Below are 71,286 nucleotides of genomic sequence, written 5' to 3'. Positions count from 1 at the left end.
TCCTACGTTGGGCTCCCTGCTCGGTGGGGAGTCTGCTTCCCCCTCTCCCGCTCGTGCTTTCTCTCTCTCGCTCTCTCAAATAAATAAATAGAATCTTTAAAAAAAAAAAGAAAGAAAGAAAAGAAAGAAAGAAGAAAGAAAGAAAGAAAGAAAGAAAGAAAGAAAGAAAGAAAGAAAGAAAGAAAGAAAGGAAGGAAGGAAAGAAATGTCCTTTGGGGCATTAAAAAAAAAAGAGTTCTTAATATCTTGACCGTGGTAGTAATTACATGGGTACGTACATTTGGCAGAACGCATCCATCTGTACACTTAAAAGCTATGAATTCTGTTGTATGTACACTATACCTCAATAGAGATTTTTTAAAAGAACACGCCTCCTGACTCAGAGAGTAAAGCCAAAATACAACAGACTCTTGACGAAGTACTCACTGTGTGGCGTTTCACGAAGCCCAGGGGACGCGCACACTTACCCGCCGCAGAAAGTGGTGTATGACAACGTGCCAACCTCTGCTTTTGGCTTATCTGATGACGCTTCTTTGTAGGTAACGTTCATTCCCAACCAGTGGCTCCTGTGGGGAGACGTGGAAGGTGCCCTTGGTTTGAGGTGGGGAAGATGGAGGCAGGAGGTGGGCAGAGAGGCGAGGCCCCTTGGTCAGATTATGGCTGTTGACAATCTGGAAGAAGACAGGGGCCATTGAGGCAGGGGCACAGAGAGCATGTCCATTAGGCTGCAGCCAAAGAAAAGACTGGAAGGAATCAAAGAATCTTCTAGAGCGCAGTCAGGAGGGGTAGCGGAGGTCCGGTGAGGGGAGCTGTGGCTGGGCCTGGGCGGAGGCGGGGGGCAGTGCAGAAGCTGTGGGAGGAGAGCGTGGAGAGTCGGGAATGAAAACAGAGGGCAAAATCGATGTTTCTCACATAGGCTCCGAGTATTGACCCCTCAGAGACCCTTGCCGAAAGAATTTTCAGAAGATGGGCCTTCCGAGGAAGGGCCTTGAGCCCAGAAGGAAGCAACGGGAGTCACGAAAGCCCCGGTGAGCAGAGAAACGGAGCAGAGTGGGCCCAGCAGAAAGGACAATGGTGAGCACGCATGTGGGACGTGGGAAAACATGGTGGCACGGTGCCCTCAGCAGTAGCCGGCAGGGGTGGGCTGAGGTTCTTGGACTGGGGCCGAGGCTACAGAGCCCGCAGGGAGCTGTGTTTTTCAGTGCCCTGCTTCCAAATGCAAAGGGATATCACAGGATTAGAAACAGGGCGAGCGTTTCAAAGCAGTAGAAAGAGAGACAAAGGAATCAAGAGAAGGTGAAGGGAGGGGAGGCTGGGGAAAGGAGGCAGGGTGGGGGGCTGGAGGGATCTACTGCTCAGTGGGGGCCTGGAGCAGCTCGGGACAGAGGCCCATCTGGAGTTGAGGGTGTGACCCCACAGGCGGATAGCCTCCCGGGCTCATGCTGTGGCCCTTCCTTGGGGTGATCTGTCCCCACATGCGTAAGCCCCAACATTTCACTAAGGCCTAACTCAGATGCTTTCTCCTTCAGGAAGCCTACCCTCCTTCCAGCCCACGAGGCCCTTGGCCTGACTCCTGGGCACCCAGCATTCCTAAGAGCAAGTCAGGGCCGATGGCATGGGCCTTGTCAGCTCTGGCCCCAGGCCTGGGCCCCAGCTGGCTGGCGGATGTGTGCAGAGGGAGCGTACGGGTGTGTGCGGGGGGCCTGGCTCTGGGTCTCAGCTACTGACTACGGGTAATCCGCGTGTTACTATGATGAGGGAAGGAGCAGGCTAGTGCAGGATGTGACCATCTGGTGGGGCGACCCAGTGCTACGGCAGGGCTTGGATGGGAAACCAGAACACAGGCCTCTGGGAGGCTCGGGGAACACGCAGGAGGACGGGAGAGACGAGGGCAGCTTTAGCGAGGGCAGAGGGCAGTCAGGGAAGGCTTCATCACTGAGGGACCCTCTGAGCTGGACCTGGAAGGAGGAGTGGGATTTACACGCGGAGATGAGCAGGGCAGAGAATATTCCAGAAACAGGGAAAGGCATGAGGGAAGGCCAGAGATGGGAGAGTGAGGGGCTGCGTGTGGGGAGAAGGTGGATCTTTTAGGGGGAAGGCAGGGGCTGCGGGTCAAGCGGGGATGTGGGTGTCAGGTTGGGAGGAGGCAGGTGACGAGGGCACAGAGGGAATCTGGATGGGAGCCCTATCAGTGTCCGCGACAGTGGTCGAGCAGGGAGCCGAGGAGGGTCTCGGTAGGCCGGGCGTCTGGAAGACACCCTAGCAGCCAGAGCCTAGGGAAGATGACAGGGAGGGCAGCCTGGTGCCCGCGCCCACAGTGAGCGGGGCAAGAGACCTACGGGGGAAGCGAGGGGGAGGGAGGAGGCGGGAGGGGCCTGTGATGAGATGCCAAGGGGAGAAATGCAGCAGGCAGGAAGCACCCACGTGGAGACGTCCAGCCCGGAGCTGACATGCGGGTTTGAGACTCTCCCAGGGGGGCACATCACATGTCAAAGCTTCCGGCGGAGGGAGAGAAGGTGGGGTCCTGCCTCTGCCCACCTCCCAGGGCTCCACCCCGAGCCCTGCTTCCTTTCCTTCTGGGGCCCGTGACCATGGAACGGTCTGTCATCTGGTTGTCCCTCAGGGTGCTGGCTCCACGAGGGCTGGTCCATCTCAGTATCTCCTGTGACAGCGCCTCGCTCGCACTCAGGCAGCATTGGCTGAAGGAGGGAATGAATCAATAAATGCACGAAACTGCATTCGAGAGGCAGGAGGAAGAGGACGCAGACCCCGAAGCTACTGAACCGCACAGAGAAGCCAAAAGGTCTGCCTGGGCCTCCGGGACGTGGTCCTCAAGTGTCCAACCCACTCTGATGTCACCGTCGGGGCGGCCCCTGGTAGCTGGCCCATCCCGCCGAGGCCTGTTCTGAGCTCCAGAACGTCCACTCGGACCACCCGGACGTCCCCTGGTTCCCTCAGATGAAACCGTCCAGCAACACTCGCCTCGTTGTCTTCACCTGCCCCGGAACCCCCCCACTGCTCCTTCCTGCCCCTCTGTCCCCCACACCCCTGAAGCCAGAAACCAGGAGCCTTCTTCAAAGCCACTGTCTCCCTCAGTCTCAGGCTCAGTGTCTCACTCTCTCAACGCGCTGGTCCCCAGACGTCCAGTCTTCCCTCACCGACATCGGGGCCAGATCATTCTCCATCACCTGCTCCCCAGGGCAAAGCCCTAACTTCTCTGGGGTACCAGGGCCTTAACCACCAGCTTTCCACCAGCCACTCCAGCTGCTCCCTCTCCCCACTTCCAGCCTCCCCCCGAGCCACGCTGGGGTGCCAGGGCCCTGCATGTTCCTACCTTCGAGCTGCCCACGCTCTTCTCTCCAGATGAAGGTCACTCTTCTCTTGTCCATCCGACAAAGTCCTGTTCATTCTCTGAGGCTCCGCCCACAAGCCCCTTACTCTCTCTGGCCCTCCCTGAATTCTTCGGGACGAGAGCACCGCCTCCGGCGGGCCATATACCTAGCCCGGTCTCGGGACAGCATCCCGCGTGAGATATTATTACGGCCATTTGACAGGAGAATGAAACAAGGCATAAAGCGGGTGAGTAACTCCCCCCGTGCACATGGCCAACGGGTGCAGGAATCAGGACGAGCTGGACTTTCACATTCCCGTCTGGAGGCGCCCGCTCATCGTGTCTCTAAATCGCTCCGCTTCGAGACTGGGAGCTGCCGAAGAGAGTCCGTTATTTTCCCATGTGTCCTCAGCATCTTGTCAGGGTTTGGCACACTGCAAAATGATCAAAAGTTGCTTTTCCTTGTATGTGCACATCCTTTCTCTTCCAGCTTTACTGGTGTGCGACAGTCTCCAAAGCATATAATTCGATGAGTTTTGACATCAGGGCACATCGATGAAACCAACACCACAATCCAGGCAACGAACTCGTTCATCACCCACAAGCCGTCCTTGCGCCCCTCGGCGATGGTAACCTGCTGTTCTTTCAGGTTAGTTTTCATTTTCTGAGAATTTTAAATAAATGGAGCTAGACTCCATGTACTTTCTACTGTTTTTTAAGATTGTATTTATTTATTTATTTATTTATTTATTTATTTGGAAAGCACAAGTGGGGGCGCCTGGGTGGCTCAGTCATTAAGTGTCTGCTTTCGACTCAGGGCGTGATCCTGGATTGCTGGGATCGAGCCCCGCATCAGGCTTCTCCGCTGGGAGCCTGCTTCTTCCTCTCCCACTCCCCCTGCTTGTGTTCCCTCTCTCACTGGCTGTCTCTCTCTCTCTGTCAAATAAATAAAATCTTTAAAAAAGAAAGAAAGAAAGCACAAGTGTGGGGAGGAGCAGAGAGAGAGAGGGAGAGAATCCCTAGCCGACCCCAACCTGAGTGGGCAGACCCCGACGCAGGGCTCGACCCCACGACCTCAAGACCCGAGCCAAGATCAAGAGTCGGACACCCAACCAACGGAGCCACCCAGGCGTCCCCAGACTGTATGTACTTTTTTAAAACTGGCTTTTCTCTCTCAACAGAGTTATTTTGAAATTCCTGCATGGTATTGTGTGTATAAATGGTTTACGTAAAATTTAAGACTTCTCCTCTTTGAAGACAGAAAAAATGAAAAGGCCAACCACGTAGTGGGAGAAATATATTCAAAACATACATGGACAAAGGACTCATATCTAGTATATGTAAAAGCTCTTACAACTCAACAATAAAAAGATAAACATCCCAATAACTACATGGGAAAAAAAACTGAATAAACATTTAATCAAAAAAGATGTATAAATGGCAAGTAAGCACATAAAAAGATGCTCAACATCATTAGTCATTAGAAAAGTGCAATTTAGGGGGCGCCTGGGTAGCTCAGTGATTGAGCGTCTGCCTTCAGCTTATGTCACGATCCCAGGGTCCTGGGACTGAGCCCGCGTCAGGCTCCTTACTCATCGGGGAGCCTGCTTTTCCCCCTGGCTGCTGCCCCCTGCTCTGCCTGCTCTGCCTGCTGTTCCCCCTGCTTGTGCTCTCGCTCTCTCTGACAAATAAATAAATAAAATATTTTTTAATGCAATTTAGACACAGAGAGAGCTAGTGCACGTGAGCACAAGGCAGGGGGACGGGCAGACGGAGAGGGAGAGAGAGAATCTTAAGCAGGCTCCACACCCAGTGCAGAGCCCAACCTGGGGCTCCATCGCACAACCCTGAGATCATGAGATGAGCTGAAAGCAAGTCGGTCACCTAACCGACTGCACCACCCAGGCACCGCATAGAAAAATGCAATTTAAAAGTACAATTGAGGGGTGCCTGGGTGGCTCAGTTGGTTAAGCGTCTGCCTTCGGCTCGGGTCATGATCTCAGAATTCTGGGATTGAGCCCGTGCTGGGCTCCCTGCTGAGCAGGGAGTCTGCTTCTTCCTCTCCCTCTGTCCCTCCCCCCACTCCTAAGCCTTCTCTCTCTCTCTCAAATGAATGAATAAAATCTTAAAAAAAAAAAAACTGTGCATACACCTATCATACAACATACCAAGAAAAAAAAAGCATATGTCCACACAGACTTGTACACAAATGTTTATAGAAGCTTTATTCCTAGTTTCACAAATGTGGTAATAACTCAAATATCCATACGATGGAATACTACTCAGCAATAAAAATGTTCCTTGAACAAGTGTGTTCATTCAAGTGTGTTTACGAAATAGTCCAAGGACAGTGCCTGCAATGCTGCATTCGTTCACTAGATGGCAGCAAAAGCCCACTCATTTCCAGCTCCACTGCTGTGTCTGCCTTACCACAGCAAGCAGGCAGATGGCATTAACCCCATTTAACTGGTGGGAAAACAAAGGTCTGGGGAGGACAGGTGACACCCCAATTTACCAACCTGCCAGAGCTAGGAGCCAGGATTTGACCCACACCTTCTGGACTTTCTGGGCTTCTGACTCGACAACGAGAGAGACACTCCTACACCTTGGTCAGCACACCCTGCCCCCTCCCCCAGCCTACCTCCCCCCAAGTGCTCTCACTCTCCTGTCATCCCTATGCTGAAGTCAGAAATCTGCTGCCTGGGTCCTACCAACTAGTGCTGGGCCTGGGAGGCCTGAGGGGAAGCTTGTGATGCTGAGAAATGTGGAGCTACCACTTGAATTCAGGTGTGTTTTAGCCCCTACTAGGATTATCAGTGTGACGAAATTCAAAACCACCAGAATGAGAGCCTTTCGTACAGCTGGTGGTTTATATATATGCCTGTGGTTTGTCTGTTATCATGACCCAGCCCTGTCACTTGGACATAATCTTTGGGGGAACTTCACGTTGGCCTCCTCTGCTTTCCCTTTTCATGCTCAGAGGGTTAGAAGTGGCTTCCGGTCTGCTTTTCTTTCTGCCTACCTGTCGCTAACTCTCTGGTCTTCATTTCCCACCCTGGCCAGTTTAAACCCTGATCAGCCCCAGGAACCATGCAGCCCCTGGCAAATACATGCAAGGTCTTCCTTTACTACTTTGCTCTCCAGTGAAGCCTTGGGCTTCCAGAGAGCCTTTCAGCTCTGGAGAAAACATTGAAGACCTTTCTCCAAAAGGCATTAAGACAGCAATTCAGAATAGGCATTTAGTCAGGCTCAGGGGACCATGATTCAGCTTCTCCCTATCCCCTGCCTCTATTAGTCACTTCATGGGAAGAAAAAGTCCCTCTGCCCGCACAGGCTGGGTAGGTTGGAGGCTGGCTGCTGCTGACCTATCTGGACTGCAGTTTCATGTCAGGTGTTCATGCGCAGAAGACACAGCAACAGAGCTGAAGTGTTGGGAGACTGACCAGGGATCAAATCCCAGGCCACTGCCTTGGCAAACTGACCCAAAGCCTGCTTCTCCATTAACACCGGCCTGAGTTGGGAGTGCAGTCGTGTAGGAGAGAGTTCTTTCACTGAGGCCCCTCCCCTGGGCTGTGTGGCCATCAGGTGACCCAGGATGGGAGGCCTCTGCTGGGAATAGATCTTTAGACCTTGGGTCCCCCACTCTCCTAGGGCTGGCTGGGTGGAACAAGAGACTCTCCCACCCCCTGGAGCAATAGGGTCAGTTGGGAGTAGAAGCGGGGACACCCCAGGGACTTAGCAGCCAGGTAAGGCCAGGGGAGTGTGTGTGCCGCACGCATGCAAATGCGGATTTCAACATTTTAGTTGCAACTGAGGGAAGATCACATGGTATCCAGGCCATTCCCCAGAACGGGGACGACAGGACCAGCTTGCTTTGGGAACTGCGAACGGACTAAGGATGTGATCAGGAGTAACCCAAGACTTCAGCAAGAAGCCACATACAGCTTGTTTTTACCAGCACGGAAGTGCCCCTAGGCCTGCAAGGGCTTCTTCATAGAAGCAATGGGAACCTCTTCCTGTCCCCCAGCTGCTCATACCCCGGGCAGCTCAGCCACTGCTCAGCAGTACAGAGCGAGCTGCTTTTTCTGCGGGGCAAGTTACTGGGGCCTTTAGGTTGCTGACCCCATAGCACTTCCCGAGTGCGTCCCCCTGAGATCTTGCTGTTACGGTAACCAGCAACAAGGTAGAGAACCCCCCACAAAAAAACACCCCATCTTCCCTCAGCTACTCATGGACCGAAGTTCGGTTTATACACAAAAGAATCATGAATTCACACCAATGAAGAGCTTTTCAATTTTATTTTTATTAATATGAAATTTTAAGTTTTTAATAGTAAGCCTTCGCCAAACACTAGATGTATTGGGGACTACCTGAAAATCAGAGACACGGCAGTTATCATTAGGTTCCCACATAAACACAAACGGATTTAGATTTCCAACAGATTTCCAACAAATTCAACGAAGTTCTTTTCCACCTCCCCCAAAGCCTAGCACCCGAAGAGGAAAATGGAAAGAGGCCTGAAGACAGGTCAGTCAAGCAAAGACGCCGCAGGGATTTGAACCCTGTCCTGGAATCAGGAGTGCCAACCACCAGCATCTTTTGCTTTTTTTTTTTAAGCTAGGAAAAGGCCAAAAAGCAAAACCTGAGAAAACAAAACTTTTGTTTTCTCAGGAAAAGAAAAACCTTTAACGACCCTACTGAAGAACACTGACGGGTCTGCTTCAGCTAAGAGGCTAGCTTGGCCAAGTCTGCTATGTTCACCTGAAAAAGTCTTAGCAGAGAATTTTTGCAATCCCACCCCAACAGTCCTCAAAACTAAAATGCCATCTTCTTCAGTTTATGATGTATTTCCCCACCCAACATTACAGTCTCAAACGTTATTTCTCCATTCACTGGCTGAAGTGTTTTAATCACGGGCTAATGGTATTACGAACATCGTAGAGCTTTTTAGTTGTGGTTTTAATAATATCAACCATATGCAGGCAAATTAATGGCCTTTTCTAGTAGTGCAACCCACCAGAAGACCTCAGCACCACTGTTACCTTGAAACCGATTACGGATCATGCCCTCAAGGATCCAAGCTACTGGCAGCATCGAGGTGAGGGGTGAAGGGTCTGCGCTAGGCCAAAGGCAGGGAGTGGCGATGTGGCAGAGAAGTCACTTGGGGGGAGACCTTGCTTTTTAACAGGCTTCTGGAAAAGCTAGGGAAAAGTGGTTGCCCGCTTTCCCCGTTTCCCTCCCCTTCGACCATCACTTGAGGTGTGCGCTTTTTCAAGAGCTGCTGTGAAAGCAGCATTATTAAATGTCAGGGCAGGACGAGCCCAGGGTTAAGTAAAGTACTCAAAACATTCCTTCAGATGCTCCATTTCCCGAAGAGAGCCTCAGTGCGCGTCTGCCAAGGGTGTTGGTGTTGAGGCAAGTCCTCATGTCTAACAGAAGATGGGGTTATGAGGCCGACACCATTCGTATTGACCTTAGTATAATTGCGCTTTGTTGTCTCTCTTGCCACAGGAAGGCTCCATGGTTGTCCTACTTTAAGCCTTCGGTGCCTTTAGGGAAGGGTACCTGAAAAATCTTAAAAAAAGGCTTAGCGCCCACCTCACCCCTCCACCCCCAGGCCAACGAACAGCTTGCTCACATGCTATTTATTCCAGCATAAAGCTGAAAGTCTATTTTACACTAATTTATTCATTCATAATGGATCTGACTTGGTATGTAAATATAGAAAAAAGCTTGTTCACCTGTTGTCCTCATTTTGTCCACTGGTGAATTCAACTGGAAGCTCCTTCTATAGTCTGAAGAATACCATCTGAAAGAACTAGTGGTTCCCAATCCCCACATTTAAAATGGAATGTTTATTTAAAGTAAATAAGCTATTTTTTTCCTTACTGGTCTGGCTTCTCTGGCCCTTCGCATACGTCTGCTGTTTTGAGAATGTTCCTGCGTATAAGAATTAAGACCAAGGGAGGGGAGAGAGAAACCCACACAAAGACAATGCACTAAGACCACTGAACTGATAAACATTTCCACTTGCCAGGTACATTTCTTGAAGACTGTTGCTTGTTTGGAATTTATTTCTTGTCACTGATTTTAAGGTTGCATCTGGAAAAGACTAAAGGCTTCAGTGCCCTCCCCACCCCCCCTACCAGAAGTGAACAAAAAGCATTTTACCTAAAGAAGCACAGCAAAAGGTACTTGGCTTCAATCACAAACACGAATGCTTAAAGCTGCAGAAATTTCCTCAACACTCAGCCTTTATCACTCAGCTGGATTTTCCTCCAACAATCACTACTCCAAGCATTGGGGGAACACAACTTTTAATCAAACTCCAGTCGTTTCACAACGCATTCTAATAGCAGCAGATCAGAACAGTACTGCATTACTTGCCAACAGAACAGACAGACCTGAGGTCAAGACAACTGCATTCTCTGTGTGGTCTGTAAAAAAAAAGCTAAAACAAGTAAGCCCCACCCCCTCCTCCCTTCCCTCCAAAATCAGGGGAAAAAGTTTACTTGAGTATTCTGCTGATATACTGCAAGGTCTCATACACTCACTAGAACAGAAGGCAGAGCCAAGCGCTTATATGCAAGTCAAAATCCTGAACAGCTTCACGAAGGATGAAATGAAGCCTCTGCAAAGGAAAAGTCTTTGAAAACCCACATGCCCCCCCCACCAAGTACCTATATGAAAGGCCAGTTGTGTAAACATTGGCTAACACCAGATGAGATGATTATTAGCATTTAAAGTTAACATGCAACTCTGGAAATGTGAACAGTATTTTATTACTCTACCACTGTCAATTTATAGACCCCTAACTTTCTGGAAAGAGTGTAGTAGTGTAGTTACCTGTTATTCTGATCATAATCTCCCACCTGTCTAAGAGGTATTTATTCCTTATTTAGAGGGCCTCTATTGCCATGGGCCTGGGTTATTAAATGCTCATCACTTTACGAAGGATAAAATGATTTTTTCCTGCCTTAAAGTTAAGGTTCTTCCGCTCAATTCCTGATCTTGTCCATTAAAGAGTGTTCGCAGACAAAGTTTCTGAAAGATTAGAGAAGAATCCCCCCAAGATTGCCCAACACTAACTACAAACAAACAATACTTTATTTAAATGAGGAGACCGCTTTCTAAAAGCTTACATTCTCTATATTAAAATGTTTTATTTTGCATGATTTAATGTTTTCTGCACAATGTACATCACAACACAACATTTAAATTTTAGCAAGCTTAACATCGGATTCTTGTTACCAGCACAATATGCTATCCTTTTGTAGGATTTAAGAGATTCAATGCTCAACAAATTCTTAGTTTAATAAACATCATCTTATGATTATTAAGGCACTACTTTTCAAGGCTTTTAAGGATTACTTGCCTGAGTGAGGTCTGCTATCCCATCCTGGAAACCACAGGTACAAGTCCTGTGTGATATTTACGAAGGCTAGATGGGAAAATCCCTCACAATCCTGGAATCCCTTAGGAAAGGGATCAGGAAAAACAGCCATGTTCAATACTTAAGACCTCCACAGCTCTTATTAAAAATAAGCACTTATCCCTAACATGCAATACTGCATATTCAAGTTAAACTTATCTGTTAACAGCTGCCTGCTGTTTTCTGCTCCCAGATGAAATGAAGCAACTCTTCTGATAATGAAGAGAAACCTGTCTGAGGCAAACGAAAGATTGGCAAACAGCACAGCCTCCTCTCAATCCACTTGATCCCACTCTGAATTATTTCAGCTTCTTTTATTCCAGGATTAATGTTGGTATTATCATTTTCATTTCATTTCATTTTATTCTGCTTTTGTAAAAGCAGTATTTTGAGGTGGACATTTGATCTTCGTTGTATCTCTCATCAATTCATTGTATTATTTCTCATCAATTCTTTTTTTGTGGGTATAGCTTGATAGGCCATAACTTTTAAAATGGTAGATTCCATTAACTTTATTTTTTTCTTTTTTTTCCATTAACTTTAAATTGGTAGTTTCATTTGCTTAATTTTTTTTGCATATGCAGACAATGCGTTCATCAGTAGTAAGGATCTCAGGGTTATGCTTTTTCCCCCATGGAGGTTATGAAATATAATCTTTTCTGTCTTTACTTATCATTCACCAAGGAGCTGTTCCCTCTCCATCTAGGCCATCATATTGCCAGGCTGCTTATGACTCAGAAGAAGTTATCTGAAAAAAGTCTACAGAAAAAAAAAAGGTTTCCCCTCCCTCATCCACAAAACCCCACCCTCTTTATCAGAAATGATTAAAATACACAATTTACAGTAATACTGAAGCATACCTTAACATCTTGTTTGCAGTCATACAAAGGAAAAGTACTTTTCCTACACTAAAAAAACACTTGCTTATACACAACTGAAAATAGAATCTTACTTGATAATATAAAAGCTACCATCAGAAGAAATCCCTTCAGGATCACTTAAGCCACTTCCTTTGCTCTGAAGCTCCTACAGTAGTATTAAGTTACATTAAATCACCTGAAAAAAATTCCAAAAGAGAACCACACACTACCATATCCAAACAACTTTAGCCATTTTTTTTAAATTCCCAAGATATCATCATCTAAGTCAGCCAGTGGGCTAAGACCAACCCCCCAGTCCTGTACTTTCCTTCCCCAGGCCCTACACTCTGAATCCAGTGGACCTTCATGAATTTCCCCAGCTGCCCAATTCAAAAACTGGGGGAAAACAAAAACTAGAGGATTGGGAGTTACTTGCCAACTTGGAAGGTGAGATTTCTTTAGTTTTTCCATCCTAAGTATTTAAGTTCTCTGGCATGAGTTATCTGAAATCATAAACTAAACAATTACCTAACCCCAACCCTCCCAAATCCCAACCATTAACAGGCCACTGCCAACTGCCAAAATTTGCCCCTCCCCTTTAATAAAGGTTAGTTTAAAGGTCACATTACTTGAAAACTTAACTTCAACATTTGGCCTAGTCAAGCTCTTCTGAAGTGCTCCTGAGAGGACTGAATATGAACCAAAGCTGCACTGTGCTGTACCATTTCAGCTTCAACTGGGAATACTCTTCCAAGGAAAAAAGCAGCTCCAATCCCTGAAGGTGTTCGTGCCAACAGCATAGCAGTACAATCCTTCTCTAACCCAGTTTGTCAATAGTACTATAGCATCTGTGGAGAATCTTAGAAAGAAAATTTTCTCCCCCACCCTCTTCCCTGGTAAGGCCACCCCAAAATAAGTAAATACAACGAATTTAAAGGGTTATGTATTAAAAATCTGATGAAAGGGTGGGGAAAAAAAAGAGTAACTACCAGCCATTTCTCCAATGGACAGCTCCGCCACAGAACTCAAAATTGAGAGCTGCTCGTGCTCTAGTTTCTAGAAACTGTAAACCTGTGGTGTTCTGATTATCCTGATACTGGATTTTCTTTTTTTCTGTTACCTTGATTCATTTGCCTTTGGGACTCTAGACAGACCTAAGGGGAAAAGAACTCAAAACACATTTTGCCCCCCCCCCCACAAAAAACTTTCCCCCCATCGTTACACACCCAAACTCCACATTTAGTAAACTCTAATACAGGGTAAGGGAAGAAAAAACAGGTCATCTATTCATAAAACTGAAAGGCTTCATTACCCCAAGCTAAACATAAAAACTTATAAAACTTGTCTCAAGGTTGTTCTATCAAATTCATTTGGTTTCCCTCAAATCGGTTAAAAACAAAAAAAAAACTTGCCATCTACCATTCCTCCGGGCCTTGGAAGTCTGCCCTCAAAAGCTTCAGACAAGATGAGAAAACAAGCCTGAAAAAGAGAAACCTGCAACACCCGGAATCGGCCTACACCCCATGAATCCCTTAGCGCTTAGGCACGCAACTCCCCCGTTACCATTGGGAAAACAGAGAAAAGGTTACCATACTCGTTACAAAAAGCCCGGCCGCCGACCTCTCGGACTTTCCCACACCACTGGCTCCCCCTGCGGCCTCGCACACTGGCTGCTGCTCTAGGAGCCTCCACCTAGCCTCCACACCGCCTGCTCGCCGCCTCCGCGTGGTCGCCCGGCCAGGCCGCTCGCTAGCTTCATCGCCACAGCGCACTGGCTGCTCCTGCCCGGGGTCCTCTCCTAGCTTCACCTCCACATCGGTGGGGCTCCTTCTTTCTTCCTAGCTTCCTTCCTTCACCAAACCGCACTGGCTCCCGGACTGCGCTTCCCTTCCTAGCTTCACCGCCAACTGCAGCTCGCTCCTCAGGCCTAGCTTCACCGCCACTGGCTCCTGCGGTCCTGTCTTCCTAGGTTCACTGAATCCACGTCTGCGTAGTACCTGCGTCAGCTGCCAACCAGCGCTAGTCCTCAGGGGTCAGAAAATCTTAGCTCCAAGTCCAACGCCAAAGTGTTAAGTTGGTAGTTATTCTTGATCTTGAATTACTTCGGGTAGGGAAGTTCTTTAAATTCTCCAAGACACTAAAAGCTACTGTGTTTAAACTCATTTTTAGCTCTCCAAAGATATTCTACCTGAGTTCTTAAGTACCTTCGGTCCTTTTAGTAGCAAAAGCTGTTAAAACTGCGGTTTTTAACTTTCCCTTCTAGCTTCGGGATAATGCTTCTAAGTTGCTCCCGGGCTACAGTAGTTTTAACGCCCTCATCTTCTCAAATCTAGCTTCTGCACCACCAGCAATTAAATTTACGGGCTTTTAGGAGAAATTCCATTAAGAATTTTAACAATTCACTTCCTTAGTTTTCCTGTTCTTGAATTTAATCCGATTTTTTGGCCTAACCTCCTCTACCTTGTCTATCTTGCGCGCTTGTATTCAATACCTGTCCTAGCTGGTCTTCCATTTTCTGCCTCAAGTACCTTCCCTGACCGTGTTTTCCACCTCATTTCCAACTTCTGGCTTTCTCCTCAATTTGCATCTGAGACCTTAGTTGCCTCGTTTTTCTAGTTTCTCTAAATACTTTTTCTTCTGCTTCCTGCCTTCAGGCTTTCGTTTCTGTCTTCTAAGGCGTGTCATCTTTCTTCCAATTTTCCTATCTTCTCTAAATCTTGTCTTCACCTCTCTGTACTTGTCTTTAAGTCTTCACCTTCCTGTACTTCTGTCTTCTGAGTTCTCCAGTTTTCTAACCTCTCCAAACGTTTATCCTACCCCTCCCTAATTAGTGCTGGTTTTCAGCAAGTCATCCCTTAAGACCTAGGTTTCAAATGCCGCAACCCTCACTGCGCCACGAATTTGCAGGGCTCTTAATCACCTTCAGGTTCATCTTTTTAAAAGACGAACCTTAATTTTAAGCATCTACAACTTGTCTTTTTAAAACATTTAGGCTCTATTTAGGTCATTTACGTTTTAATGGCAACCTAAAAGGCTGCCCTTCGATTTAAGGATTTTTTGAATCCCGGACTTTGCCGTCCTTTTCGCAATTTTTTTTTAAGAATTAGGTATTCTCCACTCCACTAAGAAGCTTCACCTCCTAACCTCCGTCTGGTTCTAGAAACAGCTTTTTCTTTCTTAAGCTACTCTTTAAGGTCTTCATATTTTCCCTTTAAGCCCTTTTTAAGAATTTAATGCTAAGCAACAGCTCAGTTAATATTATCGCTATTTACACTTCCTGAAGAACTATATTCGTTCCTAGCTCTCAAGCGAGAAACTTATCTGCAGTCTCCTCAAGCAGCGCCTCCTGCCTCCCCAGCTGTCTCTGCGCTCGCTGCCTGAAAGCCTGCCGCACAGCCCCGGAGAGGCGTATTTATAGCCCAAAGCCACCTCACACCGCGATCTGAATAACCCTCCGCCGCCTTTGTGAGGGAAGCAAAAATAGTTCCTCGGACGGGTTAAAAATAGACCCTAGCTTTACAAGACTTTCTAGATTTTTCGTGACAGTTCAGGCAACTTGATTATCGACTGTGTCCCCAGAAATATTCAAAACTTACTAGCAAGTAGATTTGAGAACATTTAGGCAAAAACAAAATCACATTGAAGTAGACCAGCGCCCCTGAACTCAGAGCCATTACTTTGGAATTTTTTTGTAACTTTTTAAATACCTTTCATGATTTGGGGGGATACAGTAGGTACTCCTTAGTGCTTTTCGAAGGAAGTTAAAATGGGTTTGCTCACGGCCTTCATTTCCATTATATAACTGAGCATCAGCCTGGTAAATAGACCGCAGCCATCTTAGCAGCGACAAAGTGTCCGTTTGTCCCCCAAAACCCCCTCAGGTCCTGCGCTGGCTATACTGGACACGTTCTGGTTGTCGTGTTATTGGAGAAGCCCGAACGCTCCGGGTTATCTGCTTAACAATTCTACTAAATGTGGAAATCCACTTCTAGAAACTGTCTCAAGTTAGCCACCATGTACGGCTGTCTCTTGAATCAGAGCTGGCGAGCCAACTCGGGGGCTTGCGAAGATCCGAGGACGCGGGGGGGGGGGGGGGGGACTTGTGTTATTTACATGCTTCACGTTCCCGTCTTTGCGTTAAATAAATACTAGCTAGAACCCCACATATTTGGTTGCCTTTTTATATGTCTTATTCTGCCCAAACGTGAACCGTTTCTAAGCTTCCAGGTTTCTCATTAAACTTCTCAAAATCCTAACCTGTCAAAACCAAGTTTAAAGTGTCCTCTTTGCTTCCCAAACGCCAAAGGTTTTGCCTCCGAAGACACAACGACCTTGGACAGCCAGTCTGAGAACGTTTTCGCAAATACCCATGAAACTCTGCTTATGAGTTTGGTTTTCTAAGTTTGTGTTTTTAGAGTTTGTATGATCTCTGGCTTGGCTCCACTCCCAAGGTTTTTTAAACCGGAGTTGCAAGGGAAACAAAACTCTTCTCCCAACCGAAGATTTTCCTGTAGTTTGATTAGTTTTGCTTCCAAAGCACCCTCTGGAGTTTCCCAACTAAAGGGAAAACTGACTAAGCACTGCGTGACAAGGATTCTGAGAAAAATCTCGTTTCCCGGGGTGGCAAAGGAGAACTCTGACTCCCGGGCGGGCGAAGCGAGAGAAGACCGAAACAATGGCGCCGGGGGCTTCCCGAACACGGGTTTCCACGCGGCTCAAACGGCTGCACGGAGAACCGGGCGAGGTGGGATGCGGAGGGGAGGGAGGCGAGTCCACTCCGGTTCCACCCGGTCAAGCTCCGCTCCGCATCCAGAACCCTCGGGCTGCCAGGGCCGCGGGAAGGACTGCGGGGAGCGGCTTGCCTGGAGGCCCCAACGGCCCGCAGAGGCAGGACGGGGACAAAAGCTGGGGGAAGGGCGCGGCTGCAGCGCAAGCACGGACCCCGCACCCGCCCGGCGTAGGGATACGCGGGCCGTGAGCCGCCGCCTCCCTTTGTGAGGCGCCGGCTCGCGGGCGGGCACGGCTGGCTCTAACCGGATCCGGCCGGTCCTGGCCGCCTCCAGGAGCGCTGGCGGTTGGCGCAGCGCGCTAGTGCGCACGCGCGCCCCGCCGCCAGACCCTGTGCCTGTGCCAGAGAATGTTGCGGGGGCAGGGGACGGCTGGGGTTGGGGGGGAGAGGCTTCGCGGCCCCCCCTCCTCCCTTTCACCACCCTCGGACTGTTCTTCCCTTCCTGGGGCTGCTGCCCTCACTCCCTCCTTCCTTCCCTCCATCCCGTTTGCAGCCCAGGTCTGCTTTTCTTTCCCCTTTTCTGTGCTTTGTCATTGCCCCATATTCTATCAAAGTCATCCATTAATTGAAAATTCGCACTGGATCCCCTTGTAGTTCTCAAATGCTATTTTTTTACTGTAACACACTTGGGGTGTTTGCATGCCACCAGGGCTTATTAGTCCAGAATACGCGAGGTGGAAGAGGGTCTCCGGGACGGACCTAGCAGCTGCCTCACTTTTTGGAAAAGAAACAAGCAGAGACAGTGAGGAGCTGCGGGACACCATGGTTTAAAGCCTGGAACCTACGACCGGGTGATGACAGCCGTCCTCTCTCACCTTCTGGGGCTTTATTATGGAACCTACAAAATGGCAGGTCGCTAGGCAGTGAATTCGAAGAAGGTAGGATGAAGTTTAATGACAAGATAGGGTGGCATCTAAATAGTGACTTGGGAATTGTAGAGACTTGATAACTCTGTTTTCAAAACCCCGTTGTCTCCTGTAAATGACCGTGGTTGTGAAGGCATCGGGGAGCTGGTACTGACCGCCCCCCCCAACCAACTTCGCCCGCCCCCATGACCCTGGCAAAGCTGTTCGAGTTTAATCCTTCTTCCCCGCTTTCCCTTTAAGGGCGGAATATTCCTGAGATGCAGATTGACTCCCTTCAGACACAGGCTTCATGTTTGCTCTGGATTGGAAAATTTTAGTGGGATTTTAGCGCTGGAAGGAGAACAACTGGGTTGGGTCACCTCATTTTACAAACGGGGAGCTGGGAGCCTGGGGAGTTTGTGATCTGCCTAAAATCAAACACAGCTAATTAGTAGCAGAATCTATTCTTGAATGCCAGAAGTTGACCTCGAGCTCCTTCCCTTCCCCCTCCCCACCTCCTCCCCTCCGCCCCTCCCTGCTATGCCCTCTCCCGGGTGTCTTTGAGCCTCTGCTGCAGTTTTCTGCGGGGGGGGGGGGGGGTACCCAGGACCTCCTCTGCGGCCCATGCTCTCTCTCCCACTCTAGATCTCTGGAGAGGCAGGGCTTGAAAGTGCTTTAAATAACTGTCAGTGTTGCAAACCTAGTCATTTCCATTCTCTTTACACATTCTAGCCTTTTCCTTATACTGTTAAAATGGCTGTGTGTTATTTGGTTAGTTCTCCCTGGTTTTGGGGAAAACACAGAGATTTGAATGAAGGTCAGGACTCAGGAATCTGTTGTGCGGAAAGAGAGGACTTGCCAAGCAAGGCCAGAGAGAAATTTTCTTTTACCAGTTAGTAAGCAAATGATATTTCGGAGGAGATTATGGATGCTAACCCCTGTTTTTACTGTGTAGGCCCAAATATTTACTGACTTCATCTCCTAGCTTTTGTTTGACAAAGAGAGCTTTGCTGTCTCCAAAAATATTCTCATTCCTTTCTCCTCTTTATATAGTGAGTCCCTTCTTTTCTGGAACGTTTACTTAAACAAGTTGGCCCCAAATCACCATGTTCCTTGGTGAGGATGTTAATAATACATTTGATTATGTGCCCTTTTCTCAACTCTTTGAGGATCGCTTTAAACATAAAATTGCATTTTTTCAAGGCACCTCTTCTCTGGCCTGTATTCCTGTTCCTTTTAACCAGAATGTCTGACGGCAGCTGCCCTCTCCACTGATGCTTCCATATCCTGCATCACCTCCATCTGAAACCTAGCCTTCATCTGCGCCTAAAAACTCAAATATAAGGAGTTTTAGCCATTTTAGCCAGTGGTTTCATTCCCCCCCCCCATCAAAAAAGCCTTGGCTAAAAATAGGTGGCCCTTGGTCTGTTTGTGGCAGTCACTCCACTGACAAACACCCATGTGACCTTGGGCACTAACCCAAATAACTTCTCATTGGCAGTTTCCTTCTGTGTAAAATGAGGAGATTAGATGAAAGGATTGACTACAGTAGTTCTGTTAAACGCAGTAAACAAAGATGGGAAGGGTGCAGGAAAGATTTGAGGCCTCCTGGCTGTGGCTTCAAGGAGGTGGGGCAATGAAAAGGACGAAAGGAGCAAAAATTTAAGGTTATGCCTCCAGGCCTTTTGTCAGCAAGGCCCGACCTATATTGCTCAAGACTCACGTCAGGCCAGAAACCTCCAGAGAATGCCAGAATGCACTCCATCTCACCCCCTTTTAAGCAAGGCCAGTCAGGCTTACTCAAGAGAGAAGCTATGGATGGCCTTCATTTCTGGGTCTGGGTCTGAGTTCAGTCTGGATGGGTCTCCGGCTACACCTCTTTCGTTTGATTTTGTCTAATCCTATGATTTTTATCTAATACTGGATTACCCAAGACTGTTCTGGAAAGGCAGATCAAAAAGAAAAGGCAAGGGGAGTCCCCAAAAAACAACTTTTTTGTTTTCTAAAGACTCTAGGAATTTGCAGTTCCCAGCCCCCTCCTGCTGCCCCCTCACCCCCGACCTTCCCAGAGCTGATCTCTGGAACAATAATGGTGCAAACACTGGGCTCCCTGTCTTTGCACAGTGGCCAGCTGCAGCAGCAGGAAAATCCCACAAAGGTGACGCAGCAGCTCAGGGTTCCATCATAGGGAAGAGAGATCATTCTTTTCTAGGGGATTTTGAACAGCTAAAAACATATGGTGGAGGTCTGAAAACAACCCCTGACACCCACCAGAGCTGAGGGCAATTCCAGCAAAAACAAATTAGCAAGACTACAGGCCGCCGTGTCATTGGCCTTCCCCAGAATGCTGTCAGAAGAGGCAGCCCGGGGCTTCTCCCTCTCAGGCACTGAACTTCACTAGGCAGAAGAGTAAGAGAAACATTCTCCTGTTGTCTTCCTGAGAGAAGCATCCATTTTCTCACTGTACGTTCCTCTAAGATGTAGAGGCTTCCCTTCCGTGTGAGACAGAATCCTCTTTCTGGGGGTAACAAAGGAGAAGGTATCTTGGAAGAACGGTTCCCCCACCCCCAGCCCATGAGCTCCCTGCTGCTAGTTCCTTCTTTAGTCTATTCACCACATAATGTCCTTGGCGCTGGGCCCTGCTGCCTGTTTGCGGATCTTTCTGGAAGGGTGGCAATGGCAGCCCAGCTGTAGCACCACGGGCTGTTAGAGGACAGAGTGACAACAAAGGACAGAACATGGCTCTCTAGGGGAGCCGCTTCTGCTTCATCTCCCCAACTTCAGAGCTCTGCGAGGCCCCTCACAGGCTTCACCCCAGCCTTTCTAGACCTTCTTTCCCCATGCTGTCCTCCTCCCTCTGGCCACTCCTCTTGTCCCAATTAGTCTTCAGTGGAGACTTTCTACAGGCCTCCTCTCCCCAGCAGAGAACAGTCTGCTGCGCTTCCCTTGGCCCCTCCGTGGTGCCCGATGTGTCCGCAGGACAGTAACTACAGCACACGGCTTTGGCTCCTGTGACTTTTCTTGAGATGGACTTTCCGTGCATAATCTCCTTTCAGTCCTCAGCCCCGTTCCCTGTGAGGCAGGTGCAGCTGCTCTCCCTGAGACCGATGAGCAAACTGAGGCCGAGGATGTCTCTCTTGCCAGCGCTAGTGCCTGGCGCACGACAGAAGATCTGCGTGTGTCTATCGAGTAACAACTAAGTGATTACGTTGGAAAAGCATCTCTTCCGGAGTTAAGACCCCACGCAGAATAGGCAAGGGGCGTGTGTGGCCCAGGCTCAGCAAGGGCAGTGTGACTGACTGACTGACCACTGAGCACTGGAGGGGCTTGAAGGACAAAGGGGTCCCCGACCTGGAATGTCCTCCTGGCCAGAGTCACTTGTGAAAAAGCAGCTCAGGCATCCTGTGAGGTTTTCAGTCGTTGGCTGTGCTGCTTGAGTCCTGAAGGGAAGGGTGCTAGGGAGGAAGCAGGCGGTGATTAGACACAACGTGACGTGCTGGGAGAGGGACAGAAGGCGTCTGGAGTTGACAGAGACAAGACTGCCCATCGGGGTGCAGGGCAACTGTGGGCAGCAGTAAGACACCGGGACCCACTTGCCTCTCCGGAGAACTTCCAGACAGACTGACCCATGGAGAACTTCGAAGGCCGCCTACCGTCTCTCCAGCTGAACACTCAGCCCCCAGGGCGAGGGGAGCAGCGGCTGAAGGCTCGGGCCTCATCGTCAGTCAGGCCTCCCCTGTGCGGGGGGGCCCCTGCTTACTCAGCCTCCAGGGACCTTCAGAAACAGCCTGAAGGAACCATGAGTCTGTCCACGCTCTTGGATCCCTGATCTGTTCAGTCACCCGCTCGAGGACCCTGGCGGATGCTTGCGTTAGCACCGCATACCCAGCGTGATGCTTATTAAACATTTCATACCTTCTGCCCACACCCACGCACGCTGGGTGCGCCAGCCACCCTCCACACAGCTGTGGCCCACCCCCCATGCAGACAAGTTTTGTGGAACCAGGAGACAGAGGTCACCCAGGTCACCCAGTTCCAGAAACTTCTCCCAAGGTGTATATTTCAACACAGGCCAAGTGACACAGAAGCCTGTGGCATTACGGGTCCTTCTCCAGGGCTAATGTGGCAGGAGAGCCATCCCGTGATCGAGGTGGAATAGACCTTAAAGCTCATTAGGTGATGGGAACTCACTAGAAAGCAGGAGAGGCATGAAGGGGAGACTGGAGTAAGGGCTGGCATGGCTTCAATTACCTGGAGGAGAGGTTCGGACTCTGCTCTTTGGGCCTCTCTGAACTGGGAGAGGCCCTGGCGTGGCAAGTAGTGTGGGGCTGCTGTTTACAAGGTGGCTGAGCTGGGAGAGATGGCAGATGGGAGGGCCGTGGAGTCCATTGTCAGAGCCCAAGTCAGAGGTCATGGAGGCCTGGATGGGGGTGGGGACAAGACAAAGAAGACAGAGGAGTCGGCCTCAGGCTCTCTGGGCTCCCCACTCTGGTATCCTCCTCTCTGTCTCCTCAGCTCCTCTGGCCCTTTCCAGACTCATGTTCCTTCCTGTTGATGATACATCTGTTTGGAAGGTACCTCCCCAACTTCAGAGGACACTCATTCTCATCACCCTGCCTAGACGTCACTCCTCAGGAAGGGCCTCTCTGACCAGCATACCCCGGTCATCTCATGTCGCCACCCCATAGTGACTCTGCCACAACACAGCCTATATTTTCCTGGATACTGATGGGTGTTATGTTCCCCTTGCTCCTCTGAAGGTCAGGGTACTCCGGGGTTGACAGCCGGGCTGCCAGGGAGGGTGAGGTGCCACTTCTAGAGCCTGAAAGTGGGGCCGGAGAAGCCTCAGGCTCCCTCACGTACAGACAGGGGAGAGACAGGTCTGCGCCAGCCTCCTTGAGGGAGAGTCCCTCCCCAGCTGCAGACGAAGGTGGCTCCATTCTGTCTGGTCCCTGCATTCCCCGCTGGGGTGGAGCTGGGAGCCCAGTGTGGGGAAGCTGGGGGGAGGGAAGAATGAACTTCCAGTGTCTTCCCAGCCCCACCCTCTCCACAGAAGTCACTCTTCCACTTCGGAGCTTCTAGAAATATGCAAAATGCGACCCCCCCCAAAGAAAATAGAGCATCCAGATAATTCCTTGGGAGCAGAAGTGGGGTACCCCCAATACTCAGGGCCTGTTTCAGCCCTGCTACCCTATACTGTGGGGGCAGACACCCACGTGGAGCTGCCCCGGCTCAAGAACACTCCAGGCCCATCAGTGTGGGGACAGCCTGGTGTTCCGTAGCAGCGTGATGCCCTGTGCCTGGCGTTCGGACAAGTTCACGCCACATGAATCTTCTTTGGCTGTCACCAAATCTCTCGGGCTGCCCCAGGCCCCTCAGCCACAGCCTACAGGAGCAAGAGAACTGTGGACACAGCAGGGCCTGGGGAGAAGGTGGAGCTGAGAACAGCTTTGAGAAAAGGACCTAGGTGGAAATTTCCATGACTGTTCCGCTTAGGCAAAGACCAGCTGAGGTCCAAGGGGTAGACAGAGGCTGTAGAGAGGTTACAAAGGGTCACCCTTCCTCATTCTCCCAGATTTTTATCACCTACTGCCCCACCCTGAACCTGGGCCATAACGCTCAATCAGTCGTGTCCTTTCTGTGTCCCCACTTCCAGCCCTATTTACTGCCATCTCCCCTAGTTCATGGACATCTGCCACCTCTCCCCCAAGGACATGCCCGTTCTCCCTGCCAGTCAGAGCCCCTCCGCCCCCAACTTCAGGAGCTAGGCAGGCCCCTTTCCTCCTGCAGGAGGCCTTCCCTGCTGAATGGTCAGTCTGTCCTGTCGCCCTTGTGGTCCAGTGACCTCAGCAGCACTCCTGCGATCACACCCTTCCCCCAGTGACGCATCTGTTGTTCCCTTAAGCTATGGCGTGTTTATTGTTTATCATCGCAGAGTCCCAGTCTGCCTAGAGCCATGTCTCAGCCAAGAGCAGCTCTGTGCGCGGCTTATGCGCCATCCACGCAGCCGGTCCTGTGTGGCCTCTGGCTTGGGTTGGTCCAGGCGACTCCACTTTCCGGCCGCTGGTTCCCCAGATCCCCCCCCCCCCCCAGCAGCACTGCCCCAGCAGGAGTCAGGCAGGAATGTGTGTAGGCTGGACTCCTTCCCTGCCCCCAGCCAGGATGCCAGCATGACCCCGTTCTAGAGGCCGAGAGGCCTGGGCCTTGAGCCCTGGCCAAAGCCTTCCCTGGGGCCTGTCTGGTCTCACCCACCAGTCCCTCAACTCCAACCTGGCAACTGGAGTGTCCTAGAACCAGCAGGTATTCCTCCCTGTTCTTCCACGCAACCTAAATGTCGCCCTCCTTGGGCAGCTCCCCTGAAGACCATGGCTATCTCCCTCCCGTCCTCCACCCCGTCGGGTCCTGCCTGCCCCGCCGCAAGCATTATACAGAGGAGTCATGAAGAGAGTGGCCCTAAGAGTCCCACACACTTGGTCGGAGCCTTGTTCCTCCACGCGCTGCCTGCGCTCTGTGACACTGCCAAGTTACTTAACCTCTCTGAATCATGTTTTTTCCTCAGTGAACTAGGAACCGTCTGTGTAGCTCCCCGTTGTCACGGTTGTGAGGTTGTCAGCAGCTTAGTACAGTGCCTGGCCCAAATGATGCGCCCTATAACTGGTGGCTGTCACTGCTGACCAGCAACTTCCCTCCCCTGCAGCACTAAGCACAGTGCCTGGCACGCCGTCCCCCTCCCAGGCCCTCAGGTCGGACTGGCACCAGGCTCATCTCGGGAAAGGGTTAAACATCCGCAGTGACTTCATTCCTGCCTTGGAACAGGAAGGAGGCAGAGAAGGTAACAAAATCAGGCCTCAGCCCGATGGAATTTTCCAGTGCTCATAAATAGGCCCAGTCAGGTTGCTAAGGGAGGTCACCATGGAAACGGTCCAGTGCTCCCGCTTCTGGTTATTCCAACCTGGCTCCAGGACGATGACGCAAGCTCCAGGCCTCTTCATTGGCTGCCACCTTCCTCTTGCCACCGAATCTGGCAGGAGATTGGCCAAGTGCAGTTGCTGGGCTGGAGTTAGATTCCCTCCGCCCCCGACCCGGAACCTGCTGGAAGCTGTTATTTTGAACCTGAGAAAGAGGAAAATAGGCCGCCAACGATGTTGCCATAGCAACCATTTCCTTTCTGGCCTCCTTGGAGTTAGTTGACTTTGTAGCTGAAGTACTTTTCGAAAGGCGGAGGGGCTGTCAGCCATTTTATACTGACTTAACCTTCTTTTGAACGGGAACTCCCCCATCTTCCAGAGTAGTCAGGGAATTTTTGAACCTCTACCTGTGGCCTTGCTTACTAATCCACCCCTGGGGGCCTTGGTTTCTTTTCCTGAAATGGGGTATTCGTTCCAGGACTCACTACTTCTAGAGCTGGAGTGAGGCTCCCACTGGACCAAGTTTGCAAACGCTCATTGTAAACTAAAGCTCGGGACCTTCACCTTGTGTCTTTTTTTCCCCTTGTGTCTTTAATTGACCAGCATTGACATCAGCTTAGTGTGGAATGACCCTCTGAGGTAGAGCTGGGGGCCCCACAGTCTTGTTTAGCAGAGCCCAGAACCTCAGGACCCAGGGGCTGCTCAGGAACCTATTTCTTCTGTCACCAAGCGCCTTCTGGAACCATCAGCAGTTTGCACAGACCCCAGGGACTCATTTTCTCTTTCTGTAAAAGGTTTCTGCTGTAGAGGATCTCGAGAGGCCCTTTCTAGCTCTGACATTCCATGATCCTAAGTGAAAGGCCTGCCCGCTTTCCACATAAAATCTGTGGAACTCATGATCCTTGTAGGAGGTAAAAACACAGGCAACTGCCCCACACCCAGCACTTTCTATGTGGCAGGGACCGCACATGCATTAGCTCAATCTTCACAACGACCTTAGAAGGTGAATATCATTATTATAGCACCCACCCATTTTACAGATAAGGAAACTGAGGCCCCCAAGTTCACACAGCCAGCAAGTGGCGAGGTCGAGATTTAAAGCCTGGTAGTCTGGCAGCAAGTCCGGGCAGCTATCTTTCCAGGTACCAATTGAAACAAAGATAAAACACAGGCCGATTCAGAGTAGGTAGAATATTGGGTGGAGTGAGCAAACCCTGGACTAGGAGTCACAAGCCTGGGTTCTACTCTAGGTCCTGCCATTGAGTGTTTCTGTGTTATCTCCAGAAAGTCACTTTTCCTCTCTTGGCCTTAGTTTTCTCATCTATAAAATAAGAGGTTACACCAGATCTTTGAGGGCCTTTCTAGGTTAAACACTGAATCTTTGAGAGAAAAATTGGCCTAGAAGAGACAAGTGACAGCCTTCCTGAGTCACAGTGCAAGTAGCTACAGCCTCAAATGGCCTGTCCACTAGCTTTGATCCCAACCTTCGAAAAACATGAGGTTTGGTAAGGACTGTTTGAAGCTGGGGCCCACAGACCAGTACCAGTCCATGGTAGTGTCTGCTATGATTTTTCCAGAAAGTAAAATCCAATCTGTTTTAAGACTGGCCTTTTTTCAGAGGTTAAGCCCTCCCCGTATTTTCGGTGTTATAAAATCCTTTTTCTAATGAAATGATGGTGATAGTGGATGGTAGCTATTTTATTGCAACGTTCTCACTTGGGAAATGTTGGCTAATTGGGGAAAGTTGACTAATCTTATGTCAATATATTACGGAAAATTTCAAGAATATTATTTTATTTCTTTATTTTTAAAGTAAACTCTATGCCCAACATGTGGCTTAAATTTATGACCCCTGGATTAAGAGTCGCATGCTCTACCGAGTTAGCCAGGCGCCCCAGTTATGGAAAATTTCAAGCATATAAAAAAGTAATAAGAATAATTTAATGAGTCCCCACATTACCCTTCAACAATTACTAACCCCTGACCACTTTTGTTCCCCAACCCCCAAAACCTCCATGTCCTGAGTTACTCTAAAGCAAATCACAGACCTCCTATAACTCCATCTGTAAAAATTTGTTAAACATAATCACATTAGCATTTTCACACTAAAAAAGTTAACAATACTTCTTTAATCTTCAAATATACAGTTTCAAATTTTTTGCAGTTGGATTGTTTAGTCAAGATTTATACAATGAGTCCACACATGCTTTGATTATATGTCTTTTAAGACTCTCTTGAACTCTGTAGGTTTCACTCCCACCTTTTTTTCCCTGTAAGTTATTTGCTGAATCTGGGTTTGCCCTTGGAATTTTCCACACTGTAGATTTTGCTGATCACATCCCTGTGGTATAACATATTCTTCGGTTCCCTCTGCGTTTCTTGTAAACAGGTGATTAGATCTAAAGGCTGGAATCCAATTTGGGTTCCTTCCTTCCTCTCTCTTTTTCTTTTCCTTCTTTTTCTTTTTCTTTCTTTCTTTCTTTCTTTTTCTTTCTTTCTTTTCTCTTTCTTCTTTCTTTCACAAGACTATTTTATAGATGATATTGAAAATATCCAATTAAAAATAAAATTGTTAGTAAAAAAATGAAATAAGTAAATAATAAAATGAAATTGCGAGTCATGTAAACAAAAGGCTGGAAACCACACTGCTCTGAAGGGAAGTCTTTACTTCCAAGCCACAGCCCTGGGTCTAGTCAGAGCCCCGAACGCCTTCCTGGGCCCTGCAGAGCAGCCTGGCGGAGCTCCTGGTACCCTGCTCCCTGTGGACGGGGCAAGGCTCTGTGAGCAAGGCCTTCGGTTGGGAAAGCGCTATGTACAACTACCACATCCCTATACGAAGGCCTGTGTGAGAAAGTTCTTATATATTCAGTGCCAGCAAAAAGTTTACTTTCCTTGAGGAATTGGGACACTTTTTCCCTACGGACAAGACAAATCATGTAACAGATTCTGTTCCCTTTTTTTATAAGGCTCCCAGGAGCTCAAAGCCACAACTGAGGGACAACTTTGGTGGTGATTCAGGACTTGATGCCTTTCCCCAGGCTTATAAGCCTGCTCGAGCTTTGAACTAGCTAGCTAGCTCGTTCAATCTCACTGTATGTTTAAAAAGCTGACTCCAGTTCTTTGTGTAAAAGGTGGATATAAAGAGATAAATTTTTTTAAAAAGATTTTATTTATTTAAGAGAGAAAGAGAACAAGCAGCATGGTGGGGGGAGGGGGGAAGGAGCAGAAGAAGAGGGAGACTCAGGCTCCCAGCTGAGCAGGGAGGCTGGGGGGGGGGGGGCTCAATCTGATCCCAGGACCAACCCTGGGATCATGACCTGGACCAAAGGCAGGCGCTTAACCAACTGAGCCACCCAAGGCACCCCAAGAGATAAATATATATATATAGTAGCGGAGCTGGACCTAGTTGTCCTGACTTCTAGCTTTCAATTCTTTAATCCTGGGAGAGAACTTCATTCATTGAACAAAAGCCCTCCGTTCCATGCAAGTCACAGCTGGTGAAAATGAGGCAAGAGAAAGGCCAGGCCGAACTTCCTTGGAGTTTACGTTCCTTCTAGTGGGGGAGTCAGGCGATGACCCCAGTGGACAGCCAAAGTGTTAAGTGTTCTGAAGAGATAAGGGGGAGGGGTAAGGGAACCGGAGGAGGGGACCAACTTTAGACAGGGTGGACAAGGAAGGTGACATCTGAGCAAAGATGTGGAGGATGAGAATGAACCAGCTTTGAGAAGAGAGGGGGGGAATTGTAGACAGAAGGAAGGACAAGGGTGGACACAGGAGGTTAGGGCCACAGATATTTCCCTCTGGGGGGTGGGCTGCTCCCCAGGCGAGGAGAGGGAACCCCCAACCCCCTCAGGAAGTCTCCCAGTAACAGGCCATCTGCCCTGGCTTAAGACTGAAACGTGCAGCTGTTCCTCCCCACAGACTCCAACCACCTCCTGTGTTGAAACATATGCCCACGTCCTTTGTGGGTGGGGACGCCAGCCTTTTGACCCCTGGGCTTAATCTTAGAGACAGGCAGCTTCTGAAGCCCTGGCTTCTTGTACCACACGTGCTGTGTCCCTGATGCAGGGACTGCACCACTGGGCAGGAGCCAGATTTCACCTGGACCAACCCGGCCTTGGGGGAGCCAGCTTCCCCCCCCTCCACCTGCCTGCAGAGAAGAGAGCTGGTAGCTGGGGAGGTTTTCAAAGCCCAGAAGTCAGCTTTCACTAGGCGTTGGTGTATTAGTCACCTCTAAATACTTTGGTCAAGTTCAAACCGAAAGAGGCTCCACCCTCTCCGATTTAGGGCCTAACTCTGCAGTCAGAGGTGCGAAGGCTTCCATAGAAAACGGATCCATACGCTCAAAAAGAAAAAAAAAAAAAAAAAGAAAGAAAGAAAGAAAAGAAAAACAATTCTAGAGCATCAACCAAGAGGCTTGGGACGTGGTTTCGTCATGGCAAAACCGTCATTATCTAAAGCAGGGCTCAGTCTCTGTTACATAGTAGGTGCTCGGCAAACATTCGTTTAGTGAATGAATAAGGGAGTGTTAACTTAAGAACTTTCATGGTAATAATGGGTAGTGAGCTCCTCATTAGTGGGCAGAACCAAGGAGCTGCTGGATGGCCACTGGCACGGCGTCCCCTCGTAGAGAGTGCTGAGGGCCCAGGAGAGCCTTCCATCGCAGGGCGGTGTGAGGCTAAGTCCGAAAGACCTGGCGCGGGCGACAGACCGCCTTCTTAACCGCTTGGAAACCTGGGCCGCTCCGCGCCGGCTTGGTCTACGCACTCCCGCACTCGGGGCTGCGTGGCCCCCGCACCCGCAAGGCCGCTCGGGCTCGGGGGCGGCGTAGCGAGGGCGGCCGGAGCTGACGCAGCTGCGAGCGTCCCTGGCAGGCGACGCGGTGCCCGTAATTGGAGCTCGCGCGTCACCGCCCAGTGAGCTCAGCCCGCGGCCCCCGCGGCCCTGCGGCTGGGGGGGGGGGGGGGGAGGAGGGGAGGAAGGAGGCGGGTGGGGGGGGGACGGAGTGGGGAGAACCGGAGCTCGTTCGCAGTTCCGGACCCCACCCCAGCCCCAGGGTGGGGCGGAGCGGAGCCCTCGCGCACCACACCCCTCCTTGCCTCCCATGCCTCCCCCCACCCCACCCCACCCCACCCCGTGCGTCCCTTGACACCCGATTCCCACAGTGGCCGAGTGAGGTGCCCCGCTCAGCTCCCAGCCTCCTGCGGTTCCCAGCCCTAAAGCCCTTTCAAGACGCCAGTGCCAGGCCCTGTGCCAGGGATGTTCGCACGCGCTTTGGTTCCGGGTCTTGGGGACGCCGGAAAGGAAGTGGGGCCGAGAGTGGAGCTGGTAGACGGTCCCAGAGAAGCCTTTCCCAAAGGGGCTGCTCTGGGGCTGGGTACGGGTTGGGGGGCTCCGGAAGTCAGAGTCTGGGGGCGGGGAACAGCAGGTGCAAAGGCACGCAGGAGTGAGAGCGCGGTCGAACTGGCGGGGAATGTGCGCGGAGCGGAAATGAGAAGGGGGCCGGAGAGGGCACTGGCTGGGATGAGAAAGGGCTTGATGGTAGGCGGTACGGAGTTGGGTGCAGGGAAGGCCGCTGGCCCGGCGCGAGTATGGGAAGGGGGCAGAGTGGGGCGCGGGACCATGTGGGAGACGCCAGCCCCAACTGAGGCACAGCAGGGGCCTGAAGGCTGTTTTGCAGTGGGTGGGAGGACAGAAAGTACGGAGCACTTTTCCGAAAGCCCACGTTCCCCTGGCTCCACCTCTTAGGCACAGAATCTTGGGTCTTTCCTCCAGTGCTCCTCCCAGGATGCTGCCCCATCCTCCAAACCTGCTACACGCTTCTCCCCCTGTCACTCCTGACGACCCAGCCCCCGTCGGTCCAGAAGCCTAGCTGAGAGGCGCGGTCTGATGACCCCAGGTTGCTCCTTCTAGACCCGCTTTCTGCCCTAGACTCCCCTTCCCTTCCTGGAACTCCCTGTGTGTCCCAGTCTGTGAGGCCGGGGCAGAGACCCCGGGAAGGGGAGAAGCCGGCCTGGGAGCCCTCCCTTTCACCCCCCCTTCACCACCACCACCGGCCCCCCCCCACCTGGGGCCGCTGGGCCCAGAGAGACTGTCCACAGGTTGACCCCGCCCCGACGCCCCACCAGATCTTCTTCCGGTGTGACTCAGTCGGTGTGACTCAGTCTTCGGGAGTGGGAGTCACGCGGCGCCTCACCTGACTGTCCTAGTAAACAAACGCTGGGGCTTCCGGGAGCCCCTGGACTGGGCCCGGACAGGCTGAGGTTGGGGGGGGGCTGTCTCAGCAGTGAGGGCCCCTCATTCACGTGTGTCACCTGGGATGGGTGGTCCGGAGGCCCCGGTGGCTTTGGGAGGGCTGGGAGAGAGGAGCCCCATGGGAGGGAACGCAGGGTCTGTGGGCCTCTGCCTTGGAGAACAGCTTTTCTGGCTGATTCGGCTCAGCTTGGTCCTTGAGTAGCGCCTGGGCCGCTATTGTGGCCCCAGATCCAAAAACGGCTTAGAAGCAGGATCTGGGCAGGCGTGCAGGGCTGCAGGGGTGCTGGAAAAGACCTTGTGGTCAGGTCTCATTCCAGGGTCCCGGGGAAGAAGACAGTGAGGCATTGCCTATGTCCCTGCTTCCTCCCCTCCTCCCTCACAAGGGCCTCACTCCTGCTGAGGCAGTGCCTCTGTCTCTGCTTCCTCCTCTGTTCCCTCACAAAGGCCTCACTCCTGCTGAGGCTGTCTTCTCCGCTTCCCCTTCTGCTCACCCACAGCACCCACAAGGCCGCCTCCCCGGGACTGGGACAATCCTGGTTCTTTCTTTGGGGTATCCCCTACCTCCTCCCCTGAGCCCCACATCATCTGCCTTTAGGAAGTCTTGAAAACCAGTCTTTGGTCCTGTCCCATCCTTGGCCTTCCTGAACAAACTCAGGCTTCTCTGTGGTTATATCAGGCCCTTCAGGACTTGGCTGCCTCTCCCCTGGTCCAGCTCCTCCTGGTGCTCCCGGCTCACCTCAGTCACCCCCCTCCCGCATTGTGGTGAACTCCTTTGTCCCTAGATCTCAGTTCAGCCCTGCACCCTCCCCGCAGACACGAAGTTAGAAGTTACGGGTGTCAGGGTCCTGCCCCAGGGCTCCCTGACCTGAGGAAGAGAGCCCACTCGTTCCTGCTTCCTGCGGCCCAGCTCAGGCCTCAAGACAAGGGCGCTGCTGGCACCAGGCCCCAGCATTGTGTCCTCAGAGCTCAGAGGGCTGCCACCAAGTATGGTCAGTCCATTTTCCACCCAGCTCAGACTGGGAACTGGGAAAGGTTGGGATCAGCAGAGAAAATGCAGAGAAGGGGTTACGTAACACACTTCTCTGTGAAGAGATCATTATTCAAAAATTGGGAATAGGGTAAAAGGATGACTGCCAGCCCCAATTCGATGACAAGTAGATTGATAAGATATAAATAATTTCTGTCAGGTAGACGAGCTGGCTCTGAAGGTAGTGGTTTTATGACCCTGCAGGTCATTGACCGGTTGGCTCTGTAGCTTAGCAGCCCCACTGCGACCCTTTTTTTAATGCCTCTAAATACTTACGTCTCTCCAGTTCTCTTTGAATTCGCTTTTCCTCCTTACTGCTATACCCTCCTTAAGGCATTAAGTAATCTATGACACACACTCTATATTAAGAAGGGTCATGCCTTTAGCTTTGGGAATTATATACTGTGACGCTTTTGGAGACTGTCCCATGAAGATGTCCAGTGGGACTCAGCGGTCAGAGCCAATTTAACTTTGTTGCAGGGAAAATGTGTCACCTGAAACACCGCCTTTCCTACCTCAGGCTTCCTGGCTCCCCCCTGTGATTTATTGTTGTTGTTACCTATTTAGAAGTATTAAGTATAGGGATACTTTCTTGTAAAATTTAAACAGTAGTGTTAAAGTCCTTTGGACCATCATCTCCCGTCCTAGGCCTGACCGAAAGTTAGCTGACTACTGTTATCCTGCCGTATATGTGTATAGATCAGTGTGCAGAATATTCTCTAATTTATATATGTCTATATATATACACACATACATATGTTAAATAATGTGCATGTGTGTACACATACCACACACATATGTAGACTTAATATACGTGTATATATGCACATATTTTATTTAATACGTGTGTATATGTAGTATATACACATATAGAGATGTATTATCATTTTAGTAGTTTGGGGATTTTTTCTTCCATAAAAGGTATTATACTGAAGCTGTTGTTTTGCAGCTTGCTTTTTTCTCATTCAAAGATAGGACTGGAGATCTATTTTGGTACGAGTCCTACCTTACTCTCTTTAATTGCTCACGTGGCAACACAAACTGTAAAATACCCAGGAATAAATTTCAGAAACGTGTGAGACTTGACGTAGAAAGTTATCACAGATTTCGTTATAAACAATTAAAACGAAAGGTGGTAATATTTAGAGCCCTGTAATATTTTATACATTCTATAAACAATGAAATCCGTAAAGCAAAAAGGGAAAACACACACGCGCGCACACCTCCAAGACAGCAGCAGTGTGTTTTTCCAGGCGGCTTCTCTACCTTTCTAAGCATATTTCTGTAACTTGCTTTTGGGGTTTGGGCCAAGACGCCTCCCTCGGGGGAGTCGAACACATCCACAAATAGCCCCAGCGTGGGCCATGGGCCGTGCGAGATGCAGAGCCGCCGGGCTGGGGGAGCTTGCGTCAGGGACACAGTCCCAAGCCCCCCGGTGGGGCTTTAATTCGGCCCGGAAGGAGGAGGTGGCGGATGAGTTGGGCAGGGCGTGCGGGGCAGAGGACTGGTCCGGAGGTGGGTTGCCGTTTCTGCGCGCAGAGCCCTGACCAGCGTGAGACTGAAGGCCCGAGGAGGGGAGTGTGGGGCTGAGCCAGGCCGGGCCGCAAGGCCGGTGTCCTGGCTTGAGCCTGTGGCGAGCCAGCTGGGGGGTGGGGGGGGACACAGCCAGACCTGTGGCTCAAGTTCCAGCCCCAACAAACAGGACCGTGAACTCCGAACCTTCTGTTCCCCGCAGAGGGGGGGCTGTGGAAGAGCATCTCTTCGTTGCAAAGAGGGGAAGTCTGTACCCAGAAAGGGCCTTTCCAGAATGCTGGTGCTGAGAACGTGCTTGGTGCAGGAATGGGAAGTACTCGTGCCACAAACCCCGACCACACCGGGGACTGCCCAGAGATGGTGCCCCGGAACCCTGCAGGCAGCCGCTAGAACTCAGGGGAAGCTCTGTCCCCTCGGTCTGTCTCATCTCATCAGCTGGTGAACGGATGTGTTCATCCAGCGTCATGAGTCCCGGATCTGGGAGTCCCCGGGGGGCCCTCTGAGGAGCACACACTGCCTAGGGAGCTGCTGGCTCTGGTGCAGGCACGCAGTGAGGGGAGGATGACACCTGCTCCCCGGGGTGAGGCAGGACCTTCACCCCCTCAGCCTCTCCCCAGCCAGGCTGGCAGCAGAGTGCTTGGCAGGGGGAACCAAGAGAGCAGGGCCTGGCTCCGACCCCTCAGAGAAAGTAAAAGCAGCAGGTCTAGAATCCAGATTTCCTGCCCCTCAGTCAGGTCGGGTCTATGGCTGGTCTTTTATTCCCCCTCAAGAATCTTACCCAGAGCCCTTTGTTACTTGCCCAAAGTCGCCCAGCTAAGGTATGTCAGCCTTGGTGCGCTAGGCCAATGTGTCGGGCTCGCCGACCTCCTTCAGTTTCACCTGCAACTCCCGCCCCACCTCAAAAGAACCTGAGTAAAAATAGGTATTTCCTGTATCAGGTCCGTAAAGAACCCAGAGGCGGTCTCTGCTCCGGCACAGCTGGACCCGGTGTTCTGCACGGCTCTCCGCTTTGAGGCTCTGCTGCCCCCGCATGCCTTCCTTTCCAGACAGGCCTTCTCACACCACTTAGATAAAGTGGTTTATACTGTACAGAAGAAACAGGAAATGCTTGTTAAACTGGTTTAACAAGTGTTTAAAAATTGACAGTTCAGGGGTGCCTGGGTGGCTCAGTTGGTTAAGCGGCTGCCTTCGGCTCTAGTCATGATCCCAGCTGGGATCGGGCCCAGTTTAGGGCTCCTTGCTCAGGGGGGAGTCTGCTTCTCCTTCTCCCTCTGCCTCTCCACACACCCCCCCACCCCCACTGGTGCTCTCTCGTGCGAATAAATAAAATCTTATTTTATTTTTGTTAATTTACTTTTTTTATTTTTTAAGATTTTATTTATTTATCAGAGAGAGAGCAGGCAGAGGGAGAAGCAGGCTCCCCGCTGAGCAGGGAGTCCAATGCGGGGCTCGATCCCAGGACCCCAGGACCCTGGGATCATGACCTGAACTGAAGGCACTCAACCGACTGAACCACCCAGGCACCCCTAAAATCTTATTTTAAAAAAATTGACAGCTCACTGCGACTGTATTCATGCTGTGGGAACGCCAGAGCGGCAAGGGACCACAGGGTTTCACAAGAGGTTCCAAGAAGCTATTTCCAAGTTGTTTCCAAATACTCAATTCATGGGACCACCATGAAACCGGAAGGGAAAGGGCAGTGTCAAGGTCAAAGCAAGACAGATGTGGCCAAAAGAAATGCAAAGGGGGATGTGACAGTCAAGGGATTACAAAACAGGGAGAGAGACAGGTGTCCGGAAGTCTGCATGCTGAAGTTCAGTGCGAGTTCAGGAAACAGGTGATGTGCAGGGGCTGAAGGGTAAGGGAAGGGCGAGATGAGGACAGTATGGCTGACTCATTTCCCATGCTGTGTCACTGGAGGGCTTGCGGTGAACAGACCCAGTGTGTGCCTAACGGGGGCCTTTTCCACAGCTTGCCCTGTTCTATTTGCCTCATTAAAAAAAAAAAAAGATTTTATTTATTTATTACGATTTTTAATCATTTATTTATTTATTTGACAGAGAGAGAGAGGCAACACAACCAGGGGGAGTGGGAGAGGAAGAAGCAGAAGCAGGCTTCCCGCTGAGCAGGGAGCCCGACACGGGGCTTGATCCCAGAACGCTGGGATCATGACCTGAACTGAAGGCAGATGCTTAACTGACTGAGCCACCCAGGCGCCCCTGTATTGACCCCTTTCTCATTATGAATGACCCCCTTTATCCCTGGCAATAATCTTTTTTTTTTAAAGATTTTATTTATTTATTCGACAGAGATAGAGACAGCCAGCGAGAGAGGGAACACAAGCAGGGGGAGTGGGAGAGGAAGAAGCAGGCTTATAGCGGAGGAGCCTGATGTGGGGCTCGATCCCAGGACGCCAGGATCACGTCCTGAGCCGAAGGCAGACGCCCAACGACTGAGCCGCTCAGGCGCCCCTGTAAAGAGATTTAAATAATAATTTTTTAAAAGCCTTTTGTATGTATCCATGCGGTTGTATTTCTGGTGTTCTTTATTCCTCGTTGTCTATCCACATTTCCAATTTGTGTCATTCCCTTTCTACCTGAAGGACTTCCTTTCACATTTAGTGTAGTGGAGGTCTGCTGGTGACAAATTCATTCAGTATTTGTCTGAAAAGGTATTCTGCCTTTGTTTTTGAAATATATTTTTGCTGTACGTAAAATTCTAGGGTGACTGTTTTTTTTTTCTACCAGTACTGTACGGATGTTTCTTCGTTGTCTTTTTTTTTTTTTTTTTTAGATTTTATTTATTTATTTCTTTGAGAGAGAGAGAGAGAGAGAGAGGGGATGAGAGTGGGGTGAGGAGCAGAGGGAGAAGCAGACTCCCCGCTGAGCAGGGAGCCCAATGTGGGGCTGGATCCTGGGACTCCAGGATCATGACCTGAACTGAAGGCAGATGCTTAACTGACTGAGCCACCCAGGCGCCCCTCGTCATTGTCTTTTGTCTTGGATTGCTTCATTGAGAAATCTGCTGTCATCCTGACCTTTATTCCTTCTTATGAAATATGTCTTTTTTCTTTGGCTGCTAAGATTTTCTCGTCATCACCACTTTTAAGCATGTCGATTTATGTCCCCTTTCTTAATGTTTCTTGTGCTTAGGGTTCACTGAGCTGCTTTGATCTGAGGATTTATGGTTTTCGTCACATTTGGAAAAATTTGGCCACTATTTCTTCAAACATTTTTCCGTCTCCTCCCCCTTTTAGGTTGTATATTTGGCTGCTTGAAGTTGTCCCACAGCTTACAGCTCACTGATGGTCTGCTCATGGGTTTTTTCTATCTTTTTGTTTCTTAAGTTTTATTCGGAATAGTTTTTATAGCTATGCCTTCAAGTATATGAATCTTTCTTTTGCAAGGCCTCATATGCATTTAATCTAATATAGGTTTCATTTCGGGCATGGAAGTTTTCAACTCTCGAAGTTTGGTTTGGGTCTTATTTTTCCTCACATGTCTCTAGTTAACATGTTCAATCGTTGCTGTGACTTGTAAGCATATGGAACACAGCGACGATAACTGCTGAATGCCCTTGTCTACTAATTCTGCCATCTGTTATCATGTCTGGGTCACTTCTGATTGGTTTTTCTCTTTGTCATGGGTCCTACTTTCCTGCTTCGTTGTAGTCACATTCTTTTTTTTTTTTTTTCACTTTCTGAAGTTTGTTAAGTTGGTTTCAAGGTGAAGTAATAGCATTTATTCCTTATTCCTCTTTCTATTTTCCAAGATACATTTTTTCTTTCTTTTTTTTTTCTTAAGATTTTGTTTATTTCTTTGAAAGAGAGAGAGCACACAAGCAGGGGAGCGGCAGGCAGAGGAAGAAGCAGGCTCCTCGCTGAGCGGGAAGCCCAAGGCGGGGCTCCATCCCAGGCCCCTGGGATCATGACCTGAGCTAAAGGCAGACACTTAACCATCTGAGCCATCCAGGAGCCCCCATTTTTTTCTTAAACAGTTCTTTTGTCTGTTCAAATTTGTAAGTAAAGGTCACTTTAGTCACTCATCACTCTAAAGCCTCTATGGAGAAGTGGCCATCTGGCCTTGGGGGTATGTGAGAATAGGCACCGTGCACCTGGGTTATAGGACCCCCCCCAGATACTGCCCACCTGCTACCAAACACACTGGGAAAATGTTCCCATGTAACATAAATGAATAACTTTATCATTTACTAGCAGATGGAACAAGTAGTATCGGAAGAATATATACATGAATTAAAAGAAGGCTTGAGATAAAAATTAAAATAACTCAATTTGGATGTATAATAAAATAATTTTAAAAGGTATGTGGTAAAAAGAGGGTGACAACAGAATTAAGCATTTTGTTTTTTAGTAATAGATATCTACAAACCTATGAAAAAGATATCCTTTTGACTTATAATTATTTCACTTAATCCATAATCCATAAAGTATCTGTTATCTAAGCATTACATACTTAGTCTCTAGCTATTTCTTTTTTTTTTTTTTTTTTAAGATTTTATTTATTTATTTGAGGGCACCTGGGTGGCTCAGTCGGTTAGGTGTCTGCCTTCAGCTCAGGTCGTGATCCCGGGGTCCTGGGATGGAGCCTGTCAGGCTCCTTGCTTAGTGGGGAGTCTGCTTCTCCCTCTCCCTCTACCCCTCCCCCTGCTCATGCTTTCTCTCTCTCTCTCAAGGAAAAAAAAAAAGGATTCAAGAAGAATATATTCCACTCTAATCACCTTCTTTCAGGATATGTTAACTTTTTCCCTTTTTGTATATCAAGATGGAGTCATAACTTTTCATATTATATGTCAGTTGATCTTGGCCAATAGTCTCCTTTTGTTGTTCAGACAGTCTCACTTTGAGCAATGGGAGCCCCTCTTAGTGTGGCCTGTTATTTCAACTTGACTTTTTGTCTTTCAAAATTGCCTTCCTTACTGGCATGGATTTTCCAGGCTCCCCTTGTTCTCAGAGTCTATGTTAAATTGTTGTGGTAAGGCCATGGACTTGAAAACTTTGAAACATGGCTTTAAAATTTTTTCTTAAGATCTGTATGCAGGGATTTACATGAAGGGGAACGACTAACAGCAGCTGGAGAATTTCCCATCCCACTTTTTAAAAAACGACTTTACTGAGATATAATTTACGTACTCTAAAACGGACCCACTCTAAAGGTACGGTTCGAGGAGTTTTGACAAACACAACCATAACCATCATGAAGATGGAGAACATTTCTATTGCCCCACAAGTTTTTCTGTGTCCCTTTGCAGTCAGTCCATCCACTATCACCCAGTCAGAGAACCTTAGATCTGCCTTTTGTTACTTTAGATTAGTTGTGGCTTTCTAGAATATCATTTAAATGGGTCATACAAACCTATGCACGTCTTTTGGAACTGCCTTCTTTTTCTCAAGGTATTTTCTTTTTTAAGATTTTATGTATTTATTTGACAGACAGAGACAGCCAGTGAGAGAGGGAACACAGCAGGGGGAGTGGGAGAGGAAGAAGCAGGCTCATAGCGGAGGAGCCTGATGCGGGGCTCGATCCCGTAACGCCGGGATCACCCAGAGCCGAAGGCAGACGCTTAACGACTGCACCACCCAGGCGCCCCTCTCAAGGTATTTTTGAGATTTATCCATGTCATTAAGTGTGTCAGTATTTCTTTCCATTTTGTTGCTGAGTAATATTCCATTGCAGGGATACACAACAATTGGTGGGGTTTTTTGTTTGTTTTTTAAGATTTTATTTATTTGAGAGCGAGAGAGAGAGAGAGAGAGAGAGAGTGAGAGAGAGTGAGAGAGAGCATGAGCAGGGAGGAGAGGGAGAAGCAGGCTCCCGACAAGCAGGGAGCCCAATGGGGGCTTGATCCCAGGACCCTGGGATCATGACCCGAGCTGAAGGCAGACACTTAATGGACTGAGCCACCGAGGCTCCCCATACAACAATCTGTTTATCCATTCCTCTGTGATGGAGATTTAGGGTGTTTCCAGTTTGGGGCTATTCTAAATAAAACTGCTCTGATCATTCTTCTACAAGTCTTTGTATGGATATGTTTTCATTCTCTTGCGTGAATACCTAGAAGTACAACTGCTAAGTCATGTGGTGAGTAAATGTTTATAAGAAACTGCAAACTCGTTCTCCGTCGCATCATGTCACAGTCCCACCAGCAGTGCGTGACAGTTCCTGTTGCTCCACATCCTTGCCTCTACTTGGAATCGGTCAGACTTTTTTTTTTTTTTTAAGTAAACTCTACGCCCGATGTGGGGACTCGAACTCACGACCAAGATCAAGAGTCCCACGCTGTACGGACTGAGCCAGCCAGGCACCCCGGTATTGTTCAGACTTTTTAACTTAACACATCAACTGTACAGGTTTTTTGTTTAAATTTCTAATTTTTTAATTTTAATTTAATTTTATTTTTATTTTTTTAAGATTTTATTTATTTATTCGACAGAGATAGAGATAGCCAGCGAGAGAGGGAACACAAGCAGGGGGAGTGGGAGAGGAAGAAGCAGGCTCATAGCGGAGGAGCCCGATGTGGGGCTCGATCCCAGAACGCCGGGATCACGCCCTGAGCCGAAGGCAGACGCTAAACCGCTGTGCCACCCAGGCGCCCCAATTTTTTTATTTTTTAAATAAACTCCGTGCCATGTGTGAGGCTCAAAGTTACGACTCTGAAGTCAGGAGCTGCGTGCCCTACTGACTGAGCCAGCAGAGCACCCCAGCTGTACAGGTTTTATTTTTTAATTATTACTATTATCTTTTAAGATTTTATTTTTAAGCCCCAATGTGGGGCTCAAACGCACAACCTCGAGATCAAGAGTCACATGCTCCTCACTGAGGCAGCCAGGCGCCCCTGTACAGGTTTTATTCTAAATGGGTGCCCTCAAAATCCCTCCCCACCATTCCAGAAATCACTTGGGCATCCACAGGGGAGAGAGACATTTGGTTTCAAAACTACAAATCTTGAAAAGGCTGATAATACACAATTAAAAAGGTAATTCAAAAGCATGTTTTGAAAACAAAGAATCAGAATAAAGAAGGTAAAATGAAATTGAAGAGAGAACTAGATATACATTTGAAAAGGAAGTTACTGTATTGTTCAAAAGAACAAGGAGAACTATGACATAAATCTGTAAAGAATTCATGGTTTAAGGGGCGCCTGGGTGGCTTAGTCGGTTAAGCGGTTAAGCGTCTGCCTTCGGCTCAGGTCATGACCCCAGGGTCCTAGGATGAAGCCCCACATCAGGCTCCCTGCTTCCCCCTCTCTCTTGCCCTCTCCCTCTTCTACTCCCCCTGCTTGTGCTGTCTCTCTCTCTGTCAAATAAATAAATAAAATCTTAAAAAAAAAAAAAAAGAATTCATGGTTTAAGGGAATAAAATATCTAGAATCCTTTCTGTTGGTTGGGCACTGTTTACGGGCTGAATTGCCCCCCCCCCCCGCCTTTAATATGTTGAAGTCTCAATCCTCAGTACCTGAGAATGTCACTGTATTTGGAGATGAAGTCTTTTTTTTTTTTTAATGTTTTTTTATTATATTATATTAGTCACCATACAGTAAGTGTTTTATAACTGCACATTGTTGGTTTACAGTTATGCAAACGATTTTCTTATTTTATTCCAGCAACTTTAAAGATACTCTTGAGTTTCCTGAGTGGACAATCATATGGAAGGGGAGAGGTTTTCAGGATATCTCATCTGTGGTGTTCCCAGACAGCAAACTGCATTATCAAGAGACCTGCACTCTAGCCCTAGCTGTCCCTACACAGCTGTGGAATTATAAGTCAGTCAGTTTTCTTTTTTTTTTTAATGATTTTTTATTATATTATGTTAGTCACCATACAGTACATCCCCGGTTTCCGATGTAAGGCTCGATGATTCATTAGTTGTGTATAACACCCAGTGCACCATGCAATACGTGCCCTCCTTACTACCCATCACCGGTCTATCCCATTCCCCCACCCCCCCTCCCCTCTGAAGCCCTCAGTTTGTTTCTCAGAGTCCATAGTCTCTCATGCTTCATTCCCCCTTCTGATTACCCCCCCTTCTTTATCCCTTTCTTCTCCTACCGATCTTCCTAGTTCTTATGTTCCATAGATGAGAGAAACCATATGATAGTTGTCTTTCTCTGCTTGACTTATAGATGAAGTCTTTAAAGAGGTGATTAAGTTAAAATGAAGCCACTAGGATGAGGCCCTCATCTAACATGAGTAGTGTCTTTACAGGAAGAGGAAGAGATGCCAGGAATGGTCATGTACAGAGGCAGCCAGAGGGCAGCCGCCTGCAGGTCAAGGAGAGAGGCCTCAGATGAGTATATACCAGCCAACACCTTGATCTTGGACTTCCAGCCTCTAGAACGGTGAGAAAATAAATTTCTGTCATTTAAGTCACTGACTCTCTGGTGTTTTGTTAGACAGCACTAGCAAACTAATATTAAGAATATAAAGTTCTATTAATTTTATCATTTGTTGCTGGATCCAGCTGGGCCTGAAGATGGAGGCTACCTTGGGTCTTTTGAGAAGACCTAGTGTTGCCATTTCCTAACAGTGGAATGCTACTTAATTTCTCTGTATTTCGTGTTTCATCATCACTAAAACTGCACTGCACCCAATAATAACTACACTAAGGGTTTTTTTCAGGGGGGGATGAAAGCACATAAGTACACCCAGCACCTGGCACACAGAGGTGATCAGCAGGGTGCCTGGGTGGCTCAGTCGGTTAAGCAGTGGACTCTTGGTTTCAGCTCTGGTCATGACCTCAGGGTCCTAGGATTGGGCCCCACATCCAGTTCCCCGCTCACTGGGGAGTCTGCTTGAGATTTTTCTCTCTCTCCCTCTCCCTCTGTCCCTCTCTCTGCTTGTGTGCTCTCTGTCTCTCTCTCTAAAATAAATAAATCTTAAAAAAGGGATCAGTAAACATTAGGCTATTTCCATTTTCTCAGACTATATTTTGTCCAGTATCTTATAATAACCTCTGTATTTATGCTGCATTTTAACTGTATTTATACAATCTATTTTTTTCACATTTCTTTCTAATTAAAAGGCAGGGCAGAGGTTAGTATTTCCAATTTGCACACTAAAAGACTGAGGACAAGTCCAGTGAGTTGCTGGAGGTCACACAGTGAGGCTGTGACAAAGTCAGGAGACTGGCCAGATCTTCCCTAGGTGTTTGTGGCTTCTCTGCATTTGACCTCATTACCAACTGGTGCAATGTACCAGGTTGCCCGTCCTACACTAAATGTCACTGTACTCTGCAGAACCCTTTGAACTCTGGTTTTGTTTTTGTTTCGAGAGAGAGAGTGAGTGTGCATGCATGTGAGCAGGGGTGGGTGGCAGAGGGAAGGGGAGAGAGAGAATCTTAAGCAGGCTCCACTCCCAGCGCGGAGCCTGACATGGGGCTTGGTCTCATGACCTGAGCCGGAATCAAGAGCTGGACACTTAATCGACTGAGCCACCCAGGCGCCCCCCCCCCCCGATCTGTTTTTAAATAATTTTCCTGTTTCCCTCTACTGGGTCAGGCAGCCACCTGCCCACCGGCAGGAGTCCCGCCACGCCATGGTAATTTCTTGTTTTAGAGGCTTTGATCCTAGAAATCAGCCTCCACTTATACCAATGTATATAAAACAGAAATCAGTAAGCTCTGAGGTGGGGAGTCCTGGAGCTACGTTCTTCCGTCTTCTGCTATTGATTTTAACTGCTCAGAGGCCTCCAGGGCTCCCTTGTGGGGTGTGGGAGGCTGGCTGCTGGTGAGGCAGGACCCTGCCCACCTGCCCAATCCCAGCAACACAACCTCACCAACAGCTGTGGCACCCTCAGTGCCTACTGGATAGATGGTCTAACGGTTTTAGGTATCGTCACATTTGGTGTGCCCCCAATCATGTCATCAAAGGGCTCTCCCCAAGGTCACCAGGGATTCCAGTCTCTAAACCCAGTGGGCAATTTTTTTTTTAAAAGATTTTATTTATTTATTTGACAGAGATAGAGACAGCCAGCGAGAGAGGGAACACAAGCAGGGGGAGTGGGAGAGGAAGAAGCAGGTGCATAGCGGAAGAGCCTGATGTGGGGCTCGATCCCATAACGCTGGGATCACGCCCTGAGCCGAAGGCAGACGCTTAACCGCTGTGCCACCCAGGCGCCCCAGCCAGTGGGCAATTTTTAATGGCTATTGGCTACAGGGAAGAAAAATCCACGGAAAGCTCCAAGGTTTCCAGCCTGAGCAGCAGAATGACAGACATGCCACCAACTGCAGTAGGAAGAGATTTTGAGGAAAGACCAGCAGCTCCATTCTGGAGTTAGGAAAGAGGGGTCTGGCTAGAGGTAAAGAGTTGGGAGTTAGCAGCATAGTAATACTAATTTAAAGCCAGGAGACTAGGGAATGTGCGCCAGCTGAAGAAATATAAATGGAGAAGTGCAGAACCGAGGAGCTTCAACGTTCAGAATTTGGGAGGTGAACAAGAACCATAAAGGAGGCTAAGAGAGTTGCCAGTGTGCTGAGAGGAAAGCAAAGGAAATGTCAGGGGAGGGAGACATGGACTGTGTTAGATTCTGTTATTAACCACTTTGAGACTGCTGTGCTGGAGGGGTCATCAATAGCCCCCGGGGCCCCCAGCTTAAACCAGGGCCCCTGGCTGGCCTGTGAATGGGCCATCATGAACGTGGAGCCCAGGCGAGCCTTGAGGTTGACTTTAGCCTCACCCGACATGTGACTGCAACCCCACGGGCCTTTCCATGGGCCTTCTCACAACACGGGAGCTGACCTTCCCGGAGAAGCCATGAGAGATGGGCATCCGCTAGCCCCACAGAAGCCTTCAGATGACCACAGGTACACCTGACAATCTGACTGCAACTTCTTGAGAGACACTGAGCTGAAACCACCCAGTAAGCCCCTCCCAGATTCCTGACCTACAGAAACCAGTGAGATAATAAATATTTGTTATTTTAAGCCACTAGACTTTGAGGTGACTTTAAAGCAATAACAGATAACTGCTAGATGTGGTAATAGCCTCATTTCATGGGTGGAGAAGGTGAAGCTCAGGGGGACAAGGTGACCAGCTCGAGGTCATGGAATGAACAAATGACAGAACTGGCCTGCAGGATCTTGGACCTGACATGTTGTTGACAAATATTTGTTGAATTGGTCCGATCATTTTTTTCTGTTATCAAGTTAGGTTATGGTTGAAGTACAACAGTGATGAGTTACAACCCATTATTATACACATAATATAAGACTAATTGAGGGCTATGGCTCCTGGACCCCTCTCCTTTCCATTAAGTGACTTGCTGACCCAGGGAACGGCAAAGGCCTGTGTATCTGCCCATCTGTCCTCTTTGTTGCCCAGAATCCAAATATGCTTATTTGGGGGAAACCCAAAATAGGAAGAGCGCCTATATCTGTCAGGGTCCAATCAGAAGAAATAACACAAGAATTTAAACAGTGACTTAATATAAAGATTATGAACGGTCTAGTAAGAATTCCAAAGAAATACCAGGTATACGAAGCAGCCACTAGCTCAGGAGCTGAGGTAGACAGATGCCCAAGGAAGAGGCTCCCAACAGAAGGGCTGCAATCCAGACCACGCTGGGTGAGGCATGGCTCAGATTCACGGAAGAGATACAGAATAAATACAGAGAAATTGTCGCAGTGCCACACTGGTGGAATTTGCTGGAAATCTCCCTTTTAGGGTACTGGGGAAAGCTGTTCATGGAGAAGTGTCTCGGCAGAAAGATTTCATGATAAAACTGCCTGTAGAGGTAAGAAAGGGAGAGATGCTGGCTCTGGGTGCTGCTGACTGCCGGGCACTGCAGGAGTCGGACAAGTGAGCAAACCAGGAAGGAAAACTCCTGCTGCAACGTGTCTCCAGTGCCCTCCACTGACAAAGCTTCGCAACATGCCTGCTGTCAAAGGCAAGATGGTTAAAGGGCCCAGATCCATTTTTAGAGAGCAGACAACGAAGAATGAATTTGGAGCTGAGACAACTAGCACAAACTGGCTCAAATATTATCCACAGAAATTCTACAGCTCAGGCATTTTGCTCGAGGCAGCAAATGACAGTTTTTTCCTGGCTTGAAGCACATAGGAAAACAAATCTAATTATGGGAACTAGCTCCATTAGGCAGAAGTCTCAAACTAAAGTTGGGTAGCCAAGGTAAGTTACAAAAATAAGTACAACAGGCTAGGTACATGAAAAATCAAATGCCCAGGGGAAAAAAAAAACCACGAAACTTTTTTTTTGTTTGTTTTAATTGAACCACAGTGCAAGCATGTAACATATAAAATTTATGACACTGGATATTTGAAAAATAAAATTTAAAAATACACATCGAAAAATAGAAATCTTTAACTATTAAATTTTTTGTTCATAATCTGTTATTTCTTTGACTTGGAATCTGAAACCTGACACCTTTTTTTCTGCACCAAGATGTCAATGTCTGGTCTCATATTTCGAGCTGCAATGTGCAGAACTGAATGTAATCTTGTCTCCTTTAATGGGGAGTGAAATTTAGTTTTACTCAATTTTATAACAGAAAAGAGCTGTTCACAGACACAGGTGCTTCCAAACATGGACAGAACCTTTGCGCAGTGGTTTCTGTATCCGGGTAACTCCTGCTGCGGTCTTTGTAGAATTCTGGTATCTCACTGTCATCGTGTTTGGTTTAAATACCATATCACACAGCAGCTCAATGACTCCCATGGGTAATTCTTCATTAACGCTGTCAGTGTTAACTGAGAAAGGTGAGCTAAACAAGACGAGCTCGTTTTCACGGTGTTTGAAATCAAAGACCCTTTTCTGGAATTCAATCTTCAGCTCCACAATTTTGCAGACGTAGATTAAGCCATCACTTTCATTTCTTTTTTTTTTTTTTCTTTTTAAGATTTTATTTATTTATTTGACAGACAGAGACACAGCCAGCGAGAGAGGGAACACAGGCAGCGGGAGTGGGAGAGGAAGAAGCAGGCTCATAGCGGAGCAGGGAGCCCGATGCAGGGCTTGATCCCAGGACCCTGGGATCACGCCCTGAGCTGAAGACAGACGCCCAACGACTGAGCCACCCAGGCGCCCCATCACTTTCATTTCTTGACACTGATTTCAGTATAGGAAAGTGAGCCAGATTATTCACAGCCAAATGAGTTTCCCAAAGACTCAATTTTGCTAGGAAAGAGCAAACGGAATCGTACATTTGTGTCACCACTTGTGGACGTCTCTGCAGAGAAATATTCAAAGTCTTTAGATGGTTTGTAATGTAAACCAAAAAGGCCAGGTCTCTGATCCAATCTTCACTGGTGAGCTGGGGAAGGGGTTTGTCCTTGGAAGACATGAACGAATCTATCTCGTTTATTAATTCAAAAAATCTCTTCAGGGGCGCCTGGGTGGCACAGTCGTTAAGCATCTGCCTTTGGCTCAGGGCGTGATCCCGGAGTCCTGGGATCGAGCCCCACATCAGGCTCCTCCACTGGAAGCCTGCTTCTTCCTCTCCCACTCCCCCTGCTTGTATTCCCTCTCTTGCTGGCTGTCTCTCTCTGTCAAATAAATAAATAAAATCTTAAAAAAAAAAAAATCTCTTCAGTACCATGCACGACTAAGCCACCTTACCATTGTATAGTAAAGGAGATAACCACACTGTGCATCCAGTTCCTCTGGCAAAGCCCTGAACTGCCTGTGGCTGGAGCCACGGGTGCGTGTCCAGTTCACTGTGTTAATCACTACATCCATGACATGTTCTCATTTTAACTTTTTAGTACAAAACAATTCCTGGTGAATAATGCAGTGAATAGCTTTAAGTTCTGCATCCTTGAAAAGCATTTTGACCTTGGATCTAAGTTTTGCAACAAGTCCAGTGTTATCATAGACCATGGCAGGAGCACCATCTGTGGTCACGCTTACTAGTTTGGACCAGTCAACATTAACTTTTTCAAGACTTTTCTCAACATACCTCATTAAGTCATTTCAGATGTTGGGTCTGTCATGGGCACCATGTCCAAAAGTTCTTCAGAGATGTCAAAATTCTCCTCAACACCCCGGATAAATATAACTAACTGGCTTGTATTATTTATGTCTGTGCTCTCATCCACTGCAATAGAAAATGTCACAAATTATTTCACTTTTTCTCACAACTCGTCCTGTAGGTTCTCAGCCATATCTTTGACTTGCTGAGCAACAGTGTTTCCAGTTAGACTTCGGTTTGCAAATGCTTGTTTCTGCTCTGGACACATGATTTCTCCTGCACTCAACAGACACTCTTTTATAAACTCCCCCTCCATCTGTGAAAGGTTTTGATGCCCAGGCAATTTTTTCACTTACGACATAAGCGATTTCACAGCAGCATCGCTTATTTTATTTGCGTTTGATGATAAATGTGGAAGAAAGTTTGGTCCTTTTTTTAGTTTGTTAAGTTTTCCATCACACATATTTTCTGTATACCAGTCAAAATCCTTACTATGGTTAGTTTCATAATGGCGTCTTAGGTTGTATTCTTTTGATACAAAGTCTGGTTACATTTTTTTTTTTTAAGATTTTATTTATTTATTTGACAGAGAGAGACAGCCAGCGAGAGAGGGAACACAAGCAGGGGGAGTGGGAGAGGAAGAAGCAGGCTCATAGCGGAGGAGCCTGATGTGGGGCTCGATCCCATAACGCCGGGATCACGCCCTGAGCCGAAGACAGACGCTTAACCGCTGTGCCACCCAGGCGCCCCAAAAGTCTGGTTACATATTAAACACATAGCGCTATTCTTAATTTCCACAAAGAAATATGCTCGTTTCGTTTTTCTTGAAACATGCGACGCTCTCGATCCATCTTTCGTTTTCCCACTTTTGATAGAGACATAGGTATAAAAAGAGAGTTCACTTTTCTTTACTATAAGAGAAACAACAGCATAAGCCTGATGATAAATGGTAACTGACATTGGTTTTGAGGAGTGGAGGAGGGAGGGCTGGAAACTGTAGGGACTGTAAAGCCTTCCAAAGGGAGCAGCCACTACTCAGCTGGGGCAGACTGTTGGTATGTGGGAACACGGGCCCACTGTCACCAGATCTTCCCAATTTTTGAAACAAAGCCAGATATTGTATTTCCACACAAAATCAGCCAACTTTTAAAGCAAAAAACGTTAGACACTGTGAAAGGCAAAGTAAGGCTAAGGATCGTAAACAGACCGATGGCACCAGTTTGGCCTCTGTAGGCCCACTCACCTCCTAGCCATGCGGCCAACCACTTCCAGGGTCGCCAGGGCTTCTACTCCAAACTGACCCAGGGTGGTTTCATCCTGCAGGGGAGAACCTGCCAGAAGCACGGCTTTATCTTTGGTGGTGTGGCCCTCCAGGGAGGCGACATGGGCCTACAGAAGAAATGGAGAGCCAAGTGTTCTCTGGGGAAGTCACAGAAAGCCAGACAAAGGACACAAGGGTTGGGGAAGCTCAGGGATACACTACGACCTTTCCCTTGATCTGAGCAGCTGTCTCCAGGCCGGTCACTTCAGGACTGTGCAGCACCCGGGCACGCACAAATAGCTGCACGACAGTGCCTTGAAGGCAGAGGAGAGTGAAGTCAGCAGCTGCGGGCTGCAGGGAGAGGTGTGGGGGGGTCCAGGACAGTTCGTGGGGCCAGAGAACACTTGCGGGCGGGACAACATGCTACGGGAATGGTGGGGCAGCGCTAACCAGAGCCCACAGTGGGGACACGCACGGGGAGGAAGGGTTAGACCTTCCACGAGCCCGGGTCCAGGCCCTGCTTCCCCGTTCCCCTGAGCCCTGCTGCCTTCCGTCCCTCAGGTATCGTGTTTCCGCTCTACCCAGATCTTACCTGGGACACAGCTTCGCGCCGCCGTAACCGTGGAAACACGGAGGTGAGGCGCGAACACACCCGCCACTAGGGGCACATTGCGTCTCTCCCCCGCGCCTTCCGCCGAGGCCTCGCCCCCGCGCTCTTCGCCACGCCCCTCCGCGGTCCGCGCAGGCGCGAGCACCCTCCCGGGTGAGCCCAGGCTCTCGGAGGCGGCAGTCAAGATGGTGGCGTCCGTGCCGAGACCCCTTTCGTGGTGTTGGAAAGTGGGTTCCCTGCACCCTGCAAGATGCGGCAGGTGATGGGAGCCGCTTAGCCTGACACTCAGACGGAAACCGAGCTATTTGTTGGGACTCGGAACAACGAGGCCCCCGCTAGAACTTCGGTTTTCTCATTCGAGGTGGACATCTGTTTAAGCACAGACAGGATTAGGGTGCAGAGGAGGTGGTAAAGAGTGCGCAAGGCAGGGTCCCCTGGCTGGCTCAGAGGAGCCTGCGACTCTAAAATCTAAAAAAAAAAAAAAAAGTGTGGGAGAGGGACCGTAGGACCGTGGGACTTCAGGTGTGGCCAGGATGTAGAGGTCCCAAACAGGGAGGAGGAGGCTGGGAGGTCCCAAGCGGCCTCAAGTATAAGGAGCTGCGTGTTCAGTTGGGCTCCCTCTTTTCAGTTAGACTGGGGGCAAGGGGGAGACTGAATGGGACTGCACAGGAACTGTGGGTCCCAGAGCCTCAGACCTGCAGCCCCTCTTCGGTTGTAACCCTCAGGCCTCATCCAGCACTGGGATGTTCCGTTGGAAATAAAGAGAATCCTTAAGGCAGAATAGTTCTGTCCTAGATCCCAGGGAAAAAATCTAGGTCTGAATCCCAACTCAGAATTTACCCTTAGGGCTTGACTCTTCTGTGAAGCTGGATAATAGTAAGTAATTATTATTACTGTCTTGCAGGATTGCAGGAAATATGTAGGAATCTCACTTAGCATGGTGTTGGGTGTGTCTGCAAAGAGCCAAAACCAGAAAAGCCTGTATGAGAAAGAGACTTTTAAATATTGGAAACTTCTGATCTTGGCCTGGTATAATGGTACAGACTTTGGAATCAGACTGAATTCAGATCCCAGCTCCACGGTTTACAGTCAGTCCCTAGCAGTGGGTTGATCATGTCCAATGACAACAGGTCTGGAAGATTCTTCTGGTTCACATGGCTGCTACACTTCAGATAGACAGTCACCTTGGTGAACACCGTGACCTTAGTGCCGAGGCCTGGCTGCTCAGGACACACATGGGCCACCCGCAAAGACCACGGCCTCCTGCTGCCTCCTCTCAGAGACATCTGCCAGAAACATCAGATCCAGAGGGCAATTTTCTGTCACCAAACTTGCCAAGGGCTGAGGGACTGCAGATGATGGCAAACCGGCCATCACTCTCCTTTAGGAGGGCCCAAGCCAAGGTCCCTTATTTTTTTAAGAAAAATTTTTGGGGGGGCATCTGCCTATCTCAGTTGGTGGAGGGTGCTGATGCAGGAGAGCTAGGTTCTTGTCTCACGGAGGCGAAGAATGAATCTCTCCAACAAAGGAGAGTGAGCAAAGCAACAGATTTATTAGGCAAGGATACAAAAAAAGCTCTCAGAAGTGAGAGGGGTCCCAACAGGGTTGCCACTGAGGGTGGTTAGGGGTGGTCTTTATAGAAAGTTAACCAGGGAACTTCAATCTTTTTGACTTCTCTACAGACAGCACCTTTGTGTAAGGAGGACTACTGATAATATCTTTAATGGCTTACTTCTTTCTTTTTAGGGTCTGTTTATTTTCTGTTGACCACAGGAGACTGTCATAAATAAGACTGCCTCGGACACCTATGGCAGGGGGGTCTGGAGTGTTCCCTTATCCCTGGTTTCCCTACACCTCCGCATTTTGGGGATTTCTGTGAGCCTGATCATGGAGCCCCCTATTTATCTCTCCCTACGTAGCCCCGCCTGTCCCTTTCTCAGTGCGACTCTTGATCTTGGGGTTGTGATTTTGAGCCCCACATTGGGTGTAGAGATTACTTAAAAATAAAATCTTAAAAAAAATTTTTTTTAAATAAATTCTACACTCACTGTAAGGCTCAAACTCATACCCCTGAAGTCAAGAGTTGCATGCTCTACCAACTGAGCCACCATGTGCCCCTCAAGGTCTCTTATTAAGATGTTCTGTCTGGGTGGCTCAGTTGGTTAAGTGTCTGCTTTCGGCTCAGATCGTGATCCCAGGGTCCTGGGATCGACTCCCACATGGGAAGGGGGGGGCTCTTTGCTCAGCGGGGAGCCTGCTTCTCCCTCTCCCTCTCCCTGCTGCTCGTGCTCTAACCACAACCACCAAACCTGACCAGCTTTCTGCCCTTCTGTGTGTCCTGATTCCCCTCCCTCTGCCCTGCACTCTGCATTTCCCTCAGGCTTGTCCAGGTTTGGTGTCCCCTCCAGCCCATAGGAGCCCAGCTCTCTTAAGACTCATTCTGTCATGTGACCTGAGTTTGGGCTGAGACCAGGCCCTGGGACTCTAACTGGCCTCTGAGAGGTAGGGGAGTCCCCGGCCTGGATAGGAGAAGGTCCTGCCTGCCAGGCCAACTTTGCCCACCTCCCCTTCTGCTTCCGGTGTTCCTGATGAGACCGGGGTTGTTGAAGGAAGAGACTATTGTAGTGATGGGCAGGCGTTCCCTTGGAACCATGGGCTTAGGCCAGAGCCAAGGCAGCCCTGTTTCAAGGCGTAGCCAGTGAAATGGATTGTGATCCTCTGACCTCTTTCTGGGGATATAGGGGAGGGACAGGGGAGGCTGGCCAAAACAATCCCAGAGACAGAGGTGGCAGCTGCTATGGGATCGCATGGAACTCGCTTAGGATCATGGCACACTGTCCTGGCTGGGTCCTGACCTGGGGAGTCTCCTGGGATCCATCCTCCAGGTCCCAGGCGCCTGGAGAGTGCGGTCTCAGACCCCTCAGTGTCCACTCTGGCCCCTCCTGCCCCATTTCCTGCCCTGGGGTCAGTTTGTGGGCCCCTCCCTTCTGTTCCCCCAGGGCCACTCCACACCCCCACCTGCCAGCCCAGAGCTCTGCCTTTCTGACTTCATCCACTCAGCCCTCCTGGAAGAGCCATTTTGGTCCTTGGAGGTGGAGGGCAGTGGGGAGCTGGTCCTGGGAGCCTCAGATGGAAGAGGCCAGGTGGGGCGCACACCCGGAGGAATGCGGTCACTCCAAGTGGGCCCCTCAGTCTTGGGGTTCAGAGCCCCCAAGCTCTCTTCTTCTCAAAGGGCCTGATTCATCTTGTGCAAGTGGCTCGGGGCAGGGGGAGGGGCTGCAGCTGCCAGAGCCCTTGAACGCCCAGCCTCAGGTCCTCCAAAGGGGTGAGGGAGGAAGACAGTGGAGGGGAGTGCTCTTGGGAGCGAGGCCGGTGCCCCAGCCAAATGCGTCTCTCTCAGGACCTTGGAGGGGGAGGAAGGGCCTGGAGCCGAGAGCCGGAAGGAAGCAGGGACGCCACAGGGACTTGAACCCTGGCCCAGCAGTGCTAGGCGTGCCACCACCAGCGCCTTTTGCTTTTTCCTCCTTGTTTTCTCACAGACTCAAAGGTGAAAAGCAAAACCTGAATGCGGCCATGAGCCGCATCCAGTAAAAGAAACACCTGCGGCGGCTCCGCGCCTCCCTCCCTCCTGATAGAGGCCTTTCAAAGGTGCAGCCAAGGGGACGAGCGTCCCCCAGGCTCCGTGGCCACGGTTTCCTGTGGCACTGGATGCATATCCCAACTGCAGGAGCTCATGAAGTCAGAGGGAAAACTGAACCACAAGTTATGGTCCTGCTTACTCTAGGACAGTGTCAGCAGTGACAAGTCCTTGTATGACATGGAAATTTCCAGAAAGGTCCTAAGAAACTTGAGAGGCCACCTCTGCAGCAGGGCTGAGATGGGTGAGGGGAGAGGGATTTTACTTTCACTTTATACATTTTCCATCGCTTGAATTTTTAACTCTATGCAGATTCCTTTTATACAAGTTTTTCATCGGAACAGGAAATCTAAGAACTAGGGGACACTTCAAGCACCCTGGCCCAGCTCAAATGCCAGTGGTCCTCCGAGTATGCTGTGGCCCTGCTGTGTGGGGCCACACAGACCATCCCACCTGTCTCGCCTTCCATCCTGGATCTCTCCACCACTGCCAACTGCGCGGTCCTTCCTGGGAACTGCCACTGCTCGAAAGGAAGTCCGAAGCACAGCGCCCCCACCTGCCTCTCACGGGGGTCTGAGTTCCCGAGAGGACGGGTCCGAGAGACAGGAGGAACAGGAAGCCCACCCTGGACCCCTGGCCAGTTTACCTGCCCGGGCCACCCTCCCAGTGGGCTGCCCACAGCACCTGCTGCTCCCAGGCCGGGCTCCGCCTCCCGTGGGCCCACGGCGGGTCCGGTGGAAGAACCCCCACAAGCTCTGCCGTCCTCGTCCAGGAGTCCTGGCCTGGCCTGTCACTGGGGGAGGGCCCCCGGACCCCTCCTGTCAGCCCTGAAGAGCTCAGTGGCCCCTCCCAGCAGGGTCCAGATGAGAAGCTGAGGCTGAGAGAGGACTGAAACCAGTTCAGGGTCACAGACGTGCATTATCAGGTCAGGCTGAGAACAGGACCCTCTCTACGAGTCCTGAGGAACTCAAGCAGAGCCAATCCCACTTCTCTCTCTCCCTCTCTCTCTCTCTCTCTCTCACACACACACACACACACACACACACACACACTCCTCATCTCCCTCTCTCTCTCTCTCACACACACACACACACACACACACACACTCCTCAAGGTCTGGGGGCCACTGGGTGGCCTCAGAGCCAGGCTTCCATCCCCCTCACCCCATCTCCCTCATGCCCCCCCCACGACCTCCTAGCTTCCCCCTCATAGCCTCTTTAGGTTTCAGCCCCCCCAAACACACCACAAAGGACAGGCACTTACTTATTGCAGCAGGAGAGAGGAACCAGCCATCTAAGTCCCAACCTGACGAAGCAACAAAACTCTGGCCTTAAAAGGCCTCAGAAATGGGGGGTAGTCAAAACACACTCTGTAAGATGAGCAAAGAATTAATTCAACATGTTAGTGACAAAACCCTTGAGGTGTGTGTGTACTTAAGGAAACCCAGAAAGTGATCTACACAGGGAAACGTGTCCCTGGCGAAAATGAAAATGGCTTCCAGGAAGCACTACGCGCTCACAGTCAAAACCAGAAAACCCTGTGTTGGCAGGGCAGTGGGAAAAACAGGAGTATATAACCGGCCCCCTGGAACGGCCTGGAGGACACAGGGCAGGGAGCAGAGAAGCCAGCAACTGCCTGCCCCTTCCCTCTGGCCTGGGGGGAGTGCAAACGAAAAGCAGCCTGGAGGTGTAAATGGGATTTGCCCAAAGGTGTCTGTGACCGTGTAAATTATAATCACAAAATGCTGGAACCAGCCTGCAGGGGGAGGGGGGCAGGCTCACACCACGGAATACCCCAGGGGGCCTCAACCAGAACAGGTGGGTTATCTAGGCGCGGGTAACTGTAACCTGAAGTGAGAGAAGAAAATAACGACCAATCCCAACCGCGTAAGATGGACACACATGTGAGCAGGAAACAAATTAGATGTAAAAATAGTTTCAAGATTCACCAGTTGAAAATTCCCCAACACACAGGCCCGTCATTCAAATGCAAGCAAGGAGACAGTCAGGCTGGGGGCGGGGTGGGGTGCAGGTTCTGGGCTGCCCTGCTGCACAGCAGGGGCGGCTCGTGCTGTCCGGAGTCCCAGGTACCAAGTACACTGCAGCAAAAAACACACAGAACAAAACTGGTAAGCAGTCGGGGGGGGGGTGCCAGAAGTGGTGGGGGAAACGTCATCACACTTCTCCTTATAGGGGGATAGAGTGGATTTGGACTGGACCAAAAACCGTTCAGAGGGACTGATCCAAAATATGGAATGCGACAAAGAATACCTTCTCAAATGCCATAGAACATTTATAAAAATCATCATACCTTAAGCAATGAAGAAAGGGAGCCACAGATTCAAAAAGGCAGAAATTGTACAGAGCACTTGGGTAACCATTCATTAAGACAGAAATTGATTATAATAGTTAAAAAAAAAAAAAAGCCCTTCCAAAATCTTGGAAGTTTTAAAGCATACTCTTAAAGAACTAGGTTCAAATTATACACCAGAACTGAAACCACAAAGCGTATGCGAAATAAGGACAACAAATTCTTTCCCCAAATACAGATGGGAAGTCTTCAGCGTCCTGTGGGGCACATCCTGAATCCTCGCTGTACCCCCACCCCCCAGCAGCACCCTGCAGCGCCTAGCTCCTGCCAGTTCTCCTCACAGCTCAGAGGCTTTGCTCATGCCCTTCTCTCAGCTGGGAATGCTCTTCCTTACAGCTTCATCTGCCCCTCAAGGGAGAGCTCAAGGGCTCCTCTCCCTGGGTTAAGGCTTTCTGTCTCCACTCCCGGGCTGCACTCCACTCCCTCCAGCTGTTACTGCACTGCGTTCACTCATGATCTCTAAAGTCACCAGCCGAGACCTGTCCCCCAGGAGGATGGAGGCTCCAGAGGAGTGCAAGACTGTTCATCGAACTTGCCTGTGTCTGCGGAGGCCAGCTCAGTATCTGGCCACGGAGGTTACTGGAGTGACCGTTGGAGTGACCCTCTGCAGAACGCCCCCCATGCTCCTTTGAGGGCCCGGCCACTAACTGACATCTGTACAGCCCCTGGGGTGGCACCAGTAGTCTCCCTTAGAGAGGGTCCACACATCAGCATTTGAGGGCGCCCCGTCCACGATCCCAGCAGGTGGTGGCCCCGTTGCCGCCCCCGCCTTCCCAATGCAGCAGGCCCATGCGAGACTCCAGAAGTAACAAAACAACATCCGAGGGACGCAGCAGACTTAATAAATTACAACATGAAGGCAGCAGAGGTGCTTATTCTATCTAATGCTGCTTCTTTGAAAAGGCCAATAAAATAGATTTCTTGAAAGTCTGTTTCAGATAAAGAAAAGCCAGGAATAAAAAGTGAAAACTATTCATAAAGATATTAAAATGCAAAAAAAAAAAAAAACCCTCTACACTAATACATATGAAAATGGCAATTTTCTTAGAAAATTTGATTTTGAAGAACTGACTTACAATGAGAGAGAAACATGGACTAGCCAGTAACTCAGGAAGAAACTGAAAGTTTTCGAAGACCACCGATCCCTAAAAAGACAGGGCAGCCCCAGGCAGCGTGACAGAACTCTGTGCTCTGCGAGCCGTGGAAACTTGCCTGCAGTACTTCTATCCTGACAAGGACAGGAGACAGCAGCGCCCCTCACTCCCAGCCCCTGGGCCGCCCGACCTCATTTCAGCTTCACACCAAGAGTTATGTTGCGACTCGATTTTTGTCCCCATCTTATCCAGGAAACTGGCTTCCAGGATTTAAGAAATTTGGCCAAAGTCAGGTGCTAGTAAGTGGCAAAGCAGGGAACAGAAATCCAGCTGTCCAGCTCAAAGCTGTGCTCTTGACCGTGTCTCTGCCCTTGTGGACATCCTGATACCGACACCTGCCTGACCAGGCCCTGAAGGCGAAGTGGACCTTCCGATTCATTTCTGTGCTGACAGATGAAAGCTCCGGGCCCGGGAATGGTTTGTCTTAGAAATCACAGGAGGGCTTAATAATTCCTGATGCCATTAATAGTGAGAAAACGAAAGGTGATTATTTAAAAAGATGCAGGAAAGAGTTGAATAAATCCAGTGCCTATTATGGGCTTAAAAGACAAAACAGAAACTTCTAAGCATCTGCTGACAGATGATCCCAGCGCACGCACCGGGAGACGCGTGGGGACGCCGCACGTGAAGGGGCGCAGTTGGTCCCGCTCCGTTCTTGGCCCCCAAGCCTGAAGCAGCCACACAACACCTGGACATTTTTTTTGCCACATCTGAGTACAGCCAGTCCTATTTTTTCCCCCTTAAATCAAGTTACTTTTAAAATATAAATGTATGTCAAAGAACACGACCAAGAAAGTGGAAACATAACCCCCAGGAGGGGAACACGTATCTGCCATCATCTATCTAACTGGGGTCTAGGATCCAGAATATACAAAGAACTCTTAACATTCAATGATGAGACAAGAAACACCCAATTAAAAAGGGAACAAAAAGGATCAGTACAGACACTCCTCCAAAGATCTGCACATGGCCAACACGCACGGGGAAAGTAGTTCACAGCACTAGCCAGAGAAATGCAAACCGAAATGAGTGAGCTACCACTTCACACCCATCAGGATGGCTATAATCAGAACGCCAGGGGGTGCCTGGCCAGCTCAGGGGAAGAGCAAGGGACTCCGGGTCATGAGTTCAAGCCCCACGCTGGGCGGAGAACTTCTATAAGAAAACCACACAAAGCCAGATAAGAACAAGTGTTGAAGATGCGGAGAAACTGGAACCCTCCTAAGTAACTGGCGGGAATGAAAGATGGAGCAGCTACGCTGGAGAGCAGTCTGGCAGTTCCTCAAAAAGTCAGAGAGTTATCATCAGACCCCGCAAGCAGTCCCACTCCCGGGTACACAGCAAAGACAATTTAAAAACATGTTCACAGGGGCGCCTGGGTGGCTCAGCCGTTAAGCGTCTGCCTTCAGCTCAGGTCATGATCCCAGGGTCCTGGGATCGAGCCCTGTGTCAGGCTCCCTGCTCGGCGGGAAGCCTGCTTCTCCCTCTCACACTCCGCCTGCTTGTGTTCCCTCTCTCATCGTCTCTCTCTGTCAAATAAATAAATAAAATCTTAAAAATAAAATAAAACATGTTCACATAAAAAGTTCACAGCAGCATTATTCATAACAGCCAAAAAAGGAGACACAGCCCAAATGTCCAACGGATGACCGGATGAACAGAACGTGGTCTAGCCACACAACGCGCTGTTACGCAGCCTCACCAAGGAAGGAAGTACTGTTACACGAATGGACGCTGAAAACATTATGCAAACCGAAGTAAGATGGACACAAAAGGACAAATATCGTATGATTCCACTTACATGAGGAACCTAGAATAGGCAAATTCATAGAGACAGACGGCAGAATGAAGGTTACCAGGCACCGGCAGGAGGGCGGGGTGGGGGTGTTACTGTTTTATGGGTACGTGCTTCTGTTTGGGAAGATGAAAAAGTTCTAGAAATGGATAACAGTGATGGCTGCACACACACTGAATATACCCCAAACCACTGAATTCTACATTTCAAAAGCATGGATTCTATGGTACATGTGGGATATTTCAATTAAAAAGAGGAAAAAATAAATTCCTTTGAAAAGGAAACATTATATTACCACCATAAATAGAAAACCAGCAATTCTCAAATACTTGTTAAAATGTGCAAATATTAAAATTTAAAATGTCTCTCAGCAGATCACCCCAACTGAGGACCACCGGGAAGATGATCAATGGGCAGCCGGACGTGTGCCGCTGGGGGCTCACCAGCACCTCCCAGGGCCAGCCTGAGCCTTCGCCATCTGCTGACAGAACCTGCCAGAGGGTTGGGGGGGAACAAGACCACAGCGCTCCTGGCTCCTTAGTGGTTACAGCCAATGCCAGCAAGACAGGAGGAGAGCAGCATGAAAAATGGAATAAATCACATGGAGGACAGAACCATGAGATGTCTCTTACTTTGAAACCCCGATAGAACAGTACTCACTCCCTCCATCATTTCATTAACCCTCATCCCACTTCTTAGTGGCTACTAGGATTATCCCTGCTTACACATGGAGAAACTGAGGCAGAGAGCTGGTCACACAGAAAATAAGAGGCGGGTCCAGCAGGACAGCACGGTCATCTGACTCAAAAGCCTGCCCTTTCAACCAAGATGTTTTATTGCCTCCCAGTTGGCCCTAATAGTCAGCATATTATTTTCAAAATAATGTATATATACAAAACAAGTCTTAGCATATGCTACCTTAATCAGAAATTTTAACAGAAAAATATACCTAACCACAACACAGGATATAACATTTCTAGATGCAAACTTCATAAATGTACAGAACTTGCACAACAGAAGTCTAAAATTCCTGAGGGACATGAAAATCATCCTAACCCGAGTGAACAGGGAGGCCAGTTCCTAAATGGAATGTCTCAATATCGTTAATATATTGATAAACGCAATGTAATTCCAGTAAAAATCAGAATACCTTCAAAAAGAATGCCAGGGGATGGTATTAGCACGTATTATAATCAGATATGATAAAGCTAACATGTGAAAACATTGGGCTGGCAGAGGAAAGATAAACTGGTGGAAGACTAGAAAGTTCAGAAACAGACTCAATTATATTATTTAGTCCATAACTAACAAGTACCATTTCGCATCAGTAGAGAAAGCATTATTCAGGAAGTGGTACTGGGCACATCGGTCAGCTGTCTTGAAATAATTAGATTCTTACCTCATAGTGTACCAACACCCAAACAACTTCTAGATGGATTCAAGAGTTATGTCAAATGTCAACAATGGAAGCACAAAGAAACCGGTGGGAAATACAGCATAATATCAAAGTATGTAACCATGATAATGATAATAGATTTGATGGCAAAACTCAAAACCAACCATTGGCAAGATTCAACGTGTACGTTTACAAGGCAAACTACGACCTGACACCGATGCCACGTCGTGTGTCAACTACACTCAAAAAAGAAAAAGGGAAAAGGCACACCACGAACTTGAAAAATGTTCTGTTACATACAAGGGTAAATGTCCTCAAGTAAAGAGTTCTCAGGAAGGGAAAATGCAAGTGGACCACAAAGCAGACACGCACATCAGCCAACGAAATTCAACTTCACAGAATCCAAAAGTGCAAACTGACACTCGGAGACGCTGGATTTGCCTTCCAATCAGCAAAGATACACCCCAAAATGGCCAGAGCAGGGCTGCGGGGAGCCACAGCTGTTGGCGGGCTGGGGAAGGCTGAGGTGTGCCCGTCTTTAAGGAGGGCACTTTGCAACCTGAGCCCTAAAACCCAGAAACCATAAAAGAAAACATTGATAAATAATAACTTTAAGTATATTTAAAACCTTGAAGAGCAAATTTTTAGCATCAAACGTAAAATCAAGATCAATGACGAACAAGAAAGTATTTGCAGCATAAACGACAAAAGGGTTCATTTCTTCAATATATAAAAGACTCTTGAAAATCCACATGCACACAGCCCGACAGAAATAGAAGTCAAAACTAGTGAAATACTATTTACTTCTCACATTGACAAATAACCAAATTTAAGAACATAGTGTTGGTAAAGGTGTTGGGAAACGTCGACGGGAACAGCTTAAGCACCGAGTACGTAAGCGGGCAGTGCCCACCAAGTTTAGAAAGACACACGGACCGTGACCCTGAAACCTCCTGTAAGGAAAGCTTCCCCAGAGCCACAGTGGCCCACGTACACAAAGAACCGTGTCGACCGATAGCCTTATACTCAGTAAAAATTGCTAGAAACGATCTAATAGCTCCCCCAAAGGGAAATGGGTAATTCGCACACGGACTATCACACGGATGTGGAAAAGCCCACGGAAGACCATAAAAAAAGATATGCAGTGAGCTCCTCGATGTACAAGACAGGGTGTGCAGACAGCAGGGCCTTCGTAGTGAAATACGTACACAGGATTTTCCAGAAAGAACCTCCAGCAACTGGCCACAGTAGTGCCCCTATGGGAAGGGAGGCTGGGGGTTAGAGAAAGATGTCACTGTATCTCCTTTACAGGGTTTGAATTTTTAACACATGCAGGTATTACTCTGAACATTTTTCACACCTTGAAATAAACTGGAAGAAAACCAGCAGAACCTTGCCGTTGGGGTCAGCAGGGGCAGCGCCTTGCTGTGACACACAGACAGCTGGTCCCACAACCATTACATCAACAGAGGAGCCAGGGGGACAGTGTACTGATTACCCCAGAGGCTAAGGGGACAAGAATAAGGCTGCCGGGGCAGATCGTGGGCCTTGGGATTCCCAGTGTTAACCCTATTAGAGCTGGGTTCCCACCTGGGCTCCTGGCACTTGGTGGCCTCTGAGAGGAAGCCTGTACTCCAGCAAGAAAGCAGCTGAGGCGGTGCTGAGCAGAAGGGCAGGAGAGGGAGCGGACTGTGCCCCACCAGAGCCCACTCCTTTTCCACTGAGGATCAGAAATGCCTACAGACGGACGCCAGGTGAGATTTCAACAGACCAAACAAACCAACGAATAAGATATAATTAAATCCTGCTTTCTGCACAGGTCACCACTGCTGTCCTAGAATAGTTTGTTTTTCAACCTGTTTAGGGGAAAGAACACCAGAAGTAGACTGTATAAGTCTTTTTTGCTCCATTCTTGTCTTGTGCTGAATGGACAGTCCCAGACCCAGACAGCACAGGGAGGGAGAGCTACTCTGCTGTCCTGTCCTGGAGGGGCTGTGAATGCCTGGAGCTTCCTTAAAAAACACACTTAGGTGGATTTTTTTTTAAAGAGTTATATGAAAAGAAAGCAAGAAAAGGTAAACCCAGTATTCAGGATGATGATACGTTGGCCGAGAGGGAGGCGGGGAGATGGGGGGGGGGAGACAACCGCGTAGGTAGAGGAAGCTACTGTCTGAAGTCCTAGTTTTCGTACTGAAAGAAGATTCAGAAATGCTTACCACATTATTAAAAACACCAGGGAAGCAAATAAAAGAGCCATGCTATGCCATGAACCAAAGATCAACCCGGTTTTGTGTACTCGAGTTCCAACAGGGAGAGAATATTCTTGCCTTAACAGGAGTAACAGAGCCTCCACTTACTAGGTTTTAAAACATAAGAAACAGTGACAGTCATTAAAATTTGCTGTATTTGATCAGAAACAACAAAAACTGGAGGCTGAAAACTCCAGAAATAGATTTAGACAGATGATCGTAAGACTCTAATATTGACGTGGAACAAAACAAGGATAGTTTGTCCTCAATAGAAGTTTGACATTTCAACTTTATAAGTGTAATTAATTTAGATCTACTCCTGAGTTGGATTCCTGACTCCTTAAATGGTGACGAGTACTTATTAAACCGTGAGAGTACATGTTTAGATACTAGAGAAAAAGTAATCATAAGCAAAACCAACAGACTTAGTTACTACGGGACTTGGTAGATGAATGTTTTAAAAGTCCTTGTGTGACAGGTCCTTTTTGCACCAACAGTAAAAGCAAAAAACCAGAGTAAATCTGACAATCATAACTGGCAAAGCTTACCTTCTCAGAAGAGTTTCACGATCTTTACGAAAATCAATACAGAATTTCATATGGTAAGTAGTCAAAGAGGAAAAGGCAGATGGTAAATCAAGTGGTAAAACACTAAGTTCAAAAACAGGGATTAAGATACTGAAATACTTTTAAAAGTAGCAATAAATAGTTCATAACATCGGACTTGGCAATGATTTCTTAGACGTGACACCAAAAGCACAGGTAACAAAAGTAAAAAAAAAAAAAAAGTAATGGAACTACATGAGAGTTAAAAACTTGTGGGCATCAAAGGACACCATCAACAGACTGAAAAGGCAACCTACACAGTGGGAGAAAATATTTGTAAATTACAGATCCGATAAAGGGTTAGTATCTAAAATGTATCTGAAGAATTACAAATTGTAACAATAACCCAGTTTTTAAAATGGGCAAAGGACTTGAGAAGATATTTCTCCAAACAAGACATACAAATGGCCAACAATCTTATAGAAAGACACTACATGACGAATTATTATGGAAATGCAGAGCAAGACCCCATGGGGGCACCGCTTTGCACCCAGTAGGATGGCCGCTATTGCAAAAGACAACACAGAACAAGTGTTGGTGACAATGTGGAAACCTGGGATTCTTGCAAACCGCTGGGGAGCTAGTGGCGCAGCTGCTAGGGAAAACTGTGCGGCTCCTCAAAAAAAAAAAAAAAAAAAGCAGAAATACCACGTGACCCTGCAATCCCACTTCCAGGTGTACGTCCAGAAGAAACGAAGGCAGGGTTTCAAAAGGTATTTGTACACCCCTGTTCATAGCAGCATCATTCACAATAACCGAAAGGCGGAAGCAGCCCAAGTGTTAACTGACGGATGATGAATAAAATGTTACGTACCATGGAATATGATTCCGCTCGCTTATTAAAGTAATCTCTACACCCACAGTGGGGTCAAACTCACGACCCTGAGATCAGGGGTCGCGTGCCATACCGACTGAGCCAGCCGGGCGCCCTTGTTTCAACTCTTTTAAGGAAGAAAATTTTGACACGAGCTATAACACAGATGAACCTTGAGGATGTTATGCCAAGTAAAATAAGCCAGTCACAGAAAGACACATACTTTTATGATTCTACTTAATCCGTACGAGGTACCTAGAGTCGTCAAACTCAGAGATAGAAAAATAGGATGACGGGTGCCAGGGGCTGAAGGGAGAAGGGAATGCGGAGTTTACCAGGTATGTAATTTCAGTTTTGCAAGATGAAAAAGTTCTAGAGATTGGTTACACAAGACACTGAACCCTACTGAACTCTGCACTTAAAAATGACTAAGAAGATAAATTTTATGTTATGTGTATTTTACCACAATTTTTTTAAAAAGCTGTAATAAACAAAACTGAAAAAACCTGATGTTAGCAACTATGTAGGGAAAGAGACATACTTACAAGGGGAAATGTAAGCTTTCCGGAGAGTATCTGCATCTGTGGTAAGAGTGTAAAACCACGCATGCTCGCTGCCCAGGCAACGCCACTCTGGGGAACACACAGGACGCCAAATTCATAGAGAAGCTCACGGCAAGGACCACCTAAATAAAAGAGTCAAACACTGCTTACGACAGAAGAGACTTGGCGGCAGCCCCTGTACCATAAGCACTATGAGATAGACTAATGCAGCTGTTCATCTTTTTTGAGGTCATGGACCTTTCAGCAAGCTCTACATACAGTTCGAGCATTCACAGACCTCTAGAAGCCCATCCATGGCATTCTTGAGGGAGAATTAAGAACCCAGAGAAAAAGCCACTTCCCATATATTTGTGGACTCCGCTAATACAGGGAGATGTGGATGGAAACAAAGTCAAATGCAAAACCAGAACAGACCAGAATATGCGCACTGATTGTCCTTACTTTATAAAAGGCTCAGAGCAAGGCAGGCCGGTGCCCAGAGGGTGGGGAGAGGGAACAGGGACCAAGGGGTTGGACCCAAGGCTGGGCAGTAGAGGAGAGGACGGTAGCACTGCAAACGCTGTGTGCCCAACACCCACATGCCCTTACTACCATGTCACAGGTGAGAGCAGCAGGATGCTGGGTGAGGTTACGTAACTGGTTCTGGTTCATAAAGCCGCCAGGTACCCAAGTCAGCACCTGCTTCTGACCCCTCCCCGCGGGGGGCTGCCATAGGTCCAGAGCAGTTAGGATGGCGGAATAGGGAGCCATAGAGGGGCCACACCCAGGACCCTACTAGGAGACAATACCTGCCTGTCCCCAAGGTCTTCTCCAGTGAACTGTCCCATTGTGACAACAGCCCTTGTGACCAACAGGACACTGCCACTCCATCATGGGGCCCCAAGGAGGCCAGCACAGGGAGGGGAGCAAGCTCCTGGAGCTCTGAGAGGGCATCAGCCCCCATCCCCAGGCGGCGCAAGAAACTCCAGCTCCAGTACATGTTTAAATGTAAAAAAAAAAAAAATGAACCGTAAGTGTCACAACAGAGATTAATATTTACATACTTCTGGGGTGGGAGAGATTTAAGCACGACACCAAGTACAGAAACCGTAACAAGTGACCACCTCAGAAAACCGGTGTCCCTTTCGTATGTCTGAAACACAGTAAGCAAAATGAAAGGCATCGAACATAGGTTACTAATATCCTTAATATGTAAGTGCTTTTACAAAACAACCAATAGGAAAATGGACAATCAGGAAGTTGTACACACACACACACACACACTGCAAATGGCCAATCCAGAAAGATGTTCCGTCTCAGTAGCAGCAAAGCATCGCTCACAGCCCCAGTAGACTGGATCCCCCCCCCCCAAAGGACCTAAGGTTTTTAACATGACAACACCCGTTCTGTAGAAAAGGGCAAACAGCCAGGCTTACATCAATTGTGTAAGATCGATGTGGGAGAACAACTGTGGGAGAACAAACTCAGAAAATCTCTCCCAGGAGGGCTATTTCGCACTAGGCATGACCCTGAAGTCTGAAGTTTGACATAGGCATTTCACGTATTCATATATCCCAAAGAAATCATATCTGATGTGAGAAAGTGTGAGCTCCAGGGAAGGTCACACAGCTTTACTTCCGAAGACAAAAAGCCAACTAGAAAACAATTTACGTCATCTAATGAGGTCGTTTAAATCGGTAGAGCCATACGACGGATTACACCACCACGAAAGGTACTTCGAGCGACAGGAAAGATGGTCAGTATATATTAAGTGAAAGGAGTTGCAAAACAATTTACGGTGTAATCCCATTTTTGTAAAAAAATTTTTTGTAAAAAAAAAAAAAGGCCAAAAAAAGAAAAAGCATATCCTATGCATAGGAAGGAAAAAACCCCTAGAAGCAAATATGCCAGTAACAGATGATTACTGAGGATTTTGGTTTTTTCCAACTTTATTTGTAAACCCCACAATAAACCCTTTTTATACAGGAGGACTCAGTTAAACTGAGTTGAGAGAGGGAAGGAGGTACAGACCCGGGGGGCCTGGAGGGCGGAGGCCAGCAGCAGCAGGCAGTGTCCCAACCGGCAGGCCACAAGGTAGTGGAGGGGACGCCCACCAGAGCAAGGTCAAGGCCACACTCCTGGGATGTACACCTTCACATCTTTTCATTTCGGGCTGTTTTGCTACCTGCCTTGTGCCACTTCCAGACCGCAGCAGTGTATTTCTTGTGTCACATATAAACCCTTAAAACACCGAATCCCTAAGCCTGTCTCCCACTTCACTTAATATCAGCACCGCACAAGACCAGAGGTTAACATTTCCTCCAGAGACAGCGACACAGAGAGGCGAGGTTCGGCACAAAAGGTCCCGCAAGTCCCTTAACGTCCATGGTCAATGAGACAAACCCAGGGCAGCTGTCGGGGTGGAACAGGGAGCCACTCCTGTCCAATCCCTTTTGTGACACCAGCCACTTCCGCAGTTCTCTGCCCAACCTGGGCCCGCAGAGGCGGCCCACCCATACTTACTCTCAGGCTATTGTCCTTTTTCAGAGGACTTCCAAGCGCGCCTTTTGCTATCTTTATGCCCCACTACTTTTACTTTGCACCAGATTGCCACTTTCTACTTAGCGGATTTCATTGCATCACCCACTGCCTGTGGGAGCTCAGTGAGGGCTGAGTCCTGCAGCAGAACGCAAACTGACGAGCAAAAATCACCAACGCCGTCAGCCACACCAGCAACCCGTCCCCCTTGACCTTGGAGTAGGTGCGAGTAAAGAACAGGTGGAAATCTCTTTCACGGTCCATCTCAGGAGCCCCTGCTTGGGTGGAGGCTACGAGGCAGGGGCTCAGCCTTCAGCGGCCTGCCCTCGGCCAAGGCCAAACATTCACACCCTTATGGAAATTTATCAGCCCAACACCGTTGCTAGGAAACAGTGACACTTAGAAAGGCATTTATAGCAGTTACCCTCAAGGCTGGAAGCAAGAGTTTCATAATCACCATAGAGAAAAATAAGGAGAAACCAATTTGGAGCAAAGGGCAGGGCGGATGGGGGGAGGGCTGGGGTAAAAAGCAGACAGAAGGGGTACTAGGAAAGGAGGCCTAGGTTGTTCTAGGGGTTCAAGAGCCAGAGTGGCAAGCAGGGAACGGATCCCGAAACCTGCGCGCAGGTGCGGCGGCCCCTCTCATAGCGGAGCCATGACCTCCCCCCAACAGGCCACTTCCCCCCCCCAGCACGGAACCCCAGCTTCTCAGAAGCAGGCCCATCAGGGCTCTTGAGGACCCACAAGCAGGCCATCTGGACGCAAGGACCGAAGATGACAGCCAGTCGCACAGCTGCACTCCTTTAGGCCACTCTCCACCCCCTTGTTTAGGTCACAGCACTCAGCTGTCCCCAGTTCAGGTCTTACCTCCCCTCCGAAGGCAAGCTTCCCTTGCAGAGGCCGGAGCCAGTTCCTATCCCGAGCCCAGACTTGGGTCTCCTGTGAGGGAAGACCTTACAGCCCAACGGTAAAGGCGCCACGCAGCAGGACTTTGCTCCCCGGATGGAGCTGCTGCCACCTCCCCACCCAGGAAAGTCAATTCCAAGTCACGGGGCAAACTCAGATTCCAGGCGCTTCTACTCATGCCCTCTGCGTAACCTTGGCCTGCTTCATACAGCAGGTACACACTTGAGCCCGAGCTCTTGAATCACCCAATAAAGCCAGCTCTTTAGTACTAGAGATGAGAATGATGTGCTCAGACCCACCCCAGATGCATTCCAGCCTCCCCCAAACCACAGACATGGAAAACACGTATGGCACGTTTTGTGCTCTTTAGCTGGTCTCCCCTAGGCAGAGGGAACGACAGGTCCCCTTTCTGACAACACCATATGGACTCCAACCATTTTTAGTTCCCGGATATTGCTAAGTGTGCCCCAGCACCTTGACGCTGACCTTCACTGGCTGCAAGTTTCAGTGTCACATTTTGCACAACCATTAAACGCTCCCCACAGTGCGCGGAGCCCCCACTGGCGCCCACCAGGCTGCAGACCATTCGGGACGTGCCAGTTGTGAGGTTACCACGCTCCACTCAACCACCTCCGCACTTTCAGCTCCTGAAGAGCACATCGCAGCCGAAGTCCACAGTATGGAAACACATCCGACTTCATTAAAGAGAACTTGGTTTACAGAAAAGGTGGTAAAGGTCAAAGAACGTAACATAGCAATACAACAATTACGAGTTTGGAACTCCAACCTTTATTTGTGCTGTAAAGAGGGAAGAAAATGATTAGTCATCACGTACATGATGCAACAGGACTAGTTCTGAGCAACACAAAGTACTTGACCGCAGGTGCAATTTCACAACCATACACCCGAACGTATTTCCCAGACAGACATGACGAATACTCTTTAACCAGGACAGCAATTTCATCGTACCCAAGTCACCGACTAAAACCGGACTATACCAACGAATTTTTAAACATTCAAAAAAGAGCCCAGAAGACAGAAATCCCAGAGGCAGTTTAAATATCGGGGAGTTTAAATTTTAAGTGAAATTTAAAGGGAAGAGGCACAGGACTAAACGCCACTGGTATTACTTGACCATGTCATAGATGCATCTCAGAAATAATCATCATAAACGGTCTCTCAGATCTTTCTCTGAATTTTTAAAAACAGACCACATCTAGTACAGGCCTCCTAGCCCCTTCCCATTTTGCTTATTCCCCAAACTGATTTTGACTGATAGTTGCCCCGCCAAGTACCGGATCAATTTGAACAGCACAAACACTCAAATTAAAGATACAATCGATTAACTCTAACCTTTGCAGGAAGTACATGGACTTTGCTACGAATATTACAGTTACAAGGACCACAAAAGGTTACTTTGTTACAAGAACTAAGGTAACAGCAACAATTTTTACTGCTGGTAATACAGACCACAAAGAGGAGAGATCTGTTTATAAAACAAAGTTCCTTTTAAAAGTCACTGCATTTTCACTTTGCTCAGAATTTTCCATCACGAAATCTCAGTAAACAGAAACGTTACAAACCCGCGAGATCTTGTACATCTGAATCTCAAGGGCACACCCGAATTGTAAATTTACTAAAATTTAAGTACTTTAAAAACTCACAACTGGGGCGTTTAAAGCCTAAGATCTCAGCTCCCCAACACTGACTGCACACCTCACTAAAGCCACTGCAGCAGCGAGGGAAGCAGGGAAGGCTGTTACTCAGCAGATCTGCACTTCCGAACCCCTCCCCCTCGTAGTTCCTGCTTCTCCATCTTCCCCACCTTGTCGCAAAGCAAAACAATTTTGCCTCTTTCCCGGCATTCAGCAGATTTCTAAAGGATTTTTTAGTTTCAAAGCCATTTTTGTGCTTCCAAGTCAATTTAACTAGCATCAACTAGTATTTTCTTTGCCCTGTTGTCTATCACGTTCCCCAGAGCTCTACTTGACCTTTTTGCCGGTGAATTCCTTTCCACCCCACATTCCCTGCCACCCCCACCCTTGGCAGCATATACCCACCCAACCCTCTCCCCCTTTCTTCACCCCCACCCCTCCCAATAACCAGTGTCAAGGTGTGCCCCACCTCCACCCCTCACAGTCCTCCCATTGAAAGATTACTTTGAAAATAAATCAAAATTCACATTAAAAAGATACACAGAAGAATCGAAGATCACTAGTAGCACCCCAACTATCCCCTTCGCTTAGGGATCTGCAATGCAACCGGAATGCCCAAACCAGACCTGCCATTTCTAACAGTCACAACCGACTTGTACCCCCAAGACTGTAGCGTAACAAAATGACCCCACCCCCCAATTTGCCAATATGCTGCATTTAAGCATTGCCTAAAGCATTTCAAATGTGAACACTTTCCCAAAATACAGGTTGAGACAATCACACTAGTAACTCAGACCAATGCACAGGGAGGCAGGCAGGCAGCGGGCAGGAGGGTGGGAGGGTCCCTGGGCTCCATCTGCAAGATTCATCTACAAGGCATCCCTCTGCGTAGTGGCATGTTAGAATGTCCTACAGCTTCAAGAATCTTCTCGAAGCAACGTTCGTAGCCCAGAACCAGTTATGACGGGAGGCTCAATTTAGAAGATGCAGCATCTGAAACCTCCACCCCAGAAAAGGAGGGGTGCCTGCTGGCATTCCACGTGCCTGGAGGTCGGTGCTCCTGGATCGAACAATCGAAGCACACATCTGCGGATGGCCCGATGCACCTGCTTTGGACTTAATGACTGCCCCCACATAAGCTCATCTGAAAACCTTAAAAGGCCTCCTGAATACAGGACTTCCTGAGCAAGGCCTGGAAACCGGACACTGGAGAACTTCCACCTCCTAAGCCTCTGGAAATTCCATCTGCAGACAGCAATTTAGGCGGGCTCTCTCCTTCAGGGTCTCCCCTCCTGCACTGCTACGACTCACACTGGCCGGGGGCTCCGTTTCTCCCGGGTGCCATCTGATCACCACGATGAACACTCTAGTAACAAACCAGGGTCCATGAGGCATTTTGTAGCTTTGAGCTGGAGCCGTTGCGGCAGGCCCACCCGAGGAACACGTTCGATCCCCACCCTCTCCGCAGGCAAGCAACACCACCCCACCCCACCCGAGTCTCAGCATGGAAGGCCTGTCCTCCTTCGCGGATTACCAACAGAACCGAACTTCTCAGGGCCTTCGGCAGCTTTCCCAGGCTTACCGGGTTACCAGAGGCAATGTTTTAAGCGAATGGATAACCTCGAGAAAGTTAAGAGGAGGAGGGGCAGAGTGGGATCACAGAAGTTAGCACGGAACCTAGAGGAAAAGTCCAAAGGGGAGCACTGCCACCTGGAAAACAAAGTGGGGGTCAATTTTGTCCACAGACGCACGAACACCCTGCCTCAGCACCCCAGCCTGTGAGCCATCAGGCGCCACGCCACTAACCACTTAGATAGCACCTTTCCTCCTCAATCACTCCGGAAACCACCCTCACCTCCAACAAGGGCTCTGGCCTCACACCCAGGCCCGGGTTCCACCAGGCTGGGCATGGCCTGGACCCTATCCCAGGCCGAACCAAAATTACATACCACCCTGGACCAGAGCTGTCAGCCCCGCGAAGCTAAGTTCAGTTTCCACAAGACCAGGCCTCATCCCCACGCGGGGTCGCAACCCTCTGAAAAAAAAGGGGGCTGCTAGCATTGACAAGTTCAAGGTCTGTCCTCCTGGCCCACCTGCGGCCCCACACCCCACTGCCTTCCTTCCTGATCATTCTCTTAGCATCGACTGCCCAGTTCCGCTTCCTCTCCAGCCAGGGTGCCGAGATCCCATCTCCTCTCGCTTTTATCTGCCTTCCTCCCCCCACACAAACCAGGGCACTGAGGCTCGCTGGGGCCACACAAAGGCAGCGCCCTCCTAAAGGTCAAGTTCCCCTTCTCCAGAAGGCAGCCAAGGCCTGGCCTGAACGGCTGTCCTCCACTGGGTCCCTGCGGGAACTGTCAACGAAACTCTCCCCACCACAGTTCCCCCAAGATCTAGCTTCCTCTTTAACCTTCCTTGTCCTTGTACCCCAGCCCCCTCGAGTCTCATCTAACTCTGTCATCTCCTCCATCTGTCCCCTGAGGCCCTAAACTGGCCACTTCCTCCCCACCACTAAACCCAAGCCAGCAGCCCTCCCTGTCGCTAACTCCTGATGGACAGGCCACAACTTTTGCTTTTATAGCCCTGTGCCGCGTCACTTGGGGCATTGCCCAACGGGACGATTCCTCCACCGCCACGGGGGAAAAAAAGTCCCTTCCCGGCCCTGCCCAAGGAGATGACTCGGCAGGGTCTCCGTCTCCCCCCTCGGCCTCCCCCGCGTCCACCACCTAGATTCCCCGGTTATCCGCGCTTCCCCTTTAACAGTGCTTCGTGACACGGGGAAAAGGTTTCAAAGTCATATTTGGGATGCGATCTCCGTGGGGGAGAAGCCCCCTT

At 49.0% G+C, this 71,286-nt stretch overlaps 1 long non-coding RNA gene across 1 annotated transcript; it reads right to left on the bottom strand.

The window, feature by feature from the left end:
• Positions 1-46,484: 46,484 nt before the first annotated feature.
• Positions 46,485-71,016, bottom strand: LOC123778344 (uncharacterized). The gene is made up of 3 exons (XR_006775904.2): positions 48,773-71,016; positions 48,163-48,308; positions 46,485-47,784 (listed from the first exon to the last, which is right to left on the bottom strand). It is a non-coding gene; the product is annotated as an uncharacterized LOC123778344 (long non-coding RNA).
• Between the last annotated feature and the right edge of the window lie 270 nt (positions 71,017-71,286).

Source organism: Ursus americanus, chromosome 24 (genome assembly GCF_024610735.1).
Source record: "Ursus americanus isolate L20-20 chromosome 24, mUrsAme1.1.p, whole genome shotgun sequence".
Taxonomy (NCBI): domain Eukaryota; kingdom Metazoa; phylum Chordata; class Mammalia; order Carnivora; family Ursidae; genus Ursus; species Ursus americanus.
Note: the sequence above shows the minus strand (reverse complement) of the source record. Positions and strands in the feature narration are given on the sequence as shown.